The sequence below is a fragment of the Heptranchias perlo genome, chromosome 44, assembly GCF_035084215.1.
Source record: "Heptranchias perlo isolate sHepPer1 chromosome 44, sHepPer1.hap1, whole genome shotgun sequence".
Classification (NCBI taxonomy): Eukaryota; Metazoa; Chordata; class Chondrichthyes; order Hexanchiformes; family Hexanchidae; genus Heptranchias; species Heptranchias perlo.
The window spans coordinates 5,257,019-5,327,018 of NC_090368.1; the positions used below are offsets into that span (position 1 = coordinate 5,257,019).

Sequence of the window (70,000 nt, forward strand, 5' to 3'; positions counted from 1 at the left end):
TGTGAGAGAAATGACACTCCGGAGCACCAGGGGGCGCTCTACTGGAGGTTAAGATAGATTGTAAGGGCACCGTAGAGGGAGCTTTACTCTGTATCTAACCCTGTACCTGCCCTGGGAGTGTTTGATGGGACAGTGTAGAGGGAGCTTTACTCTGTATCTAACCCTGTACCTGCCCTGGGAGTGTTTGATGGGACAGTGTAGAGGGAGCTTTACTCTGTATCTAACCCTGTACCTGCCCTGGGAGTGTTTGATGGGACAGTGTAGAGGGAGCTTTACTCTGTATCTAACCCTGTACCTGCCCTGGAGTGATTGACGGGACAGTGTAGAGGGAGCTTTACTCTGTATCTAACCCTGTACCTGCCCTGGGAGTGTTTGATGGGACAGTGTAGAGGGAGCTTTACTCTGTATCTAACCCTGTACCTGCCCTGGGAGTGTTTGATGGGACAGTGTAGAGGGAGCTTTACTCTGTATCTAACCCTGTACCTGTCCTGGGAGTGTTTGATGGGACAGTGTAGAGGGAGCTTTACTCTGTATCTAACCCTGTACCTGCCCTGGGAGTGTTTGATGGGACAGTGTAGAGGGAGCTTTACTCTGTATCTAACCCTGTACCTGCCCTGGGAGTGTTTGATGGGACAGTGTAGAGGGAGCTTTACTCTGTATCTAACCCTGTACCTGCCCTGGGAGTGTTTGATGGGACAGTGTAGAGGGAGCTTTACTCTGTATCCAACCCTGTACCTGCCCTGGGAGTGTTTGATGGGACAGTGTAGAGGGAGCTTTACTCTGTATCTAACCCTGTACCTGCCCTGGGAGTGTTTGATGGGACAGTGTAGAGGGAGCTTTACTCTGTATCTAACCCTGTACCTGCCCCGGGAGTGTTTGATGGGACTGTGTAGAGGGAGCTTTACTCTGTATCTAACCCGTGCTGTACCAGGGTAGAGAGAAACTATTTCCTCTGGTGGGGGGAGTCCAGAACAAGGGGGTAGAACCTTAAAATTAGAGCTAGGCCGTTCAGGGGTGATGTCAGGAAGCACTTCCTCACACAAAGGGGAGTGGGAATCTGGAACTCTCTTCCCCCAAAAAGCTGTTGAGGCTGGGGGTCAATTGGAGCTTTCAAGACTGAGATTGATAGAGTTTTGTTGGGTCAGGGGATTAAGGGGTATGGAGCAAAGGCAGGTAAATGGAGTTGAGATACAGTACAGCAATGATCTAATTGATTGGCAGAACAGGCTCGAAGGGCCTGAATGGTCAACTCCCATTCCTATGTAACAGACTCGAGGGGCTGAATGGCCTCCTCCTGTCCCCGCGTAACAGGCTCGAGGGGCTGAATGGCCTCCTCCTGTCCCCGCGTAACAGGCTCGAGGGGCTGAATGGCCTCCTCCTGTCCCTGCCTAACAGGCTCGAGGGGCTGAATGGCCTCCTCCTGTTCCTGCGTAACAGGCTCGAGGGGCTGAATGGCCCGGGGCCTTGTTTTTTGCCTGCTGTGTGATGCGTTTGTCCTTTCTGCCGTGTTAGATCTACACCCACCTGAACAATGTCTTTGAGCTGATATCGATAGCTGTCGTGGAGAACAAGCAGCCGCCCAGGCTGGTCAAGGCCAACAAGGAACAAGGGAACGACGAGGAAAAAGACAGCAACAAAGGTACAAAAGTCAGAGAGAAACCTCCCCCGCCCCGTGGCAGCAAACTAGGGACCGGAGGCATCAAGTGTGCCCACTCCCCCAGCTGGAGATACGGGCTGCTTACATTATCCTGCAGAGCCTTTTGGGCGTGGGCCTCTTTCAACCCAGCTCTGGGTATGAGTCCACTGCACAATGTGTTCATTGTTTCACAGCAATTAAACAGCCATTCAATTCACTCACAGATTCCACACTGGTGCTGCAGAGGGAGCTTTACTCTGTATCTAACCCGTGCTGTACCTGCCCTGGGAGTGTTTGATGGGACAGTGCAGAGGGAGCTTTACTCTGTATCTAACCCTGTACCTGCCCTGGGAGTGTTTGATGGGACAGTGTAGAGGGAGCTTTACTCTGTATCTAACCCTGTACCTGCCCTGGGAGTGTTTGACGGGACAGTGTAGAGGGAGCTTTACTCTGTATCTAACCCTGTACCTGCCCTGGGAGTGTTTGACGGGACAGTGTAGAGGGAGCTTTACCCTGTATCTAACCCGTGCTGTACCTGCCCTGGGAGTGTTTGATGGGACAGTGCAGAGGGAGCTTTACTCTGTATCTAACCCGTGCTGTACCTGCCCTGGGAGTGTTTGATGGGACAGTGCAGAGGGAGCTTTACTCTGTATCTAACCCTGTACCTGCCCTGGGAGTGTTTGATGGGACAGTGTAGAGGGAGCTTTACTCTGTATCTAACCCTGTACCTGCCCTGGGAGTGTTTGACGGGACAGTGTAGAGGGAGCTTTACTCTGTATCTAACCCTGTACCTGCCCTGGGAGTGTTTGACGGGACAGTGTAGAGGGAGCTTTACCCTGTATCTAACCCGTGCTGTACCTGCCCTGGGAGTGTTTGATGGGACAGTGCAGAGGGAGCTTTACTCTGTATCTAACCCGTGCTGTACCTGCCCTGGGAGTGTTTGATGGGACAGTGCAGAGGGAGCTTTACTCTGTATCTAACTCTGTACCTGCCCTGGGAGTATTTGATGGGACAGTGTAGAGGGAGCTTTACTCTGTATCTAACTCTGTACCTGCCCTGGGAGTGTTTGACGGGACAGTGTAGAGGGAGCTTTACTCTGTATCTAACCCTGTACCTGCCCTGGGAGTGTTTGATGGGACAGTGTAGAGGGAGCTTTACTCTGTATCTAACCCTGTACCTGCCCTGGGAGTGTTTGACGGGACAGTGTAGAGTTGGAGCTCCCTCTGGTGGTTTCGGTGGTAAGTTGAGAATCTGTTCTGTGCGATGGGGTCCAGGATGGCACAGGTCTTGACTCCCGGACTTTATTGAGGCATGAATATGGCTGCTACGATTGACATGAGAAGCCATGAGCCAATGGGGAAGGGAGTGTCCAGTGACCCTTGCTGAAAAGTGCCTGTCGAACTCAGGATTCACCTCGACTGTGAGGCCCCCCATGGTCAGATATCTCGCCGACACTCGCACGTGATGAATGGCCACTCGGGCGAGGTATTTTGGTCGACGAATCCCTACCCCACTGACCGATTGGCGCCTTCGGGGAAGGAGGAGGGGGCAGAGTGGAAAGAAATCCTTTCCCTCGACCAGCGTCGGCCAATAACCAGATGTGGCTGATTGGGAATCCAGCTGTGGCTGATTGCATTTGCGATTCGCAAATCAAGTAACAGGCCTGCGATCTCAATATTCGTATTGGCATGGCCTGTGCCTGTGAACTTTGACCTCTTTGTGCGTTTGTTGCCGAAACGGTACAACGAAAAGCCGACTTTGCTTTGATCGCTGTGGCTGGTTTACTTCCTTGGTCCCTGCACGGTGGGAGATGTCCGGCCCAGACTCGATGGGCCGAACGGCCTCCTTCCGTGCTGTAACCTTTCCATGATTCTGAGTAAATACGCGAGCGAGGTACGTTTATCTGTGTTGTGTGCGAGGTGTTATTTACTAAAATTAGCGCAAGTGGCTAAAACGTGTCGCAACACCTATAGCTAGTCAGTGAGTTCCACGGGACAACACTGTGATAATCAGCTTAAGAGGCACCCGGTACAGACAGTACTACTGTTCCCCATTCACCCCCACCCCCCCACCGTATCTCTGGATGTCTCTCCACAGAAGCAAAGTGTGGCCAAGAGCAGGAAAGCACCAACCAGGGGCTTGTGAGCGGAGTCATCTCGCAACAGAGTGTCAACAACGTGGCAGGGGAAGACATCGAGCTCCTGGCCTTTCAGGCCATCACAGGTGAGTGACGGAGGTTCAGGGACCCTGCACTGGGAAGGTGCGACAGGAGGGGACAAGAGTGTCTGATTACCGCTTCCGTAAACTTTGAGCTCATCCAAAAATTCTGCTGCCCCCTCCCACTCCACCCCGCATCCTAACTCGAACCAATTCCCGTTCGCCCACCCCCCCCCGCCCCGCCATCTTGTGTTCGCTGATTGGCTCCCACTCCGGGAACGCCTCGATTTTAAAATTCTCATCCTTGTTTTCAATGGCCCCTCTCCATCTCCGTAGCCTCCTCCAGCCCCTCCGACCCTCCGAGATCTCTGCGCTCCTCCGATTCCGGCCTCTTGCGCATCCCCCGATTTCCACCGCTCCGCCATTGGCGGCCGCGCCCGGGCCCTAAGCTCTGGGATTTCCCCCCCCCACTAAACCTCTCCGCCTCTCTCTCCTCCTTTAAGACGCAACTTAAAAGCTACCTCTTTGGCCAAGCTTTTGGTCACCTGTCCCCTAATATCTCTTTAGGTGTCCCGGTGTCAAATTTGGCTTGGTAATCGCCCCTGTGAAGCATCTTGGGGACGTTTGTGGTGCATTAAAGGCACTGTATTGCTGTTTTTTGAGGGAGTCCAAGCTCTGAGCCCGATGGGGGACGTACAAGGCTCTGCGTTCGAACCTCCGAGCGTGCGGGTCAGGCGGGTTCCGGGTACTAGGCGTCCCTTCTGCCCAGCTCTCGGGAGGCAGGCATCCCTCTGGGACGGGGACTGGATTTTCCCAGGTCTCCAGCTGTCCCCCTCCCCACTCCCCTCACCGGGGCTGGCAGGCAGAGGGGTTTCGAACCGCCCAGAGGGAGTGGCCTCGCCTACCGATTGAGATCGCCCCGTTCCTGGTCTGGGAGAGTGTCGGGGCTCGTGGAGGGGAGGAGTCAGGAAAATGATATAATCTGGGAAAAGGGAGACATTATTGGAGATATTTGCCAGTAATTCTGATTCACTCAAACAGTTCTGATTCTATTCAGTATTCACGAGATTAAATACATTGACAGGCGAGGGGATAGACAACGAAAGGAAGATAGAATTTGCATTTCTATAGCGCCTTTCATGACCTCAGGACGTCCCAAAGCGCTTTACAGCCAATGAAGTACTCACTGAAGTGTAGTCACTGTTGTAATGTAGGAAACGCAGCAGCTAATTTGCGCACAGCAAGATCCCACAAACAGCGATGTGATAAATGACCCAGATGATCTAATTTTAGTGATTGTTGGTTGAGGGATAAATATCGGCCCCAGGATACCCGGGAGGACTCCCCCCCTTGCTCTTCTTCCAATAGCGGCTGTGGGATCTGTTACGTCCACCTGAGACGGGGCCTCAGTTTAACGCCTCATCCGAAAGACGGCACCTCAGACAGCGCAGCACTCCCTCAGTACTGGCGCTGGGCGTGTCGGCCTGGATTTTTAGAGAAAGGCACAGTCGATGTATTACTGAACCGTTCCCAGCAGGAAGGCGCTGGGTTTGAGCCCTGGCCTGTGCTAAATTAACCGGGGCAGCAATAGTTGGACTCAGAGCCCTCTCCCCCCACTCCCCCGGGCTTGGGATGGTGAGACTTCGGCCGGGGTTCCTGCTCCCGGTCACCCCTGCCGGGTAGCGCACTCGCGTGGACGTCGGGCGAGGACGGGACCGGGCTTGGCTGCGGTGCCCCCCACGGTCGAATAGCCTGGCGCCGCTCGCTTGCCCCCCCCCCCCCCAGCCCCGGCTCACAGGCGAAGAAGCCAGTGCCCATTAAACCCACAGCCCGGCAAGAGTCGGGCCGGACAGGCTGAGGGGAATCGGAACAGTTAGGCGTGGGCACCTGGAGGCCGAGGTGCGAGGCCCTCGGGGAACGAGGCACAAAGCAAAGGAGCGTTCGGAGGCTCAGCCGACTTTTTTCCTCCAACTCCGCCACAGGTAAAGGCAGCAACACGATATTCGAAGATATGCGGGAACCCACAAAGAAACCCCTCCTCCTGAAAGGACAGATGAAATATGTGCCTCAGTGGGACTCCCTCATCTTCCTCGGAACACCCATGTAAGTTCTGTTGTGGGATCGGACTGTGTAATATCCAGTGTAACATCACCGCTGATTTAATGGTACTGTGGGATCGGACTGTGTAATATCCAGTGTAACATCACCGCTGATTTAATGGTACTGTGGGATCGGACTGTGTAATATCCAGTGTAACATCACCGCTGATTTAATGGTACTGTGGGATCGGACTGTGTAATATCCAGTGTAACATCACCGCTGATTTAATGGTACTGTGGGATCGGACTGTGTAATATCCAGTGTAACATCACCGCTGATTTAATGGTACTGTGGGATCGGACTGTGTAATATCCAGTGTAACATCACCGCTGATTTAATGGTACTGTGGGATCGGACTGTGTAATATCCAGTATAACATCACCGCTGATTTAATGGTACTGTGGGATCGGACTGTGTAATATCCAGTATAACATCACCGCTGATTTAATGATCTTATCCAGGTGTTAGTTTGGTTATCGACAGGTTTGCTTGAACACCTAACCAGACAGAAGCAGTTATAAAGTGAGAGCAGAGGCAGAGAGTAAAGGATTTTACCTTTCACAGGTTGAGTTCGAGGTCCCTGGGACACCGTTCGATACCTGGATAAGTGTTGTTTCCTTATTTACCGCTGCTCTATGGGACATAGATTCAAGGTAAAAGGCGGGAGGTTTAGAGGGGATTTGAGAAAGAACTTTTTCACCCAGAGGGTGGTTGGAGTCTGGAACTCACTGCCTGAAAGGGTTGTGGAGGCAGGAACCCTCACAACATTCAAGAAGCATTTGGATGAGCACTTGAAATGCCATAGCATACAAGGCTACGGACCAAATGCTGGAATATGGGATTAGAGTAGACAGGGCTGATGGCTGGCGCGGACACGATGGGCCGAAGGGCCTCTATCCGTGCTGTATAACTCTATGACTCTATGACTCTATGAAACATAAAAGTCATGAATTATTCAGTTCATTAAAGCTCGCCCCGCTGTTGCTCTCAGTCAAACTACGATCCAACTGTGTTTTGTCTTTGACTCCAGCACATTTATAACTCTTTGTATACTGTACATGTACAGGAGTGAATCGTTCCCTTTTACCCACTGTGTACTGTACATGTACAGGAGCTGACACTGAGACACACACGGGCCGTACAGTCCCAGACAGGAGGGAATCGTTCCCTTTTACCCACTGTGTACTGTACATGTACAGGAGCTGACACTGAGACACACACGGGCCGTACAGTCCCAGACAGGAGGGAATCGTTCCCTTTTACCCACTGTGTACTGTACAATGTACAGGAGCTGACACTGAGACACACACGGGCCGTACAGTCCCAGACAGGAGGGAATCGTTCCCTTTTACCCACTGTGTACTGTACATGTACAGGAGCTGACACTGAGACACACACGGGCCGTACAGTCCCAGACAGGAGTGAATCGTTCCCTTTTACCCACTGTGTACTGTACAATGTACAGGAGCTGACACTGAGACACACACGGGCCGTACAGTCCCAGACAGGAGGGAATCGTTCCCTTTTACCCACTGTGTACTGTACATGTACAGGAGCTGACACTGAGACACACACGGGCCGTACAGTAGCACGGATATTAAGACAAAGCGATGGGCGGTAGCTGACTCTCTCTGCCTCTGTCAATGTGTGGACTCAGTCCCCTGGGTTGCAGAAGGAAAATTCCTGGATTCCCGCTTTAGGTGGCCAAACAGGGACTCTGCATGTGTGGACACGGGGTGAGGACGGCTGCGATGGCGCTATGGCCAAATAGCCGACCCACGCTTGCTGGATAACAGAGGAGAGATCAGAGGTCAAAAGGCGTCTGTCGAACCGTACAGGGTTTCACGTATCAGGAAAGACGGAACAGACTGGGGCTCTTTTCTCTAGAAAAGAGAAGACTGAGGGGGTGACCTGATGGAGGCCTTTAAGATTATGAAAGGGTCTCGATAGGGTAGACGTAGAGAAGATGTTTCCCCTTGTGGGGGGAGACCAGAACTAGGGGGCCATAAATATAAGAGAGTCGCTAATAAATCCAATGGGGAATTCAGGAGAAACTTCTTTACCCAGAGAGTGGTGGGAATGTGGAACTCACTCCCACATGGAGTGGTTGAGGGGAATAACAGAGATGGATTTAAGGGGAAGCTGGATAAACACATGAGGGAGAAAGGAATAGAAGGATAGGGGGAGAGGGTGAGATGAAGAGGGGAGGGAGGGGGCTCGTGCGGAGCATAAACACCAGCACGGACCAGATGGGCCGAACGGCCTGTTCCTGTGCTGTAAATTCTTTGGTAATTCCACATACCTCAGGTCAACAACTTCAGGAGAGATGGGGCCGGAATTAAAGGGCAGTGGGGGGGCGGGGCGGGGGCGGGGGAAGAGAAATTATTTTTAAAGGCAATGCGGGAGGCAGAGTCTGCTGTTTAACTAACCGCGCCCCCCCCACCACCGAGCAGGCGTTTGGTGCGACGGTGGGGAGAGGCAGTGTCCTGCCCTGACTGAAACGGAGTGGTTAACTCTCGCCCAGAATCGAGAACGTGGAGGACATGATCAAAATGGGGGTCTACGTCAACGACCTGAACCTGCACGACTCGAGCCGGGAGCTGATTCTGGCCGGGACCCAGCAATCCGCCGAACTGCAACTCGCCCTCGACCAGGTAGATGAATAACGTAATTCCTCAACCTCCTTAGGAACGATCGATAGGAGCAGGAGGAGGCCATTCGGCCCCTCGGGCCTGTTCCGCCGTTCAATTAGATCGTGGCTGATCTGGATCTTAACCCCATTTACCCGCCTTGGTTCCGTCACCCTTAATACCCAACAAAAATCTATCAATCTCAGTTTTGAAATTTCCAATTGACCCCCCGGCCTCAACAGCTTTTTTTTGGGGGGAGAGAGTTCCAGATTCCCACTCCCCTTTGTGTGAGGAAGTGCTTCCTGACATCACCCCTGAACGGCCTGGCTCTAATTTTAAGGTTCTGCCCCCTTGTTCTGGACTCCCCCCACCAGAGGAAATAGTTTCTCTCTATCGACCCTATCAAATCCTTTAATCATCTTAAACCCCTCGATTAGATCACCCCTTAATCTTCTAAACTCGAGGGAATACAAGCCCAGTCTGTGCAACCTGTCCTCGTAATTTAACCCTTTTAGCCCCGGTATCATTCTGGTGAATCTGCTCTGCACCCCCTCCAAGGCCGATATATCCTTCCCGAGGTGCGGTGCCCAGAACTGAACGCAGTCTCTCCAGATGGGGTCTGACCAGGGCTCTGTGCATAACCCACACCCCATTGTATTCCAGCCCCCTCGAGATAAAGGCCAGCACTCCTTTAGCCTTTTAAATTATTTTCTGTACTCGTGCTCTAGCTTTTAGTGATTTATAAAATGATTTTCCAGCTGCCTGCAGCCGGGCTGGTAACTGTTCTGAATATTAGCAGGAGAGGGGCCTGCACTCCGGGCGCAGATGTTCAGGGGCAACGGGAAAGTACAGCATGAGCAGACAGTATAAACGGGCTCAAGAACAGGCAACTGGAGAGTAGGGGATGAGGGATACGGGGCGTAGGTGGGATTGAGGGATACGGGGAGAAGGTGGGATTGAGGGATACGGGGAGAAGGTGGGATTGAGGGATACGGGGAGAAGGTGGGATTGAGGGATACGGGGAGTAGGTGGGATTGAGGGATACGGGGAGTAGGTGGGATTGAGGGATACGGGGAGAAGGTGGGATTGAGGGACACGGGGAGTAGGTGGGATTGAGGGATACAGGGAGAAGGTGGGATTGAGGGACACGGGGAGTAGGTGGGATTGAGGGACACGGTGAGTAGGTGGGATTGAGGGACACGGGGAGTAGGTGGGATTGAGGGACACGGTGAGTAGGTGGGATTGAGGGACACGGGGAGTAGGTGGGATTGAGGGACACGGTGAGTAGGTGGGATTGAGGGACACGGTGAGTAGGTGGGATTGAGGGACACGGGGAGTAGGTGGGATTGAGGGATACGGGGAGTAGGTGGGATTGAGGGATACGGGGAGTAGGTGGGATTGAGGGACACGGTGAGTAGGTGGGATTGAGGGACACGGGGAGTAGGTGGGATTGAGGGATACGGGGAGTAGGTGGGATTGAGGGACACGGGGAGTAGGTGGGATTGAGGGACACGGTGAGTAGGTGGGATTGAGGGACACGGGGAGTAGGTGGGATTGAGGGACACGGTGAGTAGGTGGGATTGAGGGACACGGGGAGTAGGTGGGATTGAGGGACACGGTGAGTAGGTGGGATTGAGGGACACGGTGAGTAGGTGGGATTGAGGGACACGGGGAGTAGGTGGGATTGAGGGATACGGGGAGTAGGTGGGATTGAGGGATACGGGGAGTAGGTGGGATTGAGGGACACGGTGAGTAGGTGGGATTGAGGGACACGGGGAGTAGGTGGGATTGAGGGATACGGGGAGTAGGTGGGATTGAGGGACACGGGGAGTAGGTGGGATTGAGGGATACAGGGAGAAGGTGGGATTGAGGGATACGGGAAGAAGGTGGGATTGAGGGATACGGGGAGAAGGTGGGATTGAGGAACACGGGGAGTAGGTGGGATTGAGGGACACGGTGAGTAGGTGGGATTGAGGGACACGGTGAGTAGGTGGGATTGAGGGACACGGGGAGTAGGTGGGATTGAGGGATACGGGGAGAAGGTGGGATTGAGGGACACGGTGAGTAGGTGGGATTGAGGGACACGGGGAGTAGGTGGGATTGAGGGACACGGTGAGTAGGTGGGATTGAGGGATACGGGGAGAAGGTGGGATTGAGGAACACGGGGAGTAGGTGGGATTGAGGGACACGGTGAGTAGGTGGGATTGAGGGACACGGTGAGTAGGTGGGATTGAGGGACACGGGGAGTAGGTGGGATTGAGGGACACGGTGAGTAGGTGGGATTGAGGGACACGGTGAGTAGGTGGGATTGAGGGACACGGGGAGTAGGTGGGATTGAGGGATACGGGGAGAAGGTGGGATTGAGGGATACGGGGAGAAGGTGGGATTGAGGGACACGGGGAGTAGGTGGGATTGAGGGATACGGGGAGAAGGTGGGATTGAGGGACACGGTGAGAAGGTGGGATTGAGGGACACGGGGAGTAGGTGGGATTGAGGGACACGGGGAGAAGGTGGGATTGAGGGACATGGTGAGTAGGTGGGATTGAGGGACACGGTGAGTAGGTGGGATTGAGGGACACGGTGAGTTGGTGGGATTGAGGGACACGGGGAGTAGGTGGGATTGAGGGATACGGGGAGAAGGTGGGATTGAGGGACACGGGGAGTAGGTGGGATTGAGGGACACGGGGAGTAGGTGGGTGCACGTTGAGCAGCGATGAGCTCCTGCTAAACCCAGTCCCTTGTCTAAACATCACCGAGTGTGGGCTCGGCAATCAATGAACCCGGCTTGTGTCTGACAGGAACAACAGAAAAACGCACAGGTCCAGGAGATCATTAAGAAGCTGGACGAGGAGAAGAAACGGGGAGATTCCCTGCTCTACGCAATGATCCCGAAAGCTGTGGCTGACCGCTTAAGGAAAGGCATAACCGCCCTTGAAACCTGTCAGGTAACGTCCCATGGGATTGTGGGCGATCTTCTTCCCCTCACCGAGTCAGGCTCCATATTTCTTTGGCTCACGTTCCCCCGCCCCCCTCACAACGCTGACTTCGTCTTGCCCGTTGACGGTCTTCTTGATCGAGAGCTGGGCTGGCCCAGGGAGGATGGGCTATTTGTGCCTGACCTTCCTCCCAATGGCCCCTGACCCCCAAGTGAGGGACACGGGGTGAGGAGTCTTGGAAGTGGTGGGGGGGGGGTCTCCGCCAACGCCTCGGCTGCTCCAGTGAGCCCCTGAGCCCCACCGACCGGGAAGGTCCTATCACCGGTCTGGGCTGGGGCAAGTGGCCAACATGGAGGCTCTACAGTTGGCTTTCATGATCCTCGAGTTGTGGAAGAGCAAGAGGGAATGAGTCGGGGCTCCTGCTCCCAAATCTAGTGACCCCTGCATGGAAAGCGAGAGAGGACCAGGCTCGGCTATAACGCCTTCCACAGTCGAATAGCCCTGCAGACGCTCACTGGTCCAGGCTCAACCAGGAAGAGCGGCCATTTAGGTGCCGGGGGCGGTGGGGGGGACCCATTGCCTGGAGGATCAGCGCCTCCAGGAGAGGAGAGGAGGGGAGGGAGTTGGAGAATTGGAGGTTGGCTGTGGTGAAGGTTACCGGGAGCTACCCGTGCTCGACAGCTCTCGCCTCTCGCCCCCCGCAGGTCTTTCCTGACGTGACCATTCTGTTCAGTGACGTGGTGAAGTTCAACGAAATCTGCATCCACATCACCCCGATGCAAGTGGTCGACATGCTGAACGAGATCTACATCGTGTTCGACACGCTGAGCGAGAAGCACAATGTTTACAAGGTAATGTCCAACGCAAAGCCTCCCACCCACCCGCTCGGGGCCGGTCTTGTCAGACATTGGTCCCTCTCCACCCTCCATTCCCAGTCCCGCTCGGCCCCATTCACTCATGGCCCCGTCACCTTTGACCCCAGTCCCATTCACTCATGGCCCTGTCCACCTTTGACCCCAGCCTCGCTCAGTCCCATTCACTCATGGCCCTGTCACCTTTGACCCAAGCCTTGCTCAGTCCCATTCACACTTGACCCCGTCACCTTTGACCCAAGTCCCGCTCAGTCCCATTCACTCATGGCCCCGTCACCTTTGACCCCAGTCCCATTCACTCATGGCCCTGTCCACCTTTGACCCCAGCCTCGCTCAGTCCCATTCACTCATGGCCCTGTCCACCTTTGACCCCAGCCTTGCTCAGTCCCATTCACACTTGACCCCGTCACCTTTGACCCCAGCCTCGCTCAGTCCCATTCACTCATGGCCCCGTCACCTTTGACCCCAGCCCCGCTCGGTCCCATTCACTCATGGCCCCGTCACCTTTGACCCCAGCCCCGCTCGGTCCCATTCACTCTTGGCCCCGTCCACCTTTGACCCCAGCTCTGCTCAGCGCCACCAGTGGTGGGAGGGTGCAATTACAGCATGATACGTTTACATAGGAAGTGTCCATTAGAAGTGCAAACAGCGGGAATGGTCAACGTTGGCACAGGAAGTGTGGGCGTCCGTTGGATGCGACTCCCATTGATCGAGAAACGTGTCTTTCTGTGCCTGCTGCCGCCCGCAGGTGGAGACCATTCGTGACGCTTACATGGTGGTAGCCGGAGTTCCCAACAGGACATCGTTCCACGCCCGCCATATCTGCGACATGGCGGTGGACATGCTCAGCTCCATCGATCACCTGAAGGACCCGTCCACGGGGGACAACATCCAAATCCGAGTGGGTAAGCATTCCCGGCGGGGAGAAGTCCATCCCAGGACTCCGGGGGGTGGGGGGGTGAGGGGTCACGAGCAGGGACGCGTTGCTCGCTCTCCGATCGTTCAAACATAGGCCCATCCCTAGTGGCCTTGAGGGGACTGGAGTCACGTGTAGGACAGACCAGATAAAGGACACTGGTGAATTCGTGTTTGGACATTGGCGAATCTGTGTTTGGAGATTGGCGAGTTGGGATTTTCCCATAATCCGGCAGGTTTTCCCACAAATTACCGTATTGTTGAATCCAAGTTGGCCGAAGCGGCCATGGTGGGATTTGAACTCGTGACCTCTGGGTCGCTAGTCAATTTCATAACCCCTAGGATACTGTGCACTCCCGGAGCGCGGGCTCAAACCCACAACCCCGGGACTGGGGGGGCCGAGCATCATGCCGACTGAGGCAACTCCGCGCACTGAATGGGACGGTGCTGTCGGGGGAGCCTGAGCGACAGGGCCAGTTTTGACCATGGGCCAAGGGGTTGCCAACCCTCCAGGATTGGCCCTGGAGTCTCCAGGAATTAAAGTCTAATCTCCAGGACGCCTCTGCGAGCAAAGAAACAGGGAGGGGGGGGGGAGGAAGACGGGGCTCAGCGAGGACGGACGCGTCGGGCGACCAATGGCGGGAGTGCGGTGGGCGGGGCGGTTGGGGGGGCGGGAGGTCATGTGACGCCACCTCCAGGAATAGGCCCACCCAGAGTTGGCGACCCCTGCCGTCATGTTTTTTTTTTGTCTTGTTGCAGGGATCCACTCAGGGATGGTGGTGGCGGGCGTGGTTGGCCTGACGATGCCTCGTTATTGTCTTTTCGGAGACACCGTCAACACGGCCTCTCGGATGGAAAGCAACGGAGTGGTGAGTGCACCTGTTGCTGGAGCCGTTTCGAGCTCCTCCCCCCCCCCTTCCTCTTCCTCTCCTGTCGCCCATGGGTGGCACCCCTTTGGATCGGGCCTTTGAATTCGGCCCAAACGCACGGGTTCAAAGTGACCGCTCTCCACTGGCTGGGGCCTACACAGGATGGATCCAATCCAAGTCCCAGTGGGCAAGCATTGGTTTCAGGGATCTTGTTTCTGAGCAGTGTAGAGGGAGCTTTACTCTGTATCTAACCCTGTACCTGCCCTGGGAGTGTTTGACGGGACAGTGTAGAGGGAGCTTTACTCTGTATCTAACCCTGTACCTGCCCTGGGAGTGTTTGATGGGACAGTGTAGAGGGAGCTTTACTCTGTATCTAACCCTGTACCTGCCCTGGGAGTGTTTGATGGGACAGTGTAGAGGGAGCTTTACTCTGTATCTAACCCGTGCTGTACCTGCCCTGGGAGTGTTTGATGGGACAGTGTAGAGGGAGCTTTACTCTGTATCTAACCCGTGCTGTACCTGCCCTGGGAGTGATTGATGGGACAGTGTAGAGGGAGCTTTACTCTGTATCTAACCCTGTACCTGCCCTGGGAGTGTTTGATGGGACAGTGTAGAGGGAGCTTTACTCTGTATCTAACCCTGTACCTGCCCTGGGAGTGTTTGATGGGACAGTGTAGAGGGAGCTTTACTCTGTATCTAACCCTGTACCTGCCCTGGGAGTGTTTGATGGGACAGTGTAGAGGGAGCTTTACTCTGTATCTAATCCTGTACCTGCCCTGGGAGTGTTTGATGGGACAGTGTAGAGGGAGCTTTACTCTGTATCTAACCCTGTACCTGCCCTGGGAGTGTTTGATGGGACAGTGTAGAGGGAGCTTTACTCTGTATCTAACCCTGTACCTGCCCTGGGAGTGTTTGACGGGACAGTGTAGAGGGAGCTTTACTCTGTATCTAACACTGTACCTGCCCTGGGAGTGTTTGACGGGACAGTGTAGAGGGAGCTTTACTCTGTATCGAACCCTGTACCTGCCCTGGGAGTGTTTGATGGGACAGTGTAGAGGGAGCTTTACTCTGTATCTAACCCTGTACCTGCCCTGGGAGTGTTTGACGGGACAGTGTAGAGGGAGCTTTACTCTGTATCTAACCCTGTACCTGCCCTGGGAGTGTTTGATGGGACAGTGTAGAGGGAGCTTTACTCTGTATCTAACCCTGTACCTGCCCTGGGAGTGTTTAATGGGACAGTGTAGAGGGAGCTTTACTCTGTATCTAACCCGTGCTGTACCTGCCCTGGGAGTGTTTGACGGGACAGTGTAGAGGGAGCTTTACTCTGTATCTAACCCTGTACCTACCCTGGGAGTGTTTGACGGGACAGTGTAGAGGGAGCTTTACTCTGTATCTAACCCTGTACCTGCCCTGGGAGTGTTTGATGGGACAGTGTAGAGGGAGCTTTACTCTGTATCTAACCCTGTACCTGCCCTGGGAGTGTTTGACGGGACAGTGTAGAGGGAGCTTTACTCTGTATCTAACCCTGTACCTGCCCTGGGAGTGTTTGATGGGACAGTGTAGAGGGAGCTTTACTCTGTATCTAATCCTGTACCTGCCCTGGGAGTGTTTGATGGGACAGTGTAGAGGGAGCTTCACTCTGTATCTAACCCTGTACCTGCCCTGGGAGTGTTTGATGGGACAGTGTAGAGGGAGCTTTACTCTGTATCTAACCCTGTACCTGCCCTGGGAGTGTTTGACGGGACAGTGTAGAGGGAGCTTTACTCTGTATCTAACCCTGTACCTGCCCTGGGAGTGTTTGATGGGACAGTGTCGAGGAACATGGGAACAGAAGGAGGCCATTCAGCCCCTCGAGGCTGTTCCGCCATTCAATTAGATCATGGCTGATCTGTATCTTAACTCCATCTACCTGCCTTGGTTCCATATCCCTTAATACCCTTACCCAACAAACAAGCACTGATTTGGGAGTGTTTGATGCTGATATGGGTGAGGGAGGGGTTGGTAACATGGTCCATGGCTGCACGTTGCCAGAATCTACTGCCCACAAGAGAGATGGCTTCGAGGTTCCTCCAAGTCTGGTAACACCTCCGTCTTTTGACTCTGAACTGTACAGGAGCGAGTAAGCTCTGTGGCTGGTCTCTTTCTAAGGACATAAGAACATAAGAAATAGGAGCAGGAGTGTGCCATGTTAATGGGAGAAGGGCCCACCTCATTGACGTGTGTTGCACATAGTCGGTACGTAGTCTCCTCCTGCCACCTAAAGAGCTTTGGGCAACTTGGCTCACTTCATCAGTTCTTGGATGCCAAAGGGGCAAAATTTGTTCCACTCCCTTGATCCGCAGACATGAACCACAAAAACTCTCTATATTTTATATATATATAAATTCTGTAGGGTGTGCACTTCCTGTCTGCCAAACTTACTTCCTCTTGTCACCATTGCTGGTCACGTCTTGTCAACTATTACCACTGTGAATTGCTATGTCAACAGTTCCCATTCAATTTTGCTATGTCAACAGTCACGGTGTAGTGGCAGCCTCTGGCCACTAGGTTGGCTCGAGATTCTGAAGTCTCTCTCTCTCTCAACTTTGCCACCATCTTGCATGTGAAAATAAGCTTGGAACCATCAACTGAGTGTGGCCAACCTCTTAAGCAACTCACTAATCTTAAGAACAATACTGAGTACATATGATTGCATTTCTATAGCGCCTTACACGGCTTCAGGCTTTTCAGCCAATGAAGTACTTTTTTCAAAGTATAGTCACTGTAGTAATGTAGGCAGCCAATTTGCGGACAGCAAGATCCCACAAACAGCAATGTGATAATGACCCAGATCATCTGTTGTTGGTTGAGGGATAAATATTGGCCCCAGGACACCGGGGAGAACTCTTCAAAATGGTGGCCGTGGGATCTTTTGCGTCCACCTGAGAGGGGCAGACGGGGCCTCGGTTTAACGTCTTATCAGAAAGACGGCGCCTCCGACAGTGCAGCACTCCCTCGGTACCGGCACCGGGAGCGTCTGTTACGAATAGGGGCTCAAGTGTCAGGAGTGGGGCTCGAACCCCATGACCTTCTGACTCAGAGGCAAGAGCTAACGGGAGTGGAAACAGGTGTCGCAGGGGGTCGAGGACGCTGAGCCTGTGTGGCCGCCCCGTTAATGGTTTCAGTGGCGGGGTTTGACAGCCAGCCTCTGATCGTCTCTTTTGTCTTAGGGGATGCAAATTCACATCAGCCAGACCACCAAGGAGCATTTGGAGCATGAGCCCTACATCATTGAGGAACGAGGCAAGATATTTGTCAAGGTGAGGACTTGGCGTTGGCCTACGGCCTGGGCCTAGAGCTAGCGCGGGCCTATAAAGGGGCTGGAGTTAACAGGGCAAGTGTAGAGGGAGTTTTACTCAGCACCTGACCTGTGCTGTGCCTGTCCGGGGCAACAACACCAGTAATTTGCAGGTGATTCTCAATCATCGGGTCATACAGCGCAGAGGGAGGCCATTTGGCCCATCGTGCCTGTGTCGGAATGGTGCAGTGTCAAGGTAAAGACCAGGTTTGGAGTTTGAGTAGGCCTAGAGTGTGGGGCTGGAAGTAGCACAGGCCTCCAGCCGACAACTGGACTTAGCATGGGCCTACAGCCTGGGGCTGGAGTTAGGATGGGCCTACAGCCTGCGGCTGGAGTTAGGATGGGCCTATAGCCTGGGGCTGGAGTTAGGATGGGCCTACAGCCTGGAGCTGGAGTTAGGATGGGCCTACAGCCTGGAGCTGGAGTTAGGATGGGCATACAGCCTGGGCTTGGAGTTAGAATGGGCCTACAGCCTGGGGCTGGAGTCAGGATGGGCCTACAGCCTGGGGCTGGAGTTAGGATGGGCCTACAGCCTGGGGCTGGAGTTAAGATGGGCCTACAGCCTGGGGCTGGAGTTAGGGTGGGCTTACAGCCTGGGCCTGGAGTTAGTGTGAACCTACAGCCTGGGCCTAGGATGCGCCTACAGCCTGGGCCTGGAGTTAAGGTGGATGGTGTGTGTTAGCAGCCCAACCTCGTCCTCACTGCATATCCACAAAGATCTGGAAGGGCAAACCCCGGCTTATGTTTCCCTCCTGAGCCCAGCGTGGATTGAGGTCGACTGGAGAGCCCCTGCCAAGGACAGCTAACCCAGCCTCAGCCCAGGGATCCAACCTGGGGCTGTTTGGCTCAGAGACACACCAGCACCATCGGCCGGGCCTGGACTCCTCGGGGTTCCCAACTCTCCAGGATTGTCCCGGAGTCTCCAGGAACGGAAGGTTAATCTCCAGGATAGCCCAGGAGAAACATCGCACACGGTGATGGGGGGCCATTAGAATAAAAATAATTTTCTTCCAATGCTCTTTTGTTTATTAGTTATAGAAATGGCGGTTTGACTGACAGTCCAGAACCGACCAATCGGGTCACAAAGAGTCTGCTCGCTTCCCGATTGGCCGAGGCGCCATGGGAATGGACAGGTTGGACGGCCAATGGAGTGGGGGGGGCAATTGGAGGGAGGCGATCATGTGATAAAACCTCCAGGAACACATCCAACCAGAGTTGGCAAACGGATGCCCCATCAAGAAACAGAGAATGACACGGCACAGAAAGAGGCCGTTCGGCCCATCGTGCCTGTGCCGGCTCTTTGAAAGAGCTGTCCAATTAGTCCCACTCCCCCCCGCTCTGCTCTTTCCCCCGTAGCCCCTGCAAATTTTTCCCCTTCGAGTATTTATCCGATTCCCCTTTTGAAAGTTACTATTGAATCTGCCTCCACCGCCCTTTCAGGCAGCGCGTTCCAGATCAGAACAACTCGCTGCGTCAAAAAAAAACATTCTCCTCATCTCCCCCCTCTGGTTCTTTTGCCGATTATCTTCAATCTGCGTCCTCTGGTGACCGACCCTCCTGCCACTGGAAACGGTTTCTCCTTATTTACTCTATCGAGACCCCTCGTGGTCTTGAACCCCTCGATTAAGTCTGCCCCGGACCTTCTCCAAGCTCTAAGGAGAACATTTTAACCGTTCCATGACTTAGTTAAGCGGCCCTTTTGTTACGATTAATCAGCCCACTTGGGGTTCAGAGGTGACGACAAACGGAACTTTAATCCTTGGTGAGGGCAAATCCTCTGTTTTTGCTCCTTAGGGTAAGGGATATATGAAGACTTACTGGCTTAAAGGAAAGACCAATGACGCTCACCGGTTATCAGCTGAACTGAGATACAGCAGTCCGCAGAAGGACTCGGACAATAGCAGCACCCGCAGGTAAACTGCACTCATCCCCTGCGGGGTATCACGCACTGAACGCATGTGGGGCGGGGATGGGCACAGAGGCACATAGGAGCAGGAGGAGGCCGCTCAGCCCCTCGAGCCTGTTACATAGGAGCAGGAGGAGGCCGCTCAGCCCCTCGAGCCTGTTACATAGGAGCAGGAGGAGGCCGCTCAGCCCCTCGAGCCTGTTACATAGGAACAGGAGGAGGCCACTCAGCCCCTCGAGCCTGTTACATAGGAACAGGAGGAGGCCATTCAGCCCCTCGAGCCTGTTCCGCCATTCAATCAGATCATGAATGATCTGTATCTTAACTCCATCTACCCGTCTTGGTTCCGTATCCCTTAATACCCTCACCCAACAAAAATCTATCAATCGCAGTTTTGACATTTCCAATTGACCCCCAGCCTCAACAGCTTTTTGGGGGAAGAGAGTTCCAGATTCCCACTCCCCTTTGTGTGAGGAAGTGCTTCCTGACATCACCCCTGAACGGCCTGGCTCTGATTTTAAGGTTCTGCCCCCTTGTTCTGGACTCCCCCCACCAGAGGAAATAGTTTCTCTCTATCGACCCTATCAAATCCTTTAATCATCTTAAACACCTCGATTAGATCACCCCTTAATCTTCTAAACTCGAGGGAATACAAGCCCAGTCTGTGCAAACCTGTCCTCGTAATTTAACCCTTTTAGCCCCGGTCTCATTCTGGTGAATCTGCACTGCACCCCCTCCAAGGCCGATATATCCTTCCCGAGGTGCGGTGGCCAGAACTGAACGCAGTCTCTCCAGATGGAGGGTAACCAGAGCTCTGTATTCCAGCCCCCCTGAGATAACGGCCAACATTCCATTGGCCTTTTAAATTATGTTTCGTCGGTGGGTCTCTTTTCAGAGTTACACTGCTAGTTGCCCCCTCGCAGCTGTCACATCTCATCTCCGAGTCAGAAGGTCGTGGGTTCGAACCCCCGCTCCAGAGACTTGAGCCCATAATCCAGGCCGACACTCCCAGTTTCCAGTGTTGAGGGAGTGCCGCACTGTCGGAGGTGCCGTCTCAGGTGGACGTAAAAGATCCCACGGCCACTTTTGGAAGAAGAGCAGGGGGGAGTTCTCCCCGATGTCCTGCGGCCGATATTTATCCCTCAACCAACAATAGATGATCTGGGTCATTATCACATTGCTGTTTGTGGGATCTTGCTGTGCGCAAATTGGCTGCCGCGTTTCCTACATTACAACAGTGACTACACTTCAAAAAAAAGGAGTTCATTTGCTGTAAAGCACTTTGGGACGTCCTGAAAGGGGCAGACGGGGCCCTCGGTTTAACGTCTCACCTGAAAGACGGCACCTCCAACAGTGCAGCACTCCCTCAGTACTGGCGCTGGGGAGTGTCGGCCTGGATTATGGGCTCAAGTCTCCGGAGCGGGGGCTCGAACCCACGACCTTCTGACTCGGAGGCGAGAGAGGGAGTGAGACCCACTGAGCCACGGCCGACCCCTGTACGACATTCCGCAGAAGCTAAGGCGTCTCTCTGATTTGTTGGTGGTGTTTTTTTTTCTCTCTCTCTCTCTCTCTCTCTCTCCCTCTCTCCCGACAGCCAGAGCCTGAACGTTTCCTTGCCCGAGGAGGACGGGGGGGAGGAGGAGGAGGAGGAGGAGGAGGAGGAGGGCGCCGAGGGCCAGGAGGCTGCGCGCTCGTCCGCCTCGAGCCAGCCCGACGAGCTGAAGCAGGAGACGGGCATCCCAGAGGAGCCCGTGGGCAATGCAGAGGTCCACCAGACCAACAGACAACTGGGGCACAGTGACACCTTTAAGAGCATCACATGTGCGCTGGTCTGACGCGGTGGGAAGGGCGTTGGGTTAAACGCCGATACAGTTGGGATCTTAGAACGCAGCCAACCTTTTCTTTCCCCACCATAACATCGGTAACGCCGTCTCCGCCCCCCTCCTCTGCCTCAGCCCATCTGCTGCTGGAACCCTCGTCCATTCCTCCGATACCTCCAGCCTGTCCCGAGGCCTCATCCGTCCGGCCTCCCACCTTCCACCCCTCCGTAACCATCAGCTCGTCTGAAACTCTGCTGTCCCCGTCTCCTAACTCGCGGCCCAAGTCCCCTTTCGCCCAACACCCGCCCTGTGCTCGCTGAATCTACAATGGCTCCCGGTCGGGCATTTTAAAATTCTTATCCTCTTGTTGAATTCCCCTCCGTGGCCCTCGCCCCCCCCCTCCCTATCTCCGTAACCTCCTCCAGCCCCTACGACCCTCCGAGATCTCTGCGCTCCTCCGATTCCGGCCTCTCGCGCATCCCCGATTTCCATCGCCCCACCATTGGCGGCCGTGCCTTCAGCCGCCTGGGCCCTAAGCTCTGGAATTCCCTCCCTAAACCTCTCCGCCTCTCTCTCCTCCTTTAAGACGCTCCTTAAAACCGCCCTCTTTGACCGAGCTTTTGGTCACCTGTCCCTAATATCTCCTTATGCGGCTCGGTGTCAGATTTACGCTCCTGTGAAGCGCCTTGGGACGTTTTTACTACTTTAAAGGCGCTATATAAATGCAGGTCGTGGTTAATATCTACTCCCCACTTCCCGACTCATCCCAGCTTCTAACTTAAGGCATGGGACAAGAGCAAAAAAAAGCCCCCCGTTTGCTATTCAACCCTGGCGGGGTCCCACCCCCTGTGGGCCTGAATCGTAGAACCTCACAGGAGGCCACTTGGCCCATCGCCTCCGTGCTGGCTCTTTAAATGAGCTGTCAAATAGTCCCACTCCAGCCCTCCCCCTCACCCCACCACCGCCTTTCCCCTTAGCCCTGCAAAATTATTTCCTCGGTTTCTCAAATTTACACGTGTCGCATTTTATCCAAGGCCTTGCGGGGATCTTTGGTCGTGTTGCCCACCTCATTTCTGCGTCAGGCTCTCCCATCTCGGGCGGAATACACAGACGGACCTCTCGTATCTCCTCGGTCCTTCAAGGCGCCTCCGAGGAGCCTGCCTCCCGCTTTTCCACCTCGACAACAACAACTGCGGTCTCCGTCGGAGCTCAGGTCTATCCAAGACTTGAACACTGCTCCCGTCTCTGGCGAGGTCTTCAAACTCTTCGCTCAGACTCCCGGGGAGGGTACAAAGAATGGAAGATTTATTTCTCACCCCTGAACTCTATCCCCTCTCTCTCTCTCTCTCTCTCGCTGTCTCCCTCGCTCTCTATCTGTCACAACCTCTCTTGCATCTCTCTCTCTTATATATATTACCTTCCAATCTGGTCACTGTACCTCTGAAATGTCCTCCCTCATTCCTCAGAAGCTTCAAATGCACCATCGTATACCCCCTGCATTGAACCTACCCACTCTAGCTCGTTCTTTCTCAGAATCTTTAAGACCACAGAACTCCTCACCGCCTTTAGTCTTCCCTTCTGTAAGAAGCAGTATATGCTTTCCGTCAAAAATTGTGAAGAGCATCAGCAAAACCGCGACCGTGCAATTATGAACCTTCAGCTAAAGATTGTTTCAATCTTGTCACAATGGTGCATCATATCTCCTTCATTATCCAATGTTTATTCGCTGATGGCACGGGAAACCGTTAGTAGCCTGTCTTGTTGCGGGATATAAGGAGTCAGCAGGTGACGTTTGGTTTGCAGGGAGGTTGGTTGACATGCGGACCAGGGCGGGCTTTGGGGTACAGCAGATTTTAAGATATGGTTGTGGGTATATAAGCAAGAGTGTTGAAAGTATTTGTTAGAATAGTTTCGGAGCGACCGGAAAGCTCAATATCTTATCGCAGGGTCGGGTTTGACCCTCTCACGAACCTTGTCGGTGTGCAGCTTTTGCCAGGTTGTATCCCGGCGTCTCATAATTGTGCTTATAATCGTATTTTAACATTTTTTGCTACTTATCTTGTATTGTAACTCTTAATAAAACCTTATGCTTGGACCAAGATTTTCTTGCGGCCTTTTTGATTAAAGACCACACCGTAAACAAAGAACCTTCCTCCTACAGTCTTCAAGCTTTTAAAACCTAACCTTGACATCAACCAATCAGTACTGCCTGATCCACCTTGTCTGTTCTGTGGGCCTTGGGCCTTAGCTTTTGGGCCTAGAGCCTAGGGCTCAGGGCCTAGGGCCTTGACCAGGTTGTCTCAATTTTAAGAAGTATCAGAGTTGCCTCTTCACTACATCCAACAAACCTTAACCCCCAAACGTCGAAGGATGAACAGTCGGTCTGTATATGTGCGGTTGCCAACTCTGGATGGACGTATCCCTGGAGGTTTCGTCACATGGCCTCTTCTCGCCCAACCGCCCCCACGTGCCCGCCATTGGTCGCCCAACACGTCCATCCTCGCGGTGCCCCGCCTTCCCGCGGCCAATTCGGAAACTATTGCGGTAACTCTTTGTTATTCGATTGATTGACAGTCAAAAATCACCCAATCAAACAGCCTTTTCCCAACCTCCCATCTCCGATACTTATATAACTAATAAACAAAGAAAATGGATAAAGAAACAGCATTTTTTTTAACACCCGCTAGGATTTCGCTCCCGGGTTTTGCTTGCAGCCAGTTTCCTGGAGATTAATCTTCAATTCCTGGAGACTCCAGGGCCAATCCTGGAGGGGTTGGCAACCCCTAGGCTGTCTCCCACCACAACAATATCTGGCATTTTGTACAGTAGCTCTCACATGGAAGGAGCAAAATGCCCATCCCCAAATATAGCCATTTACCAACTAACGTTCATTGAGAGGCTGATGTTCATTCCCATCTCAGAGGTGCAACATTCAATAATAGAATGTATCAGGGTTTTGGTTGCTGTACATGTCAAGCAACCTTGTTTGTTTAAAGAGCATAAGAAATAGGAGCAGGAGTGGGCCATTCGGCCCCTCGAGCCTGCTCCGCCATTCAATCAGATCATGGCTGATCTTTGACCTCAACTCCACTTTCCCGCCCGATCCCCAGATTCCTTAGAATCCAAAAATCTACCGATCTCAGCCTTGAATATACTCAACGACTGAGCATCCACAGCCCTCTGGGGTAGAGAATTCCAAAGATTCACAACCCTCTGAGTGAAGAAATTCCTCCTCATCTCAGTCTTGAATGGCCGACCCCTTATCCTGAGACTATGCCCCCTGGTTCTAGACTCTCCAGCCAGGGGAAACAATCTCTCAGCATCTACCCTGTCAAGCCCCCTCAGAATCTTATATGTTTCAATGAGATCACCTCTCAATGTTCTAAACTCCAGAGAGTATCGGCCCATTCTACTCAACCTCTCTTCAGTGGACAACCCTCTCATCCCAGGAATTAATCTAATGAACCTTCGTTGCACTCCCACTAAGGCAAGTATATCCTTCCTTAGATAAGGAGACCAAAACTGTACGCAGTACTCCAGGTGAGGTCTCACCAAAGCCCTGTACAATTGTAGTAAGACTTCCTTACTCTTGTACTCCAACCCCCTTGCAATAAAGGCCAACATACCATTTGCCTTCCTCATTGCCTGCTGTACCTGCATGTTAACTTTCTGTGTTTCTTGTACGAGGACACCCAATCTCTCTAAAGTTGTCTTTGCTTTGGACACATCTCCATCATTGTATAAAAACTACATTCCGGCCCTGACTGCAATACAAAAACCTATAACATACTAAAATCTTACATCTGTACAGGTTTCGAGTCTACAAAACTTTATTCCCTGTTGTCATGTTTTTGTTAAACTTATGCCTCAACTTTTCCCCATTGTTGACATAATATTTGTCGGGGAAAAATTTGCAGGGCTATGTGGCGGGGGGGGGGGGCGGGGGGAAGAGTTAGGGGGGAGTGGGACTAATTGGACAGCTCTTCCAAAGAGCCGGCACAGGCACGATGGGCCGAATGGCCTCCTCCTGTGCGGTGTGATTCTATGAGTTCGAAAGACTGGGCTGAGACTGGCCAATCTCCTTTCTCCTTAGATACATTAGCCAACGGAGTGCCTCTAATTTTACTCCGTTTAATGGTCCTTAAGGTGACAGCGGGGTTATTGGAGTGGGGACCCCTTTGTGTGACCTGTCTCCACGGGCAGTACCAACTGTGCCACAAACCGGGGGAGGGCGCCAGGAGTAGAGATAAGAGTTGCAGCAACACCGGGCGCGGAGCAGTGGCTGAGACTCGGTGCCGCGGAGAGGGAAGGGGGGCAGGTTCGAGTCCAGGGTCCAGAGCCGAGCCATGGTGAGGAGGGAGGGGCCAAGCAGTGACATCCCCCCCCGACAGCGGGGAGGGGAAAACCGGAGTTTTCTGCCCGAGAACGGCACAGGCATAATGGGCCGAATGGCCTGCTCCTGTGCTGCACATACGATGATACTATGACTCTTTAGCACCATCTGCTAGCTGGCTACAAAGGGGCATTGATGGCAGCACTCTCAGTGCAAGGAAGCCTGGTGATAGGAGCCTCAGTATTAATGAGGCCTTGATACAGAGGCCTCTCAGTACTAACAGGGCCTGGAGACAGAGGCCTCTCAGGACTAATGGGGCCTGGAGACAGAGGCCTCTCAGTACTAACAGGGCCTGGAGACAGAGGCCTCTCAGTACTAACAGGGCCTGGAGACAGAGGCCTCTCAGTACTAACAGGGCCTGGAGACAGAGGCCTCTCAGTACTAACAGGGCCTGGAGACAGAGGCCTCTCAGTACTAACAGGGCCTGGAGACAGAGGCCTCTCAGTACTAACAGGGCCTGGAGACAGAGGCCTCTCAGTACTAACAGGGCCTGGAGACAGAGGCCTCTCAGTACTAACTGGGCCTGGAGACAGAGGCCTCTCAGTACTAACAGGGCCTGGAGACAAAGGCCTCTCAGTACTAATAGAGCCTGGAGACAGAGGCCTCTCAGTACCAACCGGGCCTGGAGACAGAGGCCTCTCAGTACTAACAGGGCCTGGAGACAGAGGCCTCTCAGTACTAACAGGGCCTGGAGATAGAAGCCTCTCAGTACTAATAGAGCCTGGAGACAGAGGCCTCTCAGTACTAACAGGGCCTGGAGATAGAAGCCTCTCAGTACTAATAGAGCCTGGAGACAGAGGCCTCTCAGTACTAACCGGGCCTGGAGACAGAGGCCTCTCAGTACTAACCAGGCCTGGAGACAGAGGCCTCTCAGTGCTAACAGGGCCTGGAGACAGAGGCCTCTCAGTACTAACAGGGCCTGGAGACAGAGGCCTCTCAGTACTAACCGGGCCTGGAGACAGAAGCCTCTCAGTACTAACCGGGCCTGGAGACAGAGGCCTCTCAGTACTAACAGGGCCTGGAGACAGAGGCCTCTCAGTACTAACCGGGCCTGGAGACAGAGGCCTCTCAGTACTAATAGGGCCTGGAGACAGAGGCCTCTCAGTACTAACAGGGCCTGGAGACAGAGGCCTCTCAGTACTAACAGGACCTGGAGACAGAGGCCTCTCAGTACTAACAGGGCCTGGAGACAGAAGCCTCTCAGTACTAACCGGGCCTGGAGACAGAGGCCTCTCAGTACTAACCGGGCCTGGAGACAGAGGCCTCTCAGTACTAACAGGGCCTGGAGACAGAGGCCTCTCAGTACTAACAGGGCCTGGAGACAGAGGCCTCTCAGTACTAACAGGGCCTGGAGACAGAGGCCTCTCAGTACTAACGGGGCCTGGAGACAGAGGCCTCTCAGTACTAACCGGGCCTGGAGACAGAAGCCTCTCAGTACTAACAGGGCCTGGAGACAGAGGCCTCTCAGTACTAATAGATCCTGGAGACAGAGGCCTCTCAGTACTAATAGGGCCTGGAGACAGAGGCCTCTCAGTACTAACAGGGCCTGGAGACAGAGGCCTCTCAGTACTAACAGGGCCTGGAGACAGAGGCCTCTCAGTACTAACAGGGCCTGGAGACAGAGGCCTCTCAGTACTAACGGGGCATGGAGACAGAGGCCTCTCAGGACTAACGGGGCCGGGAGACAGAGGCCTCTCAGTACTAACAGGGCCTGGAGACAGAGGCCTCTCAGTACTAATAGAGCGTGGAGACAGAGGCCTCTCAGGACTAACGGGGCCTGGAGACAGAGGCCTCTCAGTACTAACAGGGCCTGGAGACAGAGGCCTCTCAGTACTAACAGGGCCTGGAGACAGAAGCCTCTCAGTACTAACAGGGCCTGGAGACAGAGGCCTCTCAGTACTAACAGGGCCTGGAGACAGAAGCCTCTCAGTACTAACAGGGCCTGGAGACAGAGGCCTCTCAGTACTAATAGAGCCTGGAGACAGAGGCCTCTCAGTACTAACAGGGCCTGGAGACAGAGGCCTCTCAGTACTAATAGAGCCTGGAGACAGAGGCCTCTCAGTACGAATAGAGCCTGGAGACAGAGGCCTCTCAGTACGAATAGAGCCTGGAGACAGAGGCCTCTCAGTACTAACAGGCCCTGGAGACAGAGGCCTCTCAGTACTAACCGGGCCTGGAGACAGAGGCCTCTCAGTACTAACCGGGCCTGGAGACAGAGGCCTCTCAGTACTAACCGGGCCTGGAGACAGAGGCCTCTCATTACTAACAGGGCCTGGAGACAGAGGCCTCTCAGTACTAACAGGGCCTGGAGACAGAAGCCTCTCATTACTAACCGGGCCTGGAGACAGAGGCCTCTCAGTACTAACCGGGCCTGGAGACAGAGGCCTCTCAGTACTAACCGGGCCTGGAGACAGAGGCCTCTCATTACTAACCGGGCCTGGAGACAGAGGCCTCTCAGTACTAACCGGGCCTGGAGACAGAGGCCTCTCATTACTAACAGGGCCTGGAGACAGAGGCCTCTCAGTACTAACAGGGCCTGGAGACAGAGGCCTCTCAGTACTAACCGGGCCTGGAGACAGAGGCCTCTCAGTACTAACCGGGCCTGGAGACAGAGGCCTCTCAGTACTAACCGGGCCTGGAGACAGAGGCCTCTCAGTACTAACCGGGCCTGGAGACAGAGGCCTCTCAGTACTAACCGGGCCTGGAGACAGAGGCCTCTCAGTACTAATAGAGCCTGGAGACAGAGGCCTCTCAGTACGAATAGAGCCTGGAGACAGAGGCCTCTCAGTACGAATAGAGCCTGGAGACAGAGGCCTCTCAGTACTAACAGGCCCTGGAGACAGAGGCCTCTCAGTACTAACAGGGCCTGGAGACAGAGGCCTCTCAGTACTAACAGGCCCTGGAGACAGAGGCCTCTCAGTACTAACAGGCCCTGGAGACAGAGGCCTCTCAGTACTAACAGGCCCTGGAGACAGAGGCCTCTCAGTACTAACAGGGCCTGGAGACAGAGGCCTCTCAGTACTAACAGGCCCTGGAGACAGAGGCCTCTCAGTACTAACAGGCCCTGGAGACAGAGGCCTCTCAGTACTAACAGGCCCTGGAGACAGAGGCCTCTCAGTACTAACAGGGCCTGGAGACAGAGGCCTCTCAGTACTAACCGGGCCTGGAGACAGAGGCCTCTCAGTACTAACAGGCCCTGGAGACAGAGGCCTCTCAGTACTAACAGGCCCTGGAGACAGAGGCCTCTCAGTACTAACAGGCCCTGGAGACAGCGGCCTCTCAGTACTAACAGGGCCTGGAGACAGAGGCCTCTCAGTACTAACAGGCCCTGGAGACAGAGGCCTCTCAGTACTAACCGGGCCTGGAGACAGAGGCCTCTCAGTACTAACAGGCCCTGGAGACAGAGGCCTCTCAGTACTAACAGGCCCTGGAGACAGAGGCCTCTCAGTACTAACAGGCCCTGGAGACAGAGGCCTCTCAGTACTAACAGGCCCTGGAGACAGAGGCCTCTCAGTACTAACAGGGCCTGGAGACAGAGGCCTCTCAGTACTAACCGGGCCTGGAGACAGAGGCCTCTCAGTACTAACCGGGCCTGGAGACAGAGGCCTCTCAGTACTAACAGGGCCTGGAGACAGAAGCCTCTCAGTACTAACAGGGCCTGGAGACAGAGGCCTCTCAGTACTAATAGAGCCTGGAGACAGAGGCCTCTCAGTACTAACAGGGCCTGGAGACAGAGGCCTCTCAGTACTAATAGAGCCTGGAGACAGAGGCCTCTCAGTACGAATAGAGCCTGGAGACAGAGGCCTCTCAGTACGAATAGAGCCTGGAGACAGAGGCCTCTCAGTACTAACAGGCCCTGGAGACAGAGGCCTCTCAGTACTAACCGGGCCTGGAGACAGAGGCCTCTCAGTACTAACCGGGCCTGGAGACAGAGGCCTCTCAGTACTAACCGGGCCTGGAGACAGAGGCCTCTCATTACTAACAGGGCCTGGAGACAGAGGCCTCTCAGTACTAACAGGGCCTGGAGACAGAAGCCTCTCATTACTAACCGGGCCTGGAGACAGAGGCCTCTCAGTACTAACCGGGCCTGGAGACAGAGGCCTCTCAGTACTAACCGGGCCTGGAGACAGAGGCCTCTCATTACTAACCGGGCCTGGAGACAGAGGCCTCTCAGTACTAACCGGGCCTGGAGACAGAGGCCTCTCATTACTAACAGGGCCTGGAGACAGAGGCCTCTCAGTACTAACAGGGCCTGGAGACAGAGGCCTCTCAGTACTAACCGGGCCTGGAGACAGAGGCCTCTCAGTACTAACCGGGCCTGGAGACAGAGGCCTCTCAGTACTAACCGGGCCTGGAGACAGAGGCCTCTCAGTACTAACCGGGCCTGGAGACAGAGGCCTCTCAGTACTAACCGGGCCTGGAGACAGAGGCCTCTCAGTACTAACAGGGCCTGGAGACAGAAGCCTCTCAGTACTAACCGGGCCTGGAGACAGAGGCCTCTCAGTACTAATAGAGCCTGGAGACAGAGGCCTCTCAGTACGAATAGAGCCTGGAGACAGAGGCCTCTCAGTACGAATAGAGCCTGGAGACAGAGGCCTCTCAGTACTAACAGGCCCTGGAGACAGAGGCCTCTCAGTACTAACAGGGCCTGGAGACAGAGGCCTCTCAGTACTAACAGGCCCTGGAGACAGAGGCCTCTCAGTACTAACAGGCCCTGGAGACAGAGGCCTCTCAGTACTAACAGGCCCTGGAGACAGAGGCCTCTCAGTACTAACAGGGCCTGGAGACAGAGGCCTCTCAGTACTAACAGGCCCTGGAGACAGAGGCCTCTCAGTACTAACAGGCCCTGGAGACAGAGGCCTCTCAGTACTAACAGGCCCTGGAGACAGAGGCCTCTCAGTACTAACAGGGCCTGGAGACAGAGGCCTCTCAGTACTAACCGGGCCTGGAGACAGAGGCCTCTCAGTACTAACAGGCCCTGGAGACAGAGGCCTCTCAGTACTAACAGGCCCTGGAGACAGAGGCCTCTCAGTACTAACAGGCCCTGGAGACAGCGGCCTCTCAGTACTAACAGGGCCTGGAGACAGAGGCCTCTCAGTACTAACCGGGCCTGGAGACAGAGGCCTCTCAGTACTAACAGGGCCTGGAGACAGAAGCCTCTCAGTACTAACAGGGCCTGGAGACAGAGGCCTCTCAGTACTAATAGAGCCTGGAGACAGAGGCCTCTCAGTACTAACAGGGCCTGGAGACAGAGGCCTCTCAGTACTAATAGAGCCTGGAGACAGAGGCCTCTCAGTACGAATAGAGCCTGGAGACAGAGGCCTCTCAGTACGAATAGAGCCTGGAGACAGAGGCCTCTCAGTACTAACAGGCCCTGGAGACAGAGGCCTCTCAGTACTAACCGGGCCTGGAGACAGAGGCCTCTCAGTACTAACCGGGCCTGGAGACAGAGGCCTCTCAGTACTAACCGGGCCTGGAGACAGAGGCCTCTCATTACTAACAGGGCCTGGAGACAGAGGCCTCTCAGTACTAACAGGGCCTGGAGACAGAAGCCTCTCATTACTAACCGGGCCTGGAGACAGAGGCCTCTCAGTACTAACCGGGCCTGGAGACAGAGGCCTCTCAGTACTAACCGGGCCTGGAGACAGAGGCCTCTCATTACTAACCGGGCCTGGAGACAGAGGCCTCTCAGTACTAACCGGGCCTGGAGACAGAGGCCTCTCATTACTAACAGGGCCTGGAGACAGAGGCCTCTCAGTACTAACAGGGCCTGGAGACAGAGGCCTCTCAGTACTAACCGGGCCTGGAGACAGAGGCCTCTCAGTACTAACCGGGCCTGGAGACAGAGGCCTCTCAGTACTAACCGGGCCTGGAGACAGAGGCCTCTCAGTACTAACCGGGCCTGGAGACAGAGGCCTCTCAGTACTAACCGGGCCTGGAGACAGAGGCCTCTCAGTACTAACAGGGCCTGGAGACAGAAGCCTCTCAGTACTAACCGGGCCTGGAGACAGAGGCCTCTCAGTACTAATAGAGCCTGGAGACAGAGGCCTCTCAGTACGAATAGAGCCTGGAGACAGAGGCCTCTCAGTACGAATAGAGCCTGGAGACAGAGGCCTCTCAGTACTAACAGGCCCTGGAGACAGAGGCCTCTCAGTACTAACAGGGCCTGGAGACAGAGGCCTCTCAGTACTAACAGGCCCTGGAGACAGAGGCCTCTCAGTACTAACAGGCCCTGGAGACAGAGGCCTCTCAGTACTAACAGGCCCTGGAGACAGAGGCCTCTCAGTACTAACAGGGCCTGGAGACAGAGGCCTCTCAGTACTAACAGGCCCTGGAGACAGAGGCCTCTCAGTACTAACAGGCCCTGGAGACAGAGGCCTCTCAGTACTAACAGGCCCTGGAGACAGAGGCCTCTCAGTACTAACAGGGCCTGGAGACAGAGGCCTCTCAGTACTAACCGGGCCTGGAGACAGAGGCCTCTCAGTACTAACAGGCCCTGGAGACAGAGGCCTCTCAGTACTAACAGGCCCTGGAGACAGAGGCCTCTCAGTACTAACAGGCCCTGGAGACAGCGGCCTCTCAGTACTAACAGGGCCTGGAGACAGAGGCCTCTCAGTACTAACCGGGCCTGGAGACAGAGGCCTCTCAGTACTAACAGGCCCTGGAGACAGAGGCCTCTCAGTACTAACAGGCCCTGGAGACAGAGGCCTCTCAGTACTAACAGGCCCTGGAGACAGAGGCCTCTCAGTACTAACAGGCCCTGGAGACAGAGGCCTCTCAGTACTAACAGGGCCTGGAGACAGAGGCCTCTCAGTACTAACCGGGCCTGGAGACAGAGGCCTCTCAGTACTAACCGGGCCTGGAGACAGAAGCCTCTCAGTACTAATAGGGCCTGGAGACAGAGGCCTCTCAGTACTAACCGGGCCTGCAGACAGAGGCCTCTCAGTACTAACCGGGCCTGGAGACAGAGGCCTCTCAGTACTAACCGGGCCTGGAGACAGAGGCCTCTCAGTACTAACCGGGCCTGGAGACAGAGGCCTCTCAGTACTAACCGGGCCTGGAGACAGAGGCCTCTCAGTACTAACCGGGCCTGGAGACAGAGGCCTCTCAGTACTAACAGGGCCTGGAGACAGAGGCCTCTCAGTACTAACCGGGCCTGGAGACAGAGGCCTCTCAGTACTAATAGAGCCTTGAGACAGAGGCCTCTCAGTACTAACCGGGCCTGGAGACAGAGGCCTCTCAGTACTAATAGAGCCTGGAGACAGAGGCGTCTCAGTACTAACCGGGCCTGGAGACAGAGGCCTCTCAGTACTAACCGGGCCTGGAGACAGAGGCCTCTCAGTACTAACCGGGCCTGGAGACAGAGGCCTCTCAGTACTAACCGGGCCTGGAGACAGAGGCCTCTCAGTACTAACCGGGCCTGGAGACAGAGGCCTCTCAGTACTAACCGGGCCTGGAGACAGAGGCCTCTCAGTACTAACCGGGCCTGGAGACAGAGGCCTCTCAGTACTAACCGGGCCTGGAGACAGAGGCCTCTCAGTACTAACCGGGCCTGGAGACAGAGGCCTCTCAGTACTAACAGGGCCTGGAGACAGAGGCCTCTCAGTACTAACAGGGCCTGGAGACAGAGGCCTCTCAGTACTAACCGGGCCTGGAGACAGAGGCCTCTCAGTACTAACAGGGCCTGGAGACAGAAGCCTCTCAGTACTAATAGAGCCTGGAGACAGAGGCCTCTCAGTACTAACAGGGCCTGGAGACAGAGGCCTCTCAGTACTAACCGGGCCTGGAGACAGAGGCCTCTCAGTACTAACCGGGCCTGGAGACAGAGGCCTCTCAGTACTAACCGGGCCTGGAGACAGAGGCCTCTCAGTACTAACCGGGCCTGGAGACAGAGGCCTCTCAGTACTAACCGGGCCTGGAGACAGAGGCCTCTCAGTACTAACCGGGCCTGGAGACAGAGGCCTCTCAGTACTAACCGGGCCTGGAGACAGAGGCCTCTCAGTACTAACCGGGCCTGGAGACAGAGGCCTCTCAGTACTAGCCGGGCCTGGAGACAGAGGCCTCTCAGTACTAACCGGGCCTGGAGACAGAGGCCTCTCAGTACTAACCGGGCCTGGAGATTGCCGGGAGACTCTCTCGGCTGCAAAGGTTTCAAACGAGGCAGACAAAGAAAGAAATGATGGAGAGTCGGGGGGAGTCTACCTGTAAAAAAAAGCCCCCTGTCAAAAAGGCAAATTTAGAAAAGAGTTTCAGCCAGGCTGAATTCGGGGAATTAAGCATCATGTCGAGATGCTGAGATTCTTTTCAGGTTAAACATCCTGTCTTCAAAACGTTCTACTTTCCCTGTAAGTGCATTTCGTGACAAGAAGTCGAGTCTCTGATAAATGATCTGTTTGCATTGAGCTACGTAAATCTGCTCGGATAAAATTTCTTCGTCAATGTGCTGAAGGGTGAAATAACGGATTAAATCCTAAACCAGTCAGCATGTAATACGATATAAATGCAGGTCAGATTTTTATCATTCTACGTTATCAGTGATACCATCCTCAGATACAGGATCATCCAGCACAGGAGGAGGCCAATCGGCCCATCGGGCCTGCGCTGGCACTTTGTAAGAGCTGTCCACTCCCCTTGCTCTTTCCCCCCACAGCCCTGTAGATTTTTCCTTTTCAAGGCTGGGGATGGTTTTGTGTGAGGAAGTGCTTCCTGACGTCACCCCCGAACGGCCCGGCTCTAATTTTAAGGTTCTGCCCCCCTTGTTCTGGACTCCCCCCCACCAGAGGAAATAGTTTCTCTCTCTCTTTTTTGTTTATTCGTTCATGGGATGTGGGCGTCGCTGGCGAGGCCGGCATTTTATTGCCCATCTCTAATTGCCCCTCGAGAAGGTGGTGGTGAGCCGCCTTCTTGAACCGCTGCAGTCCGTGTGGTGACGGTTCTCCCACAGTGCTGTTAGGAAGGGAGTTCCAGGATTTTGACCCAGCAACGATGAAGGAACGGCCGATATATTTCCAAGTCGGGATGGTGTGTGACTTGGAGGGGAACGTGCAGGTGGTGCTGTCCCCATGCGCCCGCTGCTCTTGTCCTTCTAGGTGGTAGAGGTCGCGGGTTTGGGAGGTGCTGTCGAAGAAGCCTTGGCGAGTTGCTGCAGTGCATCCTGTGGATGGTCCACACTGCAGCCACGGTGCGCCGGTGGTGAAGGGAGTGAATGTTTAGGGTGGTGGATGGGGTGCCAATCAAGCGGGCTGCTTTGTCCTGGATGGTGTCGAGCTTCTCGAGTGTTGTTGGAGCTGCACTCATCCAGGCAAGTGGAGAGTATTCCATCACACTCCTGACTTGTGCCTTGTCGATGGTGGAAAGGCTACCCTATCGACGCCTTTAATCATCTTAAACACCTCGATTAGATCACCCCTAATCTTCTAAACTCGAGGGAATACACACACGAAACCACTCACACTGACTGCAGTAGGCCCGAGCCAGCCCTTTACCTCACTCACTGGACCATTCTCCCTACGAGAGTAAGTCTCAGCGAAATATCAGCCAGGGCACTGAGGCCCATTATAAAACCTTCTATCAGCCATGACTTGGTGGTAAGGCTGTGGATTCAAGTCCCCACCCCAGAGACCTGAGCACAATATCTCCACATTTACTCTATCATTTTGAACCCCTCGATTAAATCTCCCCTTAACCTTCTCTGCTCTAAGGAGAACAATCCCAGCTTCTCCAGTCTCTCCACATAACTGAAGTCCCTCATCCCTGGTACCATTCTAGTAAATCTCCTCTGCCCCCTCTCTCCAAGGCCTTGACATCCTTCCTAAAGTGCAGGGCCCAGAATTGGACACAATACTCCAGCTGAGGCCTATCTAAGACTTCCTTGCTTTTGTACTCTGTGCCTCTATTTATAAAGCCCAGGATCCTGTTTACGTTTTTAACAGCCTTCTCAACTTGTCCTGCCACCTTCAAAAGATTTGTGTACGTGCACCCCCAGGTCTCCCCGTTCCTGCACCCTCGGGAAAAGCCCTCAGCAAATTTTTTTTAAATTCCTTCTCGGGGATGTGGGCATTTATTGCCCATCCCTAGTTGCCCCTTGAGAAGGTGGTGGTGAGCCGCCTTCTTGAACCGCTGCAGTCCGTGTGGTGACGGTTCTCCCACAGTGCTGTTAGGAAGGGAGTTCCAGGATTTTGACCCAGCGACGATGAAGGAACGGCCGATATATTTCCAAGTCGGGATGGTGTGTGGGACTCGGAGGGGAGACCCAAATTTCTGGAGTAGGGAGTGCAGTGGGGGGAAACGGAGGGGGCGGGAGGTTGGTGAGGTGGGGCAGGGCTGGAAATCGACTGGGATACCTGCTCTTGATCACTATCTAGTGACAACCCCCCTCCCGCCTTAATGGAAAAGTGCATGGTGTGAGTATGAGGGAACATAGGAACAGGAGTCGGCCATTCAGCCCCTCGTGCCTGCTCCGCCATTTGATAAGATCATGGCTGATCTGTGATCTAACTCCATATACCTGCCTTTGGCCCATATCCCTTAATACCTTTGGTTGCCAAAAAGCTATCTATCTCAGATTTAAATTTAGCAATTGAGCTAGTATCAATTGCCGTTTGCGGAAGAGAGTTCCAAACTTCTACCACCCTTTGTGTGTAGAAATGTTTTCTAATCTCACTCCTGAAAGGTCTGGCTCTAATTTTTAGACTGTGCCCCCTACTCCTAGAATCCCCAACCAGCGGAAATAGTTTCTCTCTATCCACCCTATCCGTTCCCCTTAATATCTTATAAACTTCGATCAGATCAGGGGAGATGGGGAAATGAGATCAAGGGATCAGAAACTTAACTGGACCAGCCATATAAATACTGTGGCTACGAGAGCAGGTCAGAGGCTGGGTATTCTGCGGCGAGTGACTCACCTCCTGACTCCCCAGAGCCTTTCCACCATCTACAAGGCACAAGTCAGGAGTGTGATGGAATACTCTCCACTTGCCTGGATGAGTGCAGCTCCAACAACACTCAAGAAGCTCGACACCATCCAGGACAAAGCAGCCCGCTTGATTGGCACCCCATCCACCACCCTAAACATTCACTCCCTTCACCACCGGCGCACAGTGGCTGCAGTGTGTACCATCCACAGGATGCACTGCAGCAACTCGCCAAGGCTTCTTCGACAGCACCTCCCAAACCCGCGACCTCTACCACCTAGAAGGACAAGAGCAGCAGGCACATGGGAACAGCACCACCTGCACGTTCCCCTCCAAGTCACACACCATCCCGACTTGGAAATATATCGGCCGTTCCTTCATCGTCGCTGGGTCAAAATCCTGGAACTCCCTTCCTAACAGCACTGTGGGAGAACCGTCACCACACGGACTGCAGCGGTTCAAGAAGGCGGCTCACCACCACCTTCTCAAGGGGCAACTAGGGATGGGCAATAAATGCTGGCCTCGCCAGCGACGCCCACATCCCACGAACGAATAAACAAAAAATATGGGGAGAAAGCGGGAACAGGGTACTGAGTTAGACGATCAGCCATGATCATTTTGAATGGCGGAGCAGGCCCGAGGGGCCGAATGGCCTACTGTTGCTCCTATTTTCTATGAGTGTTTGGCTGCAATACACCCTCCGTGGTTGAAAAGTCAGGCCTGCAGACTGCGGACGGGGAGGGAAGGGGGGCGAGCTGCCCCCTGGACTGAGTCGCGACCTTCAGGAAAGGCAAGGGGAGAGACAGAAGGAGTTGGTGAATTAAAACAATCGTCTAAAACGAAAAGCCCTAAATCTCCGGGATCGCTGCCTAGTGGTTGTTCGAAAATCTGCAGCACAGAGGAGTCACGTTAAAACCTGCCACGTGACAAAGCAGAACTTTTTGATAGTTCCTGAAGGAAGTGGGACCTGTTTTTAAAACGTGTGTGTGTGTGTTTTTTTAAAAAGCGGAGGTGGGGGCTGGCGAGGATTCTGCTCCCTTAATATAAATTTCGTTTATCTCTACTTGCTGACCATCGGTGGATTGTCAGTTCCCTTGCTGAGGAGACCAGGTAAGCAGGGACCATCTCTCTCTGTGTTTGCGGGAAGGCAGAGTTCGTTCTGGACTGGGGAGGAGGGCAGGGGTGATCGAGTCGAGGGGCAGGTCTCGGGTCGGCACCTCGTCAATTTCCTCGCCGCTTCCTGTCAGCTTGACGGGTTTTGAACTGAAACCGAGTCACAAACAACAGGAACGCTGTGGCGAGTTTCTCGAAACCTATTTCATCGCGAGAGCTTCCCGGTTTACATCTTTGTCCTGCTCCAAATGAGAAAGGACCTTGCAATTCTATCGAGCTTTTCGCATCCTCGGGAAGTCCCAAAGCGCTTTACGGCCAATGAAGCACTTTTTGAAGTGTGGTCGCTGCTGTAATGTAGGAAACGCAGCAGCCAATTTGCGCACAGCAAGATCCCACAAACAGCAATGTGATAAATGACCCGGATCATCTGTTTTTTTAGTGATGTTGGTCGAGGGATAAATATCGGCCCCCAGGACACCGGGGAGAACTCCCCCCTCTGCTCTTCTTCCAATAGCGGCCGTGGGATCTTTTACGTCCGCCTGAGAGGGGCAGACGGGGCCCTCGGTTTAACGCCCCATCCGAAAGACGGCACCTCCGACAGTGCGGCGCTCCCTCGGTACTGGCGCTGGGAGTGTCGGCCTGGATTATGGGGCTCGAGTCTCTGGGGTGGGGGCTCGAACCCGCGACCTTCTGACTCGGAGGCGAGAGAGAGAGAGTGCTACCCGGTGAGCCGGGGCTGATAACCCAGGGGTCCCACTCTGAATTGCTATCCAGCGACTGCTGCTGTACCGTGAGAGTGAGCGGGTGTGAGGTGTGTTCGTGCACTCGCGTGTGTCTGTGCACGTGCGTGTGCACACGTGGGGGTGGGGGTGTGTGTGTGTGTGTGTGCGTGCGCGCTGGGCGACGAGGTTGTGGGGGGAGGGTGGCGATGGTGTTGGCGTTGGGGGTGGCGAGCTTGGGTGCGCCGCCTCCCCTGGTCGAATAGCTTGCCGCCTGGGCGAGTAAAATGGTGAGATAGGACAAGAGGATTCGGAGCGGCGGATCGTCCCGGGGCTTACGAGTGCGGTGCAGTCAGTTCCTCTGTTTCGTCGTCTGTCTGAAGGCTTTCAGCAGGAACTCTCGACTCCAGCCCAGACAGTCAGAGCTTCACGTTTCACTCAGCTCGCCCTCTCAATTTCCTCTTCGGAGCTCGACCTGATTGTGCAACCCACAGAAAAGGGGAAGCAGTAGCTGTCGCCAAGAAACGAGTCTACGGGTGCAAACTGGTTCCGTTCCTGTTGGATCGCCTGGGCGCAGGGGATAAACAGCACAGAAGGAGGCCATTCGGCCCATCGTGCCTGTGCCTCCTCTTTGAAAGAGCTGTCCAATTAGTCCCACTCCCCCCCGCCCTGCTCTTTCCCCCGTAGCCCTACAAATTTTTCCTTTTCAAGTATTTATCCAATTCCCCTTTTGAAAGTTATTATTGAATCTGCTTCCACCGCCCTTTCAGGCAGCGCATTCCAGATCAGAACAACTCGCTGCGTTAAAAACATTCTCCTCATCTCCCCCCCTCTGGTTCTCTTACCAATTATCTTCAATCTGTGTCCTCTGGTTCCCGACCCTCCTGCCACTGGAAACAGTTTCTCCTTATTTACTCCATCAAAACTCCCCATAATTTTGAACCCCTCGATTAAATCTCCCCTTAACCTTCTCTGCTCTAAGGAGAACAATCCCAGCTTCTCCAGTCTCTCCAGATAACTGAAGTCCCTCATCCCTGGTACCATTCTAGTAAATCTCCTCTGCCCCCTCTCCAAGGCCTTGACGTCCTTCCTAAAGTGCGGTGCCCAGAATTGGCCATAATACTCCAGCTGAGGCCCAGTCGGTGATTTGTAAAGGTTTAGCATAACTTCCTTGCTTTTGTACTCTATTTTGGTTCATTTATTCAGGTGGCTATCAAAAGGCTAAGAGCACAGCAGTAAAAAAAAAGTAATATAATAGACACAAGGAGAAGGAGAGGAATAATCGATGTTATTGGAAGGGTAGATCTGTGCTCCACTCCCACTCCCTTCCATACAGTAAGGCCCAGACCAAACACAACATTCCCAGGCGGATTTCCTACATCCCAGTTGTAATTTGGGAAATGCTAAAGGCCAAGGGCCAATGTTATACTAACAGATTATCTAAATTTAGTGAAATTAGCAAGTGATTTTATCTGGATAGGAAGGGCGTTACACATAGCTGCACAGTGCCTTAATGAGGCCTAGTCGTAACCCTTGGAGACGAAGCCATATCCTCTCCACTACTACACATCTGCCAAGGGGCTGAAGTATTTTTTTCTTTTGTTGAGAACCATTCCGCTTCTGCACATCAGCTTTACGCTTCCAATATTTTCGTCTGTAGCCGGGAAGAATTCCCGACGTATTAAGTGGAGGCTGGTGTCTGGTAGGTTGACTTTTTTTTTAATGATACCCGTTCGCACTGAGGGCAAAATCCACGTAGGGAAGGAGGAAAGGTAACTTATTCCCGAATCCCGGCCCCCGCCCGACTCCGGCCTGCTCTTGTACACGAGTCGATAACCATTTTCAGATTGGCGCTGGTGGGCCATGGGAGTGTAGCAGCTTGCTCAAGGCCTGGGAGGCGTGTTTCTTGGCATCTGCTAAAATGATAGCGTGTGCGTGTCTTTGCGTGTGTGTGTGTGTGTGTGTGTGTGCGGGGGGTGGCGTTTTTTCTGTGTCTTATTTCAGGGGATCTTGTTGGGAGGACATTGAGGCGGAGGTGCGGGAAGGAAGTCGAGCGGGGGAGGCATCATCTCCTACCAAGGGGGCCTTTAAGACCTCAGCACCTCAGAGCTAAGGAAGTGAAAGCCAGTCAGGGATCTCCTGATCTGAATCCAGTTCTCCGTGCCGGAGAGCGTGCGCACGTGGACATTGGGTGAGATTAAAGATCGGGAGGCGATACTGCCTCAGGAACTGGACGCAAAGCTCATTGAGGACATGACGAGAACAAAGATGGGTCCAACGCTCTGTGGAACATTGTGACTCCCATTCCCGCGGCGGTGGGGGGGGGCAGTGGAGCGCCAGCTGCGGAATGCGATTCCCAGCGTTAAGTTAGACGGTCTTCGGGGAAACTGCTCGGAGTTCACCCCCCTCGCTGCCCGTTATCTGGGTTCGGAGGGAAGTTCCCCTCGGAGGAGAGAATCAGTGTGTCCCAAAGCGCTTTACGGCCAATGAAGTACTTTTAAAGTGTCGTCACTGTTGTGATGTAGGAAACTCAGCAGCCAATTTGCGCACAGCAAGATCCCACAAACAGCAATGTGATAAATGACCCAGATAATCTGTTTTTTAGTGACGTTGGTTGAGGGATAAATATCGGCCCCAGGACACCGGGGAGAACTCCCCCCTTGCTCTTCTTCCAATAGTGGCTGGGGGAGCTTTGACATCCACCTGAGAGGGGCAGACGGGGTTTAACGTCTCGTCCGAAAGACGGCACCTCCGGCCGCGCGCTACTGAGGCAGTGCTGCTGCGCTGGGGGCGTCAGCCCAGATTGCGTGCGCAAGCCTCTGGAGTGGGACGACCCCTCCCGCAGTCGAATAGCCGGCCGAACCTGCCCGTCTAGGTCCGCAGGCAGAAAGTCCGATCGCTGCGGCAAGGTGGCAGACTGGAGGACCCCGCGGGGCAAGGGTCAGCGCCTTGAGGAGAACAGGGGAGGCAAATTGGAGGAGAAGCTGGTTTGGACATCGTTGGGTTAACCTGCTCCCCACCCCTGCCTCCGACTGCGTTAACGGAAAAACACTGCACCGCCAAAAGAATTTTATTCCTTTTTTTTTAAATGTCTTTAAACCGGGCCTTTAATTAAGGGGACCTGCGCTGAGCCAGCGCTGGGAGGAAGCAGTCGGCCGCCTAGCTGCGGGTCTCACCTTAACAGTCAGAGAAAGCAGCGGCGAATAGAGCTGACAGGGCTGTGAGATACTCGGAGGCTGCTTAAAGGGACACTTCCTGCCAATGCTCCGAAGCCTTGCCAGTCACGCGTGGAATACATCGGCGGGCTCCTAATCCCGAGGTAAGAGACCGACGGGTTGCTCCTAAACCAGAGGCGGAAGGTCTGAAGTTAATCTCGCGGCAGGCAATTAATAACTTGGCCCTTCCTCCCAGAGGACGCTTCTCGCTCGCCGTCAAAGATGGGTGGCGGGCCGCAAAGTTGCGTTTCGTTTCTGACGCTTAAAATTTATTCTTTTTTAAGAGAAAGTACAGTTCTGAATTCTGTAATGTTGGCATGGGAGGGGGGGAAGGGGGGAAGTTCTGGCCGTCCAAACACTAATCTTTCTGTCGATTTATCAAAAATTGAATTCACGGCCTGCGTTTTGCAATCGAGCCTAAATTTAGGGCACTATGGCAATTTTTGGAGACCAAATCTGGAGGGTTAAGGATTAGCTGTCGTTGATGTGTTACTTTTAAATGCATTACATATGGGAAAATAATTATTAAAATGTGGAAGTGTTGCTTCGTGTGACAATCTGTTACAATTTCTATGTGGTTTTGCGACCACATCCTGAGCCCCGACTGCTGCTAAGCGCCAAGTCCATGGCTTTCAGTTCGTTGATTTTGTTGTTTTGTTTCTCAACTTTGTGTGCTGGTGAGGCCGAGGGATGAAAGTGCAGAGGAACGCAAAATGTATCTCTACCAGTGTGAGCATTGGGCAGGTACAGCACGGGTTAGATACAGAGTAAAGCTCCCTCTACACTGTCCCGTCAAACACTCCCAGGGCAGGTACAGGGTTAGATACAGAGTAAAGCTCCCTCTACACTGTCCCATCAAACACTCCCAGGGCAGGTACAGGGTTAGATACAGAGTAAAGCTCCCTCTACACTGTCCCATCAAACACTCCCAGGGCAGGTACAGGGTTAGATACAGAGTAAAGCTCCCTCTACACTGTCCCATCAAACACTCCCAGGGCAGGTACAGGGTTAGATACAGAGTAAAGCTCCCTCCACACTGTCCCGTCAAACACTCCCAGGGCAGGTACAGGGTTAGATACAGAGTAAAGCTCCCTCTACACTGTCCCATCAAACACTCCCAGGGCAGGTACAGGGTTAGATACAGAGTAAAGCTCCCTCAACACTGTCCCGTCAAACACTCCCAGGGCAGGTACAGGGTTAGATACAGAGTAAAGCTCCCTCTACACTGTCCCGTCAAACACTCCCAGGGCAGGTACAGGGTTAGATACAGAGTAAAGCTCCCTCTACACTGTCCCGTCAAACACTCCCAGGGCAGGTACAGCACGGGTTAGATACAGAGTAAAGCTCCCTCGACACTGTCCCGTCAAAGACCCCCAGGGCAGGTACAGCACGGGTTAGATACAGAGTAAAGCTCCCTCTACACTGTCCCGTCAAACACTCCCAGGGCAGGTACAGCACGGGTTAGATACAGAGTAAAGCTCCCTCTACACTATCCCATCAAACACTCCCAGGGCAGGTACAGCACGGGTTAGATACAGGGTAAAGCTCCCTCTACACTGTCCCATCAAACACTCCCAGGGCAGGTGAAGGGTTAGATACAGAGTAAAGCTCCCTCTACACTGTCCCATCAAACACTCCCAGGGCAGGTACAGGGTTAGATACAGAGTAAAGCTCCCTCTACACCGTCCCATCAAACACTCCCAGGGCAGGTGAAGGGTTAGATACAGAGTAAAGCTCCCTCTACACTGTCCCATCAAACACTCCCAGGGCAGGTACATGGTTAGATACAGAGTAAAGCTCCCTCTACACTGTCCCATCAAACACTCCCAGGGCAGGTACAGGGTTAGATACAGAGTAAAGCTCCCTTTGGCTTAAAGCTAATTTGACTTGGGGAGGGCAACCAGGACTTAGCAGCAGAGAGGAGGGACAAGGTGCATAGAAAACTAGGAGGGGCAAACAGCAACAGCATGAAGAACAGTATTGAAAGAGCAGGAATTAGATGGAAAAAAGCAAAGCCGACTAGCATGGTGTTGGAATGCATGTGTGTTAATGTGAGGAGTGTTCGAAAGAAGTTTGCCTGATGGAGTTATGATGTCATGGCTGTAACGGTGACCTGGCTTAAACATGGGCAGGAATGGCAACTAAACAATTCCTGGCCACAATGTATTCAGGAGGGATAGGGAAGGAAAAAAAGAAAGAAGACCATAAGAGATAGGAGCAGGAGTTGGCCATTCGGCCCCTCGAGCCTGCTCCGCCATTCAATCAGATCAAGGCTGATCTGATTTTTACCTCAACTCCACTTTCCCGCCCTTTGACTCCCTCGCTGATCAAAAATTTATCTAACTCGGCTTTGAATGTATTCAATGACTCAGCCTCCACAGCTTTTTGGGGTAAAGAATTCCAAAGATTCACGACCCTCTGGGAGAAGAAATTCCTCCTCATTTCCGTCTTAAACGGGCGACTCCTTATTCTGAGACTATGCCCCCCTAGTTTTAGATTCCCCCATGAGGGGTAACATCCTCTCAGCATCTACTCTATCGGGGTGGTATTGATGGAGGATAATATTACAGCTCTACAGAGGAAGGATATACTCAAGGGTTCGAAGACTGAATCTATTTGGTTCGAGTTAAGGACCAGAAAAGGAGATTTTTACATTGCTGGGTGTTTACTACAGACGCCCAAACAGTGAGAAGGAGATAGAGGAGCAAATCTGTCGGCAAATTTCAGAGAAATGTAAAAATAATCGAGCAGTAATAGTCGTGGACTTCAATTACCCCAATATAGACTGGGGGATAAAGCAGTGTAAAGGGCAAGGAGGGAGAAGAATTCCCAAAATGAGTTCAGGAGAACTTTCTTAATCAGCATTAATTAGCCCAACGAGGGAGGAAGCAGTGCTGGATCTAGTTCTGGGGAATAAAGTTCGGCAAGTGGAGCGTGTTTTAGTGGGAGAACATCTGGGTAATAGTGATCATAATATAATTCGGATTAAAGTAGTTACGGAAAGGGGACAAAGAAAAATCAAAGGTGACAATACCCAACTGGGAGAGGGCCAATTTCAGTGATTTGAGAAGGGATCGAGCACAGGAGGACTGGAAACAAAGATTGGCCAGGAAAACAGTAAATGAGCAATGGCAGTCCTTCAAGGCGGAGATAGGAACATAGGAACAGGAGTAGGCCATTCAGCCCCTCATGCCTGCTCCGCCATTTGATAAGATCATGGCTGATCTGTGATCTAACTCCATATACCTGCCTTTGGCCCATATCCCTTAATACATTTGGTTGCCAAAAAGCTATCTATCTCAGATTTAAATTTAGCAATTGAGCTAGTATCAATTGCCGTTTGCGGAAGAGAGTTCCAAACTTCTACCACCCTTTGTGTGTAGAAATGTTTTCTAATCTCGCTCCTGAAAGGTCTGGCTCTAATTTTTAGACTGTGTCCCCTACTCCTAGAATCCCCAACCAGCGGAAATAGTTTCTCTCTATCCACCCTATCCGTTCCCCTTAATATCTTATAAACTTCGATCAGATCACCCCTTAACCTTCGAAACTCTAGAGAATACAATTCGTGTAATCTCTCCTCGTAACTTAACCCTTGAAGTCCGGGTATCGTTCTAGTAAATAGATCGGGTGCACACCAAGGAAAGATGGGGCATTCAAAGCTAGAGCTCCCTGGATGACAAGGGAAATAGAGGTGAAAATAAAACAGGAAAAGGTGGTTTATGACAAACGTCTGGTGCAGAATCCAGTCGTAAACCAGGCAGAATATAGAGTGCACAGGGGGGGAAATTGAAAAAGGATATAAGAAGGGCAAAGAGAGACTATGAGAAAAGAATAGCGGGTGGCATAAAAAGTACCCACAAATCTTTTATAAACATATAAAAAGTAAAAAGATAATTAAAGGAACGGAGGGGCCGATTAGGGACAAAGAAGGAGATTTTCTTGTGGAGGCAGAGGGCATGACTGAGGACTTTGCATCTGTCTTCACAAAAGAAGAGGATGAGGTTAATGTCGCAGTAGAGGAGGAGGGAGTGGAGATATTGGAGAGGATAAAAATAGATAGAAAGGAGATGCTAAATAGGTTGGCTTCACTCAAAGTTAACCAAGTACCCCCCGGTCCAGGTGGGATGCATCCTTCGTTCCTGAGGGAAGCAAAGGGTGGAGATAGCAGAAACTCTGACTACAATCTTTCAATCCTCCCTAGATAGGGGACTGGTGCCAGAGGACTGGAGGATTGCAAATGTTACACCCCTGTTCAAAAAAGGGGAGAGGGATAAACCTGGTAACTACAGGCCAGCTAGTCTAAGGTCAGTGATGGAAAAACTACTAGAGACCACTGTCAAGGACAAAATTAATTCTCACTTGGAGAAGCATGGGTCAGTAAGGGACAGCCAGCACGGATTTGTTAGAGGCGAATCGTGTCTGACTGACCTGATTGAGTTCTTTGATGAAGTAACAGGGAGGGTCGATGAGGGTAGTGTAGTAGATGTTGTATATATGGACTTTCAAAAGGCATTTGATAAAGAGCCACATAACGGATTTATTCGGAAAATAGAAGCACGTGGAGTAAAAGGACGGTGGTAACTCGAGTAGGTAATTGGAAAAGGGATAGGAGGCAGAGAGTAGTGGTGAACGGATGTTTTTCTGACCGGAGAGAAGTATGCAGTGGGGTCCCCCAGGGGTCAGTATTGGGACCACTGCTTTTCTTGTTATACGTAAATGACCTGAACTTGAGTAAAGGGGGCACAATTTCGAAGTTTGCAGATGATACAAAACTTGGCAACGTAATAGTGAGGAGGATAGTAGCAGACTACAGGAGGGCAGGGACAGACTGGTGAAATGGGCAGACAGATGGCAGATGCAATTTAATGCGGATAAGTGTGAAGTGATGCATTTTGAGAGGAACAACGTGGCGAGGCAGTATAATCTAAACGGTGCTATTTGAGGGGGGTGCAAGAGCAGAGGGACCTGGGGGTGCATATTCACAAATCTTTGGCGGCAGCAGGGCAAATTGATAAGGCGGTTAAGAAAATATATGGGATACTTGGCTTTCTAAATTGGGGCATTGCAAACAAAAACAAGGAAGTCAGGCTAAACCTTCACAAATCACTGGTTAGGCCTCAGCTGGGGTATTGTGTACAATTCTGGGCACCGCACTTTAGGAAGGATGTCAAGAAGAGGGTACAGAGGAGATTTACCAGGATGGTACCAGGGATGAGGGACTTCAGTTATGTGGAGAGACTGGAGAAGCTGGGATTGTTCTCCTTAGAGCAGAGAAGGTTGAGGGGAGGCCCTGATCGAGGTGTTTTGATACAGCAAGTAGGGAGAAACTGTTTCATCTGGCAAGTGGGTCGGTGACCAGAGATCACAGATTTAAAATAATTGGCGAAAGAACCAGAGGGGAAACGAGGAGAAATTTTTTTCACTCAGATGTTTGTTAAGATCTGGAACGCACTCCCTGAAAGGGCGGTGGAAGCAGATTCCATAGGAACTTTCAAAAGGGAATTGGATAAATACTTGAAAAGGACTAATTTGTAGGGTTAGGGGGAAAAAAGCTGGGGAGTGGGATTAAATTGGGTAGCTCTTTCAATTCTCTACTGAATGGCCTCCTTCTGCGCAATAAGATTCTATGAGTCTACACTGTCCCATCAAACACTCCCAGGGCAGGTACAGGGTTAGATACAGAGTAAAGCTCTCTCTACACTGTCCCGTCAAACACTCCCAGGGCAGGTACAGGGTTAGATACAGAGTAAAGCTCCCTCTACATTGTCCCGTCAAACACTCCCAGGGCAGGTACAGGGTTAGATACAGAGTAAAGCTCCCTCTACATTGTCCCATCAAACACTCCCAGGGCAGGTACAGGGTTAGATACAGAGTAAAGCTCCCTCTACACTGTCCCATCAAACACTCCCAGGGCAGGTACAGGGTTAGATACAGAGTAAAGCTCCCTCTACATTGTCCCGTCAAACACTCCCAGGGCAGGTACAGGGTTAGATACAGAGTAAAGCTCCCTCTACATTGTCCCATCAAACACTCCCAGGGCAGGTACAGGGTTAGATACAGAGTAAAGCTCCCTCTACACTGTCCCATTAAACACTCCCAGGGCAGGTACAGGGTTAGATACAGAGTAAAGCTCCCTCTACACTGTCCCGTCAAACACTCCCAGGGCAGGTACAGGGTTAGATACAGAGTAAAGCTCCCTCTACACTGTCCCATTAAACACTCCCAGGGTAGGTACAGGGTTAGATACAGAGTAAAGCTCCCTCTACACTGTCCCGTCAAACACTCCCAGGGCAGGTACAGGGTTAGATACAGAGTAAAGCTCCCTCTACACTGTCCCATCAAACACTCCCAGGGGCAGGTACAGGGTTAGATACAGAGTAAAGCTCCCTCGACACTGTCCCATCAAACGCTGCCTTATAGATTCCAGCTTAGAAATGGGGAAAAGTCTTTCTCTACTCTTTAGTTTATCTGAAAGTTTCGGTCCCTCGGTTTTGTTACATGAGCTGATCACAGTAGAGTGCTACAATAGGCCAGTTTCAACGAGGCTATCTCCAATTGCCTGCATCTCAATCCTAGCCTCTCATGTGGAACCTTATCAAATGCCTTCTCTTGGTGCTCCCGATGGGCAAGGCTCCACTCCAGGAGTGTGATTATGTAAAAACAGCCCTACTGTTCTCGATTTGCCTTTTCCACACTGTTCACTACCTGAGATCCCTCCATGAGGCCCTCATTAGATCTTTTCCCGTTGAGGTCGATTAAACATATCTAGAAGACTCTCCCGTTGCACAGTCTGCTGCAGCCTTTTCCTGATTCCGGGCTCCATATTACGACACTAGCTGTCCGCCTATGGCATTGCTCATGATAAGTAGGAAACGCGGCAGCCAATTTGCGCACAGCAAGATCCCACAAACAGCAATATGATAAATGACCCAGATCGTCTGTTTTTTGATGTTGGTCGAGGGATAAATATCGGCCCCCAGGACACCGGGGAGAACTCCCCCCCTGCTCTCCTTCCAATAATGGCCGTGGGGCCTTTTACGTCCACCTGAGAGGGGCAGACGGGGCCCTCGGTTTAACGCCTCATCCGAAAGACGGCACCTCCGACAGCGCGGCGCTCCCTCGGTACTGGCGCTGGGAGTGTCGGCCTGGATTATGAGGTGCGGTGCCCAGAACTGAACGCAGTCTCTCCAGATGGGGGTCTGACCAGGGCTCTGCACAACTGGAGCATCACCTCCTCCCCCTCTGTATTCCAGCTGCCTTGAGCGGGGGGGGGAGGGGGAGAGGGGAAGCAGGGCATAAATTGAGAGAGCAAAAATGGAGAAACGTCCATGGGACTTGGCACGGATCCCTGAAGCAAAGTTTATCTCAATCCTGCTGGGCAGTCGCAGCCTCTGACAGAATGGTTTCTCTTCTGCTTCCTGGTCAGGCCCAGACTTCCGGCACAGACATTCTGGGCGGCCATCTTTGCCGTGGCACTTCCTGTCTCCTGGCCTCCAACATCTGGCAGGATGTCGGCGCAGCTCAAGCGGGGGGAGGGGGGCAACTCCTCGCTCGACCTCCGATCGACGCTCTTTAGCATTAGAAGAATGAGAGGTGATCTCATTGAAACATATATAAGATTCTGAGGGGGGCTCGACAGGGTAGATGCTGAGAGGTTGTTTCCCCCCTGGCTGGAGAGTCTAGAACCGGGGGGCATAGCCTCAGGATAAGGGGTCGGCCATTTAGGACTGAGAGGAGGAGGAATTTCTTCACTCAGAGGGTGGTGAATCTTTGGAATTCTCTACCCCAGAGGGCTGTGGGTGCTCAGTCGTTGAGTATATTCAAGGCTGAGATCGATAGATTTTTGGATTCTCGGGGAATCAAGGGACATGGGGATCGGGCGGGAAAGTGGAGTTGAGGTCGAAGATCAGCCACGGTCTGATTGAATGGCGGAGCAGGCTCGAGGGGCCGAACGGCCTACTCCTGCTCCTATTTCTTATGTTCTTATTAACCCTTTTGGCGCCAGGCTCTTCACAGCCTTCGTACGGCCACCGATTAGATTCGGACAACAGCCTCGTGTTATTGGACTTTAAATGTCTCCGAGAGCTTCACGGAGGTGAGGCAACGACGGAGAGATTAGGAGTGTTGAGGGGGGAGTGGGGGGACCCAAAAGGGCTGGGCTTTTAGGAGGAGGGGGGAAGCAGTGAGGCTTGGGGAGAGAATTCCAGAGTGTGGCTGCCAGGAGGGGGGGATGCACAAGATAATATGCAGAGAGGGCAAATGGGTATTGACTGCAAAGGTTTGTGGCAGGGATAGCACTTGGCTTCTACGTGTCAGCCGTGGCTCAGCGGGTGGCACACACTCTCGCTCGTCCCTGAGTCAGAAGGTCGTGGGGTTCGAGCCCCCACTCCAGAGACTTGAGCCCAAAATCCAGGCCGACACTCCCCAACGCAAGTACTGAGGGAGCGCCGCACTGTCGGAGGTGCCGTCTTTCGGATGAGACGTTAAACCGAGGGCCCCGTCTCAGGTGGACGTAAAAGATCCCACGGCCACTATTGGAAGAAGAGCAGGGGGGAGTTCTCCCCCGGTGTCCTGGGGCCGATATTTATCCCTCAACCAACATCACTAAAAACAGATAATCTGGGTCATTTACCACGTTGCTGTTTGTGGGATCTTGCTGTGCGCAGATTGGCTGCTGCGTTTCCCAAATTACGACAGTGACCGTACTTCATTGGCTGTAAAGCGCTTTGGGACGTCCCGAGGTTGTGAAAGGCGCTACAATTTCTTTATGATGTTATGAAGGCAACAGCTATTCTGCATCAGCGTCATCGCTCAGAGAGCAGCGAGCAGTTCGTCTGCTTTGAGTGGTGCTGGCTGAGGGAGGATTGGGTGCCAGCAGGCCAGTGAAGAGGAGATTTACCAGGAGAGGAGGGCTACAGTTACCTGGAGAGACTGGAGAAGCTGGGGTCGTTCTCCTTTAGAGCAGAGGAGGTTAAGGAGGAGATTTAATCGAGGGGTTCAAAATCACGAGGGGTTTTGAGAGAGTAAATAAAGAGAAACTGTTTCCAGAGGCAGGAGGGTCGGTAACCAGAGGACACAGATTGAAGATAATTGGCAAAAGATGGGAGATGAGAAACATTTTTCCGCAGCGAGTTGTTCTGATCTGGAATGCGCTGCCTGAAAGGGCGGTGGGAGCAGATTCAATAGAGACTTTCAAAAGGGGAATTGGATAAATACTTGAAAAGGAAAAATTTGCAGGGCTATGGGGGAAAGGGCAAGGGGGGAGTGGGACTAATTGGATAGCTCTTTCAAAGAGCCGGCACAGGCACGATGGGCCGAACGGCCTCCTTCTGTGCTGCGTCATTCTATGAACTCCCCCCCCTGCTCTTCTTTGAAAAGTGGCCGTGGGATCTTTTACGTCTGCCCGAGAGGGGCGGACGGGGCCTCGGTTTAAGGTCTCATCCGAAGGACGGCGCCTCCGACAGTGCGGCGCTCCCTCAGTACTGGCGCCGGGAGCGTCAGCCGAGGTCTTGGAGTGAGGCATGAACCCGTGGCCTTCTGACTCAAGAGGCAAAAAGAGCTACCAACTATTTGATGGTGCTACAATTAGCTGCAGTGTCAGTGGGTTGGGGATCAGAAAAATCAGCCAGGTTTCCTCTGCACCTGCCCCCCCCGCCGACCCAGCACCCCGATCGCCACCCAGTGACTCCTGCTGGTAAACCCGGGTCTGCGGGCGTTGGCTGAGGAGGTAACTGGAGTGAGTTGCGATGACTCCTACAGTTGAACAGCCGCTCCGTCTGCGTTTGCAGACAAACGTCAGCCTCCATCAGCGAGGCAGCTAGGGCAACGTATAAACAGGGGGAGGCCGCTCAGCCCCTCGAGCCTGTTCCGCCATTCAGTTAGATCGTGGCCAATCTGTACCTTAACCACATCTACCCGCCTTGGTTCCCTAACCCTTAATACCCTCACCCAACAAAAATCTATCAATCGCAGTTTTGACATTTCCAATTGACCCCCCGGCCTCAACAGCTTTTTGGGGGGGAGAGAGTTCCAGATTCCCACTCCCCTTTGTGTGAGGAAGTGCTTCCTGACATCACCCCTGAACGGCCTGGCTCTAATTTTAAGGTTCTGCCCCCTCTTCTGGACTCCCCCCACCAGAGGAAATAGTTTCTCTCTATCGACCCTATCGAATCCTTTAATCACCTTAAACCCCTCGATTAGATCACCCCTCAATCTTCTACACTCGAGGGAATACAAGCCGAGTCCGTGCAAACCTGTCCTCGTAATTTAACCCTCGAAGCCCCGGCAGTACGCGTCACTGCCTGTAACGGGGAGGGCGAAGGGAGCGGGGAGGAGAGAGAGAGAGAAATGTGCTCCAGCTGGGTGGGGGTCGCTGAGCGGTTAAGCACCGTTCCCGCTGGCTCGATGCGATTAACTGGTGTGTTAAGCGCTAGTCGGCAATAGCCCTTAATGGTTTCCACAGCTGGGAATGTGGGCCGCCCGCCAGCTGCAGACAGTGTGCGAGCTGCACTTGGTGTTGGTGTGTGCTTTGTGCCTTGATGTAAATTGCACAGGATGCTGAAACGATTAGCAACTTAGAGAGTCTCCAACCGCCCATTAACCCTACGTTGGGCCCTTTCGGACTCAATCGGCCGCTCGACTGGGTAACGTCCGCTCTGGCGAGCTGTTTCACCTCGTCCGGGACAGTGCAGAGGATTCGCAGCTCAGAAGCAGGCCATTCGGCCCAACTGGTCCGTGCTAGGCGTCTATCCTCCCACCTCTCTTCATCTCACCCCCCTATCAACATATAGAGTCATAGAATCACAGAGCACAGGAGGAGGCCATTCGGCCCATCGTGCCTGTGCCGGCTCTTTGAAAGAGCTGTCCAATTAGTCCCACTCCCCCCTTTGCCCTTTCCCCCACAGCCCTGCAAATTTTCTCCCCTTTCAAGAATTCATCCAATTCCCATTCGAAAGTTACCATATCCTTCTATTCCTTTCTCCCTCATGTGTTTATCCAGCTTCCCCTTAAATCCATCTACACTATTCACCTCAACCATTCCATGTGGGAGCGAGTTCCACATTCTCACCACTCTCTGGGTAAAGAAGTTTCTCCTGAATTCCCGATTGGATTTATTAGTGACTCTCTTATATTTATGGCCCCCTAGTTCTGGTCTGCCCCACAAGTGGAAACATCTTCTCTAAGTCTACCCTATCGAGACCCCTTCATAATTTTAAAGACCTCGATCAGGTCACCCCTCAGCCTTCTCTTTTCTAGAGAAAAGAGCCCCAGCCTGTTCAATGGAACCGGGGGACACGGCCTGCGCTCGAAGCCGGGGTAAATTCAAAGCTAATCTGCGGAAACAATATTTCAGCGAGCGAGCGGCCGATCTATGGATCAGGCTCCCTGCGGAGAGGGTGGAAGCAGTTCGTGTCGATTCATTCAAAGGCAAATTAGATAGATTTCGTTCGGAAAATAACAGTTTTGGGGATTCATTGTCTGAGTAATTTGAGACATGACCTGTGGGAAGTGGAGGAGGTTCGGGAGGAACAGCTGACTTTGGGAGTAGGGTTCCCAAAGCTCTCTCCCCCACTGGGGGTTTTCCTCCCCTCATGTCTGGGTCTGTTGGAGACTAGTTGATGCCCAGAGATTGTTCGCTGTGATTAATCAATGGTTCCATTATCGTGTCACGTGACTATCAGGATGGTAGACGGCCAACGAGACGGAGCTCGGTCTTTTTCCGTCTATGTCCTGTGATTTTTTGCGGGGTGATGGGTGAACGAGTTAGGATACAGCGGGGGGGGCAGTCGGGTTTCGGACGAGCAAGAAGTTTACAGAGGGTGGGAGGCCGGCCAGGAGAGCAAAACTACTGCTATAGATTTAATAGAGGAGTGTTATCACCGCCCTGGATGAATGGAGAAACAAGAGTCCATAGTGCTGTCAAAGCCAGGAATTAGTGTATACACGGAGGAGAGCTGGGGGCCATGCTACTGCAATCCCAGTGCGGATTCCGATTGGTGTCAGCCATGGCTCAGTGGGGCGCACTCTGAATCAGAAGGTCGTGGGTTCGAGTCCCACTCTAGAGGGAGCTGAGCATTAAAATCCAGGCCGACACTCCCAGTGCAGTACTGAGGGAGCGCTGCACAGTCGGAGGTGCCATCTTTCGGGATGAGACGTCCTGCCCGCCCTCTCAGGTGAACGTAAAAGATCCCATGGCACTATTTCGAAGAAGAGCAGGGGGAGGTTCTCCCTGGAGTCAATATTTATCCCTCAACCAACACCACTAAAAAACAAATTAGCTGGTCATTATCACATTGCTGTTTGTGGGATCTTGCTGTGCGCAAATTGGCTGCCGTGTTTCCTACATTACAACAGTGACTACACTTCATTGGCTGTGAAGCGCTTTGGGACGTCCTGTGGTTGTGAAAGGCGCTATATGAATGCAAGTTCGTCCTTTCTTTATTGGGAAGCAGTTGGGTTAAAAGCGCAGATATCCACACACACAAACACCAAACACAAAGCTGGAATTTGGAGCCAGCTCAGAAACACTCGCAGCTAGCAAGGACCATCGAGCAGCTTTCCAAAGACCCTTTTCGTCTCTCTCGGACGGGATATAAAAAAACTCGATGCTGAAAGGTAACAATCGGGTTTAAGGGACCAGGTGTAAACTCCACCTGAGGTGACGGTCACGGTAGCAAGGCACTGTCTTTGATTTCCTATTAAACGCTGCTTTGGCAGGATACAGCTGAGGGAAGTCTCCAGGTCCGAGCCCCAGTCTGCGCCGAGCTAGCTGTTCTCAACAAGGGGGAGGTGGGTGTTGGGGGGGGGGGGGGGGGGGGGGGGAGGGGATTCGTTGGCCTCAGTGCCCTTGGGCTAGGAAGGGGAGTGGGGTGGGGGTGGAAGGGGAGGGAAATCAGCCCGGGTTGATGCTCCCGATCGTTATCTACTGACCCCCACCCCTGCCGCAAGTGAGTGCGAACATCAGATGAGGACCTAACGCCCCGTCCCCCTCCAGCTTTGACGCCCTCCACAGCGGAATAGCGGCCGTCAGGCCTCAGATGGCTACCTGGAAAATTGGAAAACTGTTTTTTTTTCTCGTTTTCCCTGCGGGAGATGGTGGATTGGCACGGTGCCATGGTAGAACGTGATTTGTGCTTCCAGTCTCGTGCTGAGTTGTCAGACGTGTCATCCTTGTGTGTGTGTGTGTGTGTGTGTGTGTGTGTGTGTGCGCGCGTGTGTATGTGTGTCCCCATCCCCCTAGCCTCCTTTACAGCTGGATATTAAAGCTGCATTAAGAGGGGGCCTTGTGTTTGCGTTGCCTGCTCTCCCAGCCACAGACGGGGTAAAGGGAAGCAGGAAATAACTTGAAAGAGGGGCCTCTCACCCTTACACCTGGTCATGGGCGCTGTTACACTCAGCTGCCCAGCAGGTGGGGCACAGGAGCAGCCTGGCAGAAACTCTCCATCAGATTTAGCTTGGTGCTGGCTGACCTCCCGCGGCATTGCTCATCACATTTAGCTTGGTGCTGGCTGACCTCCCGCGGCATTGCTCATCACATTTAGCTTGGTGCTGGCTGATCTCCCGCAGCATTGCTCATCACACTTAGCTTGGTGCTGGCTGATCTCCCGTGGCGTTGCTCATCAGATTTTGCTTGGTGCTGGCAGATCTCCCGCGGCATTGCTCATCAGATTTAGCTTGGTGCTGGCTGATCTCCCGCAGCATTGCTCATCACACTTAGCTTGGTGCTGGCTGATCTCCCGTGGCGTTGCTCATCAGATTTTGCTTGGTGCTGGCAGATCTCCCGCGGCATTGCTCATCAGATTTAGCTTGGTGCTGGCTGATCTCCCGCGGCATTGCTCATCAGATTTAGCTTGGTGCTGGCTGATCTCCCGCGGCATTGCTCATCAGATTTTGCTTGGTGCTGGCTGATCTCCCGTGGTGTTGCTCATCAGATTTTGCTTCATTCCAGCAGATCCTCCCCCCCCTCCCCGTGGCGTTGCTCGTCAGATTTTGCTGGGTTCTAGCAGATCCACCCGTGGCATTGCTCATCAGATTTTGCTTGGTTCACGCAGATCTCCCACGGCATTGCTCATCAGATTTTGCTTGGGGCTAGCAGACTCCCCCGTGCCGTTGCTCATCAGGCTTTGCTTGGTTCTAGCAGGTCCCCCTGTGGCGTTGCTCATCAGGCTTTGCTTGGTTCTACCAGACCCCCCCCTCTGCCCCCCGTGGCATTGCTCATCAGATTTTGCTTGGTGCTAGCAGATATCCCGTGGTGTTGCTCGGCAGATTTCGCTTTCTGCCTACAAACATAGCGTGGCTGTTAGGAACTCAGCAAAGCAGAGGATTTAAATCTGCTTTTTCCCACTCTACAATTGATCCATGAAGACGTAGGGGGGGGCGTTCTGTGGATCCATTCCCAGTTTGTGGTGGGTTGTCCAATCTCATCTGAATGCTGCTCTTCATCTCTACGACTCCAGATTATGTGGAACGGTGGAGGGGATTGAGGGGATGGATGGAGACGGACGGACAGAACAATAAGTACACAGCCAGACTGATAGAGAGAGACAGATCTACAGGTAGACGGCAGAACAATAAATAGACAGACAGATAGACAGATAGATTGATAGATAGATTGATAGATAGAAATACAAACTGATAGATAGAAAGATAAATAGAAATACGGAGAGAGATAGACAGAAAATAGATAGACAAATAGACAGAAAATGTGTTGTTAGACACAGATAGATAGGTAGAGGGGCAGACATAGATAGATAGATAGATGGATAGATACATAGACAGATAGATAGACAGACAGACAGACACGTAGACAGAGAGCTCAGCTGAGGCAAATCTGATTTTATTACTTCAAATTGAACCAGAAAGTAGGGCCACAGGACATAAATTTAAATAAATGAAAAGTAAATTTAAAGCAGATCTTAGGAGAAATGTCTTTACTCAAACGTTGAGAAATCTTTAGAATTATTTGCCAAATGGAAGATAAAAACAAAAGGGAATTTCAAAAATGTTGCTGGTTACTCTAATGGGAGAGTTAGGGGACTGGAGGGATGGGATTCGATGGGAGAGTTAGGGGACTGGAGGGATGGGATTCGATGGGGGAGTTAGGGGACTGGAGGGATGGGATTCGATGGGAGAGTTAGGGGACTGGAGGGATGGGATTCGATGGGGGAGTTAGGGGACTGGAGGGATGGGATTCGATGGGAGAGTTAGGGGACTGGAGGGATGGGCTCCGATGGGAGAGTTAGGGGACTGGAGGGATGGGCTTCGATGGGGGAGTTAGGGGACTGGAGGGATGGGCTTCGATGGGAGAGTTAGGGGACTGGAGGGATGAGCTCCGATGGGAGAGTTAGGGGACTGGAGGGATGGGATTCGATGGGAGAGTTGGGGGACTGGAGGGATGGGCTTCGATGGGGGAGGTCGGGGACTGGAGGGATGGGCTTCGATGGGGGAGGTCGGGGACTGGAGGGATGGGCTTCGATGGGAGAGTTAGGGGACTAGAGGAAGGAACTTCAATGGGAGAGGATGGGGCTCAGTGGGTGAGTTCGGATACTGGGGGGAATGGGCTTTGATGGGCTGAATGGACTTTTCTCTGAGCTAAGGAATGAAAAATCAACTAAAGTTCCCACCGCTGATTACTATCCAATGACCCTTGTTGGAAATCCATGTGTGGGTATTGGTTAAGGACAGGGTCAGGCTCAGTTGTGATGGCCTCCATAGTAGAATAGTCTGTCGATACTCATTATGTAGAATGATGACCTGGGTGAAGCACTGGAGATTGGATATCAACTTCTGAGTTGGTCCAGAGTTGAATAAAAGAGACATGTGGTTTGATAAATACTTTAGAATGTTGGTTAGGAATCAGGGAGTGTTTTTACAGAACTACGTGTCAGGAGAGTGAATGGGTGGGGAGAGTCCGTGATAGGGGAGAGTGTACATGGGCTGTGGGAGGAGATTAAATGGGTGGGGAGAGTCCGTGATAGGGGAGAGTGTACATGGGCTGTGGGAGGAGATTAAATGGGTGGGGAGAGTCCGTGATAGGGGAGAGTGTACATGGGCTGTGGGAGGTATCGACCATATGTGCCGAACGGCCTTTTGTGAAGCCCAGGTTTCTCATACTGCTCTTCTTGACCCTTTGCCCGGCAGGAATGGAGTCATTTAGTTCCAAGGATCTGGCCCTCAAGGCCCAGAAGAAAGTCTTGAGCAGGATGGCGTCCAAGACCCTGGCCCAGCTCTTCATAGACGACACAAGCGGTGAGATCCTGGACGAGCTGTACCGGGTGTCCAAGGAGTTCACCGGCAACAAGGCGGAATCGCAGAAGGTGCTGAAGAACCTCATCAAGATTGCGGTGAAGATCGGCGTGCTGTACCACCATCACAAGTTCAACGAGCAGGAGCTGAGCCTGGCCGAGGACTTCAAGAAGAAGCTGCGGCAGGGGGCCATGACGGCCATCAGCTTCTACGAGGTGGAGTTCACCTTCGAGCAAAGCGTGATGACCGAGCTCCTGACGGGTTGTAGGGACCTGCTCCTCAAACTGGTGCAGAGCCACCTGACCCCCAAATCCCACGGACGCATCAATCACGTCTTCAACCATTTCGCCAACGAGGGCTTGCTGACAAAGCTTTACGGGGCCGAGGGGCCGTACAGGTCCCACCTGCGGAAGATCTGCGAGGGGCTGAACAAGTTAATCGACGAAGGGACTCTATAGAAGAGGATGTCGGGGACTGGCCGGCCTGAAAGTTGAATGGTTATTGGGGTCGTTGCAGATTCGCTGACCAGCTGCGTGGGCCTCGACATGGGGGGGGGGGGCCGGCCAATACTGGATCGTGCAGTCGACCGATACAAAGGGACCTGGGAGGGATACCTTGAGACTCTGTAACACAAGGCATGCTAAAGTTTGGATGTTCTTTGAATGAACTATCATATGCTCACTGGAATAAAAGAACAACTCATTCATGTCTGATACTGTACACCCACCTTTATCAGTGTGTGTCTATGTAAAACTAACACCCAATCCCACTCTAAACTCATCTCCCTCATACCACCCTCTCTCCTACAATCTAGGGTCTATACTCATTGGAGTTTAGAAGAATGAGGGGAGATCTTATTGAAACGTACAAGATTCTGAGGGGACTCGATAGGGTAGATGCTGAGAGGACGTTACCCCCCTCATGAGGGAATCTAAAACTAGGGGGCATGGTCTCAGAATAAGGGGTCGCCCGTTTAAGACGGAAATGAGGAGGAATTTCTTCTCCCAGAGGGTCGTGAATCTTTGGAATTCTTTACCCCAAAAAGCTGTGGAGGCCGAGTCATTGAATACATTCAAGGCCGAGTTAGACAAATTTTTGATCAGCGAGGGAGTCAAAGGATATGGGGAAAGGGCGGGAAAGAGGAGTTGAGGTAAAATTCAGATCAGCCATGATCTCATTGAATGGCGGAGCAGGCTCGAGGGGCCGAATGGCCTACTCCTGCTCCTATCTCTTATGGTCGAAAGAGCTTTCGAAACACAAGCCTGGTGTCACCTAGCCAATACGGTTTCATTAACTTCGTCTTCTCCCCATCCTCCTTTCAATCCTGGTGTCCTGCGCTCTGTGGGCCTCGGTCCCTCACTGTAAAAACAATTCTGCAAATACTATCAGGGATTACAGCAAGTTACCTTTACATTGTGCCTCCTGTGTAGAACTGATTTTCAGAGTGCAGGGAGAGGAACGGAGAGAGAGATTAAGAGAGCTGACTGAAAGCTTGGTCAAAGCGATGTCTTACAAGAAAGACGAAATGAATGAGTAGAATTCAAAGATCTACATTCTGCATGGGAATTGCTAGATGGAAAAAGACCGAGCTCCGTCTCGTTGGCCGTCTACCATCCTGATAGTCGCATGACACGATAATGGAACCATTGATTAATCATCGCGAACAATCTCTGGGCATCTCATTGAATGGCGGAGCAGGCTCGAGGGGCCGAATGGCCTACTCCTGCTCCTATCTCTTCGTCTCCAACAGGCCCAGCCATGAGGCAAGGAAAACCCCCAGTGGGGGAGAGAGCTTTGGGAACCCTACACCCAAAGTCAGCTGTTCCTCCCGAACCTCCTCCACTTCCCACAGGTCATGTCTCAAATTACTCAGACGTTGAATCCCCCCATATTTTCCAAACGAAATCTATCTAATTTGCCTTTGAATGAATCGACACTAACTGCTTCCACCCTCTCCCCAGGAAGCCTGATCTATAGATCGGCCGCTCGCTCACTGAAATATTGTTTCCGCAGATTAGCTTCGAATTTACCCCCGTCGAGTGCAGGGGATTCCACTGAACAGACTGGGGCTCTTTTAAAATCATAGAATCATAGAAAGGTTACAGCTCAGAAGGAGGCCATTCAGCCCATCGAGTGCGAGCTGGCTCTATGCAAGAGCAATCCAGCTAGTCCCACTCCCCCGCCCTTTCCCCGTAGCCCTGCAAATTTTTTCCTTTCAAGTACTTATCCAGTTCCCTTTTGAAGGCCATGATTGAATCTGCCTCCACCACCCCCTCGGGCAGTGCATTCCAGATCCTAACCACTCGCTGTGTAAAAAAGTTTTTTCTCATGTCACCTTTGGTTCTTTTGCCAATCTGTGTCCTCTGGTTCTTGACCCTTCCGCCAATGGGAACAGTTTCTCTCTATCTACTCTGTCTAGACCCTTCATGATTTTGAACACCTCTATCAAATCTCCTCGCAACTGTCTCTGCTCTAAGGAGAACAATCCCAGCTTCTCCAGTCTGTCCACGTAACTAAAGTCCCTCATCCCTGGAATCATTCTAGTAAATCTCTTCTGCACCCTCTCTAAGGCCTTCACATCTTTCCTGAAGTGCGGTGCCCAGAACTGGACACAATACTCCAGTTGTGGCCGAACCAGTGTTTTATAAAGGTTCATCATGACTTCCATACTTTTGTACCAGAAAAAGAGAAGGCTGAGGGGTGACCTGATAGAGGTCTTTAAAATTATGAAGGGGTTCGATAGGGTAGACGGAGAGAAGATGTTTCCACTTGTGGGGGAGACCAGAACTAGGGGGCCATAAATATAAATTAGTCACTAATAAATCCAATCGGGAATTCAGGAGAAACTTCTTTACCCAGAGAGTGGTGAGAATGTGGAACTCGCTCCCACATGGAGTGGTTGAGGCGAATAGCGTAGATACGTTTAAGGGGAAGCTGGATAAATACTTGAGGGAGGAAGGAATCATAGAATCATAGCACAGAAGGAGGCCATTCAGCCCAGTGAGTCCGTGCCGGCTCTCTGCAAGAGCAATCCAGCTAGTCCCACTCCCCCGCCCTTTCCCCGTACCCTGCAAATTTTTTCCTTTCAAGTACTTATCCAGTTCCCTTTTGAAGGCCATGATTGAATCTGCCTCCACCACCCCCTCGGGCAGCGCATTCCAGATCCTAAACACTCGCTGCGTAAAATTTTTTTCCTCATGTCGCCTTTGGTTCTTTTGCCAATCACCTTAAATCCACGTCCTCTGGTTCTTGACCCTTCCGCCAATGGGAACAGTTTCTCTCTATCTACTCTGTCTAGACCCTTCATGATTTTGAACACCTCGATCAAATCTCCTCACAACCGTCTCTGTTCCAAGGAGAACAACCCCAGCTTCTCCAGTCTGTCCACGTAACTAAAGTCCCTCATCCCTGGAATCATTCTAGTAAATCTTTTCTGCACCCTCTCCAAGGCCTTCACATCTTTCCTAAAGTGCGGTGCCCAGAACTGGACACAATACTCCAGTTGTGGCCGAACCAGTGTTTTATAAAAGTTCATCATGACTTCCATACTTTTGTACTCTATGCCTCTATTTATAAAGCCCAGGATCCCGTATGCTTTTTTAACCACTTTCTCAACCTGCCCTGCCACCTTCAACGACCTGTGCACATAAACCCCCAGATCTCTCTGTTCCTGCACCCCTTTTAGAATTGTACCCTCTAGTTTATATTGCCTCTCCTCGTTCTTCCTTCCAAAATGTATCACTTCGCACTTCTCTGCGTTAAATTTCATCTGCCTCGTGTCCACCCATTCCACCAGCCTGTCTATATCCTCTTGAAGTCTATCACTATCCTCCTCACTGTTTACCACATCTCCAAGTTTTGTGTCATCTGCAAATTTGGAAATTGTGCCCAGTACACCCAAGTCCAAGTCATTAATATATATCAAGAAAAGCAGTGGTCCCAGCACCGACCCCTGGGGAACGCCACTGTACACCTCCCTCCAGTCCGAGAAACAACCGTTCACCACTACTCTCTGTTGCCTGTCACTGCCCCTTTTATTCCATGGGCTTCAATTTTGCTGACAAGCCTATTATGTGGCATTTTATCAAACACCTTCAGAAAGTCGACATCAACCGCACTGCTCTCATTAACACTCTATGTTACCTCATCAATCAAGTTCGAGGTAGGTTATGTTGATAGGGTGAGATAAAGAGGAGTGGGAGGAGGCTCATGTGGAGCATAAACTGTGGGATAGACCAGTTGGGCTGAATGGCCTATTTTTGTGCTGTAAACTCTATGTAAACCGGGTCGCCCCAGACCTTAAGTCAAAGGTCTAAGTTAATCATAACCAGTTGGGGGGGGGTGGGTGGGGGGGGGGGGTAAGGGGAGAGGGGAGTAGGGAGCACTACAAGTGCTCCCAGGACCACGAAGGGTTAAATCAGCCAGGGTCCGACTCCTGATTTGTTGCCCCCTAGTGTTGGGATGTCAAGTGAACACTTACATTCACCCGAGGGGGCAGACAGGGCCTCAGTTTAACATCTCATCCGACAGTGCAACACTGGGACTATCAGCCTAGATTACATGCTCAAGTCTCTGGAGTGGGGTTTGACCCCCCAACTTCTGGCTCGGGGGGCGGAATTGTTGCCCACTGAGCCACAGTTGACACACACAAGTTGTTAATCTGCAGTACTATTTCAAATTAAAACAGTGGGAGTAGGCCAAGAGATTTAAACTCGTAAAACTTTAAGACTGGTATACTTCATGCATAGAGATGTCGACACCTGGAATAGACTCCCAGGTACAGCAAGGGAGGCAAATAACCTGGGATAATTTAACAACTGGACGCAGCGATGGTGGGAGTATTAGCTTGTTCTCGATGGATGAATTAAGAGGGGCTGAATGGCCTCCCTCGTCCATAAGCATCTGCAGTAAATGAAATAGTACAACTCTGCCATCTGATGGCGGGGAAGTGTTATTACATGAGGTTTCACAAGTTATAACAGGTGTGCACCCACATACCTACACCCACATACGCACGCACACACATACGTGTACATAAGCGTGCACACACATATGTACACCCACATGCACACGTGCACACACATATGTACACCCAAATACACACATGCGTACACATACGTACACACACATGTGTACATCCACATATGTACACCCATATATGTGTACATACACATATGCACACACATACCTACACCCACATACGCATACATACGTGCACACATATGTACGCCCACATGCACACATACATACACACATGTGCGCACACATATGTACACCCACATACACACGTGCGGACACATACGTACACCCACATACACACGTGCGCACACATACGTACACCCACATACACACATGCGCACACATACATACACACGTGTACATCCACATATGTACACCCATATGTGTACATACACATGTGCACATACATACATCCACATACACACATGCGCACACATATGTACACACACATGTACACACACATGTACACACACATGTACACACACATGTACACACACATGTACACCCATATATGTGTACATACACACAGACTTTGACTCAGGATGCTTTCCTCTTACTAAAAAACCTCCCATGGTGTTGCTCAGGGTGAACCAGAGGGCATGTTGGTTTACACAAACCGGGGCAAAACGTGACAGGAAATACATGTGACACTGACCGGGGGGTGCGTGCTACACACAAGAATCTATTGCTAGCAGCTCCCCCATAGCGTTGCTCAGAGTGAGACAGTGGGTTGTCATCAACAAAGCGTGACAGAGAAAGCGTGACAGGAAGTAAATGTGACACCGGAAGTGCAAGCTGCACATGGGAATTTTACATTGCTAGCAGCTCCCCCGTGGCATTGCTCATAGTGAGTCCGAGGAGTGTTATCGGGGTAAGTGTTACAGTGTATAAATGTAACTTACTGTCACATTTTGAGTGTTATACACAAGGCTTTTAATCTTTTATATATAGATTATCCTGAGCTTTGGGAAAGCAATACTGGACTTGCCTCCCTGTATTGCTCTGATGCATTTAGGCCATCCTCTGCTTCCGCTTTCCTGTAAATCCCGTTAGAGACTGATTTGGAAATTTGGGACTTCTACATAAGAACATAAGAAATAGGAGCAGGAGTAGGCCATCCGATCCCTCGAGCCTGCTCCACCATTCAATCAAATCATGGCTGATCTTCGACCTCAACTCCACTTTCCCGCCCGATCCCCATATCCCTGGATTCCCCTGGAGTCCAAAATCTGTCTATCTCAGCCTTGAAAATACTCAACGACTGAGCATCCACGGCCCCCGGGGTAGAGAATTCCAAAGATTCACAACCCTCTGAGTGAAGAAATTCCTCCTCATCTCAGTCTTGAATGGCCGACCCCTTATCCTGAGACTTTGCCCCCTAGTTCTAGACTCTCCAGCCCGGGGAAACAATCTCTCAGCATCTACCCTGTCAAGCCCCCTCAGAATCTCATATGTTTCAATGAGATCATCTCTCATTCTTCTAAACTCCAGACAGTATAGGCCCATTCTACTCAACCTCACCTCATAGAACAACCCTCTCATCCCAGGAATTAATCTAGTGAACCTTTATTGCAATCCCTCGAAGGCAAGAATATCCTTCCTTAGGTAAGGAGACCAAACTATACAGGTACTCCAGGTGAGGTCTCACCAAAGCCCTGTACAATTGCAGCAAGACTTCCTTACTCTTATACTCCAACCCCATGCAATAAAGACCAACATACCATTTGCTTTCCTAATTGCTTGCTGTACCTGCTTGCTAACTTTTTGTGTTTCTTGTACGAGGTCACCAACATTTAATAATTTCTCACAATTTAAAAAATATTCTGTTTTTCTATTCATCCTGCCAAGTTTGCAGACTCTTTGTGTCCTCCTCACAGCTTACTTTCCCACCTAGCTTTGTATCATCAGCAAACTTGGATACATTACACTCGGTCCCTTCATCTGAGTCATTAATATAGATTGTAAATAGCTGAGGCCCAAGCACTGATCCTTGCGGCACCCCACTAGTTACAGCCTGACAACATGAAAATCGCCCGTTTATCCCTACTCTCTGTTTTCTGTCCGTGCTAATATATTACCCCATGAGCCCATGGGCCCTGATCGTGCCTTTGATGTGGCACCTTATCGAATGCCTTCTGAAAATCAAAATACACTACATCCACTGGTTCCCCTTTATCTACCCTACTACATCCTCAAAAAACTCTAATAAATTTGTCAAACACGATTTCCCTTTCATAAAACCATGTTGACTCTGCCTAATTAGATGATTTTCTAAATGCCCTATTACCACTTCCTTAATAATGGATTCTAGCATTTTCCCGACAACTGATGTCAGGCTAACTGGCCTGTAGTTCCCTGTTTTCTCTCTTCCCCCCTTTCTTGAATAGCGGGGTTACATTTGCTACCTTCCAATCCACTGGGGACCATTCCAGAATCGAGGGAATTTTGGAAGATCATAACTAATGCATCCACTATATCTGCAGCCACCTCTTTTAAAACCCTCGGATGTCGGCCATCAGGTCCAGGGGATTTATCAGCTTTTAGTCCCATTAGTTTCTCAAGTACTTTTTCTCTGCTGACATTAATTGTTTTAAGTTCCTCACTTTCATTAGCCCCTTGGTTCCCCAATATTTCTGGTATGCTTTTTGTGTCTTCTACTGTGAAGACAGATAAAAAATATTTGCTTAACGCATCTGCCATTCCCTGATTCCCCCTCATAATTTCCCCTGTCTCAGTCTCGAAGGGAAAAACGTTTACTTTTGCTACTCTCGTCCTTTTTACACACTTGTCGAAGCTCTTACAATCGTTTTTTATATTTCTTGCTTGTTTACTTTCATATTCTATTTTCTCCCTTTCTATCAATTTTTTGGTCGTCCTTTGTTGGTTTCTAAAACTCTCCCAATCCCCAGGCTTATTACTCTTCTTGGCAACATTATAGGCCTCTTCTTTCAATCTAATACTATCCTTAACTTCTTTAGTTAGCCACGGGTGGATCACTTTTCCCGTGGAGTTTTTATTTCTCAATGGAATGTACACTTTTAAAGAAATAGTTTAATATTCTCAACACGTTTGCCATTGCTTTTCAACCATCATATCCTTTAATTTAATTTCCAAACTACCTTTGCCAACTCGCCCCTCATACCTACGTAATTGGCTATATTTAAGTCTAAGACTCTAGTTTCGGACTTAAGTACGCCACTCTCAAATTCAATGTGAAATTCTATCATATTATGATCACTCTTCCCTAGAGGATCCTTTAATGTGAGATTACTAATTAACCCTGTCTCATTACACAACACAAGATCTAAAATAGCCTGTTCCCTGGTTGGCTCCGTTGCTACTTCCGCGTGTGAGATGGTCATCTTACTCGATCAGTGAGCGAGCCAGGAAGGGGTGCAGAATAGGCGCGGCACATCATACGCTGATATACACAACTTATCTGAAGCACCAGCTAGTTGCAGTACACTCCTGAAAGTGTTTGATGGGACAGTGTAGAGGGAGCTTTACTCTGTATCTAACCCTGTACCTGCCCTGGGAGTGTTTGACGGGATAGTGTAGAGGGAGCTTTACTCTGTATCTAACCCCGAGCTGTACCTGCCCTGGGAGTGTTTGATGGAGATACCAGCGTGTAGCAGTTGAGAGAGAGGCAGCACCTTCAGGGGTGGGCGGGAAGGAGCATTAAACCAAGAGAGACAGACCACAAACATCACTGGAAATAAATTTTATTGGATTACAAAATGGTCGATACACAAGTATTTTCCTATTTCACGACACCTACAGTGCAGCCCATCAAGGCATCTACTTGCGTATAGCGGGAGGTCAGTGATTGTTAGAACGAGTGATGCTCAGCGACTGTCTACATTGGACGTCTGCAGAATGAGTGCTGCAGTTTTGCATACAGTTTCCGAGCTGTGACGGGTCACCTGCCCTAACTATTGAGACACTGTCAGCACACACACACACACACACACAAAGTGCAAGGACAAGTCACACTACTGTCTAATCACTAAACAGCTTCAGTCACTGCTTAAAATAAGTAGCTAGGGCAGGTGCGGACTCTGTGTGCTCGGATAAACTCACCTGGAGTATAATTGGGGGGGGCGCGGAGCTTAAAACAGTGCCATCGATAAAGGCGGCAAAACGATTAACAGTCGCCGTCACTCCCCTCTTTCCTTCTCTCCTGGAGACACCGACCGCTCGTCACCTCGCGCCACCCCCCCCCCCCACTTGTCGCCTGCAAGGGCTGTTCGACTGTGGAGGGCAGCGCGGCCCAGCCCTAGGGGTCCTGTCCGCTTACACATACCGTCCAGCTGGGGGCAGCATGGCACACAATAATTCTGGAGCGGGAATCCCCTGGATTTCCCGCTCTTCCCCACCCCCCCCACGTCTCCCAAACCCCAGAGGGCAGCGAGGCCAACCAGGGGCCTGCCCCAACTGAGATCAGGCACATCTGGAAGGGCAAACGGAGCCTTCTTGCTCTATGGGGCTCAGATACAACCCATGCCATGACAGAAGCCCCTCCTAGAACGGAGATGGGAGAATGGCACTTTCTCCGACTTTCCCCCTAAAATCCATCCCCCACCTCCCCACGCTAAAAGAAACACTCAGGAAGCATTGCACAATTCCCAAAACTGATTTTTTAAAATAAAACAAGGAAAACGGAATAGAGTCAGCGAGATACAGCAGTGACAAGAGAGTATAAACAAGTAAGGAGCCAGCAGCACTCCGAGCGGAGCTAATCGAGGGTGTGCCCTCCCTCCCTCCCTCCTCAAACAGGATTAATACCACCCCCTGTCCTTTACCCACCCTCCCACAAACGATTCTCCCCCGGGGTGGCTAATTTTCCACGGCCTGCCAAGTGCACGTCACCCCTGCGGAACTATTCTCACCGCCTCTCCTTTTCCTGGGGTTCAATGACGGCCGCTAGTCGTTCGTGGGGGCCCGGCTATTCGACTGTGGGGGGCATCGCGGCCACGCCCGATCCTTCCCTCCTCCCCCCCCCCCCCAACCCCCACCGCCCGCCCCCCCACTGTGGGAACCCAGGCAGATTTCCCCAGCCTCAACCTCCACCATCAGCTCAGGGGTTGCCAGGTTAATTGTGGCACCGTTGCTCGAGAATCTCAGAACATCGAAGCACGGGGGGGGGGGGGGGGGGGGGGGGGGAAGCTCCCTGGTCTGCGTGGCTCGGTGCCAGGCCGGGGCAGCGCATCAACCGCCCCGAGGGCTGAACTGTTGCTTCAAAGCAGGGGGAAAAGAATTGAAGAGCGGCCCACGCCTGTAAGTAGCCAGGTATCTGATCCCGATCAACGGTTCACGTGCCATTCACACCGCACAGACGGGGACAAAAACAATTCTGGCTGCAGTTGTCGAGGTTCCGTCAGTAGGGGGCCACTCGCTCGGGGAACGCTAAGGACACCCGGGGGGGGGGGGGGGGCAAAGCACCATTACTGCAGCAAATCTGACCCCAGGAGCCCACTCAAAGTCGATCACGAGCACGTTCCTGGTTTCAGGTTCCTTGTTTATTTGGGCTCTGCGACTCGCCTCCCCCTGTGGCCCTCGGGAGACTCGCTGCTCTGCTCTGCTCTTCCAACTGCGACTCTGTTTTCTTACAGCTTTCTCTAGTGGAGGCAGGTTTTTTTTCTGCCCCCCGCCCCACCACCTTAAACCTCTTCTCTTTGCCTCCCTTCCGGGTCTCCGCCACGCCAGGGTTACTACCACCCCCCGCCATCCCCGCTCCCCTGCGCGGCTCCGGAAACAACCGATAGGATGGGGCGCAAGAGCCTGGGGGGAGGCGGATTGCACGGCGAAGTGACCGAGATAGGGAACTCAACCGTGCGGAGGGCTGCAGTCCCACGGCCTACCATTGTACGGCGCCAGAGAGCAGGTGGTGAGAATTGCTGTCACATTCCATGCCACGTGAGCCTCAAGACCTGCAGCTCACCCGGAGGGCCACAGAGCGATGGGACAAGCATGGGCGGCTGCGACCGCCCCCCTGCAGGCCGGGGATACACCGTTTCAATCAGCGCACAGTTGCCGTGTGGAGGCCGGGCGCTTCCGGACAGGAAGAGGAAGCAGTTCCACTTCTAACGGGGGGGGTCTCGTCACTCGCTACCCGGAAGCTGGGACAAGTCTCCCTCTTCCTAATGGCGTCCTCGCGCACCTTTTGTTTTTAGGATGGGGAGCGGCACTCAATCTCGGGTTCGGTCACATCCCCCACGGTCAGGCAGAGCCCCGGAGGGGAGGGAGGGGGACACACACACACACACACACACAGCAGCAAGTCTGCCGAGTGGCACAGGCCATCGGCCTTGCGTGGTACAAGCACCACTGGATTATTGTCGTACCACCAAGGCAAGTGAAATGACTGGATTTCCCGGCAGACTGATTCATTATTGCTCCACGGAGAGAGAGAGAGAGAGAGAAAAACATATAAATATGCACATTTTGCAAATACACCTCCTGATTTGGTGCAGGGCCTGTCCGGATGAGTCCATCAGTGACTCTGCAGGTCCCACCCGTCTGTACAAACTTGTCCTCTGCCACGAAGTTCCTTTTGTTTTGACATTTTTCTCCATGATTACGGAGAGTGTCTTAAGCACTGCCCAGTCACGCCTCTGTGACAAAGAAAAAAAAAAGAGTCTTTCGCTCTATAACGTACTCGTTCTTAAAATAAAAAGGTAATTGGCAAGGAGAACAAACAATGAACAGGTGTATAGCTCACGACTCGTAGTCCAGTTTAAAGCCCCATCACTGCCTGGGGGAGGGGGTCACAATGTTCCAAACTTGGCATAAGAAGGGAGGCGGGACAAGAACGTAGTTCTTGAAATGTCAAAGGTCAAATATCTCGTCTTCCTTGTCCTGTAAGATGGTAACCCGGGCGGTTTTGGTGAGCGGCATGGGGCCCAGGACTGCCCGCTGTGTCGATGCCCGTCTCTGTGCCAGGGCTGGGTCGGAGCTGGAGCCGTGGCCTACGGAGAAGGGCCGCCTGCCCTCGGCCCCTTCAAACCTGCCGAACAAGTACAGGAAAAGGGGGGCTTAGCTCCGATAGGTGGGGAGCGGTGGAGGAGATCGGCCTCGGTCGCCGCCGGGCTACAGTGAAGCTTCGATAATCCAGACTCCAGGGGGAGGCCGGGAGAGGGTCTGCAAAAGGAATTGCTGCGTGGTTTAGAGAGGAGGAAGAAGGCAGGCGGGGCGGGGGGGGCGGT

At 52.4% G+C, this 70,000-nt stretch overlaps 2 protein-coding genes across 8 annotated transcripts in view; one reads left to right on the forward strand and one right to left on the reverse strand.

Annotated features, from left to right (window-relative positions):
* Positions 1 to 37,427: 37,427 nt before the first annotated feature.
* Positions 37,428 to 58,496, forward strand: tnfaip8l2b (tumor necrosis factor, alpha-induced protein 8-like 2b). 5 transcript variants are annotated; one of them, XM_067975993.1, is made up of 3 exons: positions 41,451 to 41,635; positions 45,733 to 45,835; positions 57,672 to 58,496. In XM_067975993.1, the coding sequence occupies exon 3, from the start codon at positions 57,674 to 57,676 to the stop codon at positions 58,232 to 58,234; it is 561 nt and encodes a 186-aa protein (XP_067832094.1). In that variant the 5' UTR covers positions 41,451 to 41,635; positions 45,733 to 45,835; positions 57,672 to 57,673; the 3' UTR covers positions 58,235 to 58,496. The 5 variants fall into 5 exon arrangements, with proteins under 5 accessions (XP_067832092.1, XP_067832095.1, XP_067832094.1 ...); XM_067975991.1 differs by lacking the exons at positions 41,451 to 41,635; positions 45,733 to 45,835 and adding an exon at positions 37,428 to 37,594; XM_067975994.1 differs by lacking the exons at positions 41,451 to 41,635; positions 45,733 to 45,835 and adding an exon at positions 39,912 to 40,018.
* Positions 58,497 to 66,501: 8,005 nt separating this feature from the next.
* The window catches only part of lysmd1 (LysM, putative peptidoglycan-binding, domain containing 1), a 16,795-nt gene continuing 13,296 nt past the window's right edge, over positions 66,502 to 70,000 (reverse strand). The window contains exon 3 of one of the 3 annotated variants that reach the window (XM_067975997.1): positions 66,502 to 69,409. In XM_067975997.1, the coding sequence (XP_067832098.1) occupies positions 69,373 to 69,409 (37 nt within the window). In that variant the 3' untranslated portion in view covers positions 66,502 to 69,372. Of the gene's footprint in view, positions 69,802 to 70,000 lie in introns of all 3 variants that reach the window. The other 2 variants (XM_067975995.1, XM_067975996.1) reach the window with 2 other exon arrangements.